Genomic DNA, 72,089 nt, shown 5'->3' on the forward strand with positions numbered 1-72,089 from the left:
CGGAGAAGGATCAAAAGACCCACAGTTCCTTCGTCAGGGCGCAATAATCCTTTGGAAGTTCGTGTCAATTTAATTCCCAACTTATTCCAAAGTCTTGTTCAGACGGGAAACTTATTAAACAATTTCTTAGAGGATATGAATTAGTACTTGTTTAAACATTCTGTGGAAACAAGGAAAACATGTTGTAAAATAACCTAATAAATACAATACAAACAGCTAAAAGTTATCTATGAAGGAGCCTGCAACACCAGAGGGAAACCAATACATCCCAAAGACAAGAAATAGTAAAATAGGTACCACCACGTGAAAGTGGAGAATAAGTGCATGAACCTTAAAAAGATTTACCAAAGGAAAAGAGATTTTATAGATGGAGAGGGAAGTATGTGAGTGAAAGAAGAAAAAATCATAAAACGGAACCTACTTCGTAACAAGTATGATAGGCACAGCGCTTCATATAAAGAATAAGGCCAACCAATTACTTTTTAGAGTATAGCCGCACCGCTACGGGCTGAAATAAGGAGAAATACAAAATATACTATACAGTCTTAATAGGAATCCAAGTAAGCGGGTCCGGTAAGTGTGCAGTTGCACAACTCCTGCCACCGGCGAGCATTGGGCACTGAAAGTGTGTAAGAACATTAAGACACGGGGGAGTGTATCTGCATGACTTACCCCTCTAGGTCTACGCTTGTGGGTGCAAGCAGTTTGTTTCAGTTTTGTGACTAACCCGAAGCACAGTGACTCACTTACCCGTACAGCCACTCAAACACCTCCTCACACACCAATATAGCCACTCACTCACTCATACAACCACTCACACACCCATAGATCCATTTACCTACCCAAGAGGAAATACTGGTTATTACGCAGAGAGCTCTGGACAGAAGCTCTATCTGTCAACAAGAATTTGATTATCTTAATAAACAGCATTTTAATATTCCAGTCCTTTATGGAGTACCAAAAATGCATAAAAATGCAGTGAATCCCCCATACAGACCGATTGTATCCACTATTGGTTCCATCACAGAACCCCTATCTAAATATGTAGATAAATTTTTAAATCCTCTGGTCAGCACCCTACCAGGATATATCAAGGACACGGGCCACCTCATAAGCAAGATTGAGGGTTTGTCGTTTAACTCCAACACAGATTTTTTGGTTTCTATGGACATAGAAGCCTTATACACAAACATCCCGCAGAAAGGAGCCCTAGAGGCAGTTAAAAGTGCATTGGAAAAGAACAGTAACACTGAAGACATACTTTTCATTCTAGAATGTCTTGCAATCGTCCTCAATGAAAACTACTTCGAATTTGACAATATCATTTATAAACAGATCCATGGTGTAAGCATGGGAGCAGCCTGTGCACCCAATGTTGCCAACACCTATATGGGGTCATTTGAAGAGCGCTGTATCTTCAATGAAATTGCTCCTTTTTTTGAAAATATTCAACACTGGAACAGATTTATTGACGATATCTTTTTTATTTGGAGGGGCCCTGAGGAACAACTTCAAGAATTTATTCTTTGGCTCAACCTCTGTGATAGCCATCTTAAATTCTGCGCCAATATTAGTAAGAAACAGATTGAGTTTCTAGATTTATGGATCCAAAACATAGAAGGCAAAATTGAGGTGTCACTGTATACCAAACCCACGGCAAGGAACACCATCCTACAATACCAGAGTTATCACCCGCGTAATCAAAAAGACAATATACCGTTTAGTCAATTCCTAAGATTACGTAGGAATTGCACTACCATGGCCAATTTTGATTTTCATGCCAATGACCTCAGAGGCAAATTACTCAAACGAGGATACCCTCATAGAGTCATAAGAGACGCGTACAAAAGAGCCAAATATTACAACAGGGAGGCTCTTTTACAACAAAGGACTAATACTGAAGAAGAAAAACTTGTATGTGTTACTCGTCACTCCAACTTTGATAACAAATTGCGTCAAATTATAGGCTCGCAATGGCATATTCTTAACACAGGGGACCCTAATTATAATATGCCCAAACCTATCTTTGCGTTTCGCCGGAACAAGAATTTACGCAATTCTCTAGTGAAATCCCACTTTAATAACACCAATAAGTGGATACAAAAATCTATCACTGGTAATAATCCGGTATTAGGCAACCATAGGTGCGGCAACTGCCACGCCTGTGAGTCTGCCATTATATCCAGTGTACTTGAATGGGGTAAGTCCATATTTCATCTCACAGAAATGACCAATTGTAGATCATCTAACATTATCTACCTTATTCTCTGCCCCTGCAATAAAGGTTATGTAGGAGTAACAGGCAGGGAATTCAGAACAAGATTGAGTGAACATAAATCCTCAATCAGGAATAAACGTAGAGGGGCTCCTCTAGTTGAACATTGGCTTGATAAAAATCACAAAATTGAGGATATAAAATGGATCATTGTAGAAAAGGTACTGATTCCAAGAGATAAGAACACTGAGCCATTAAGGAAAAAAAGAGAGGTATTTTGGATGTTTACTCTCCAAACAGCTGACTTTGGCCTAAACGAACATATCCCTTGGGAAAATGCGCTTCTGTAAACTAGCTACAAAATTCTTCCTGTTAGTTTTGAACTTACTGACCATTATTGTATTTGGTCACTTACTACTTCCAACCACTGTCTTCGATGTGTCCTATCTATACACCGTGCAGTTGTTTTCTTTCTATCGTGTTTAGCTTTGTTATTTATTGTTGATACATACATCGTACTGATCTTGTCTATATCTCATTTTTCATGCTTTCTTCAACATAGCGTTTTTCACTTATATCAGGTTCTTCGTTCATTTTTACATTTTTTCAGTCATTTTCCCATTTTTGTTTACTTGGATGTATGTTTCATCATTTTATCTCTTAGTAGCTTTTCGCTTCATATTCTGAGTTCAATATCTATTTTCGTACCCTACTGTTAGATCGTCAACGGTACGGGTCTATACCTTTCTTTATTTCTATTTTTCATTTTCTTGAACCTATCCAATATGGCGGCCACACTTTGACGCTTAGGACTCTATACATTGTGTAACCTCGCGTTTTTCTTTTTCTTTTGCTCCTCACTTTATTTTCGTTTAACCATCAGCTGCAAGTTGTTTGCGTCCCTTATTTCCGGCCTATTTTTCCCGGGTGTTTTCCCTTATATATACCACTAGTGTCGTCTATTCTTGTTGGTAGGTCCGTATATACGGACAACGCTCTCCTGGACACCGCTCTTCCGGAACCAGGTTGAAGTCTTATCTGCCGTCGTATAGGTAAGAACGAAATCATCGATTCTTAAATGTTCGGCTCCTTGCATATTTAAATTGTTTTTGGTTTCTCTATTGCTTAGAGCTTTTTTTCTTTTTAGGGTCAATCCATACATACCGTTACACCTACCCTCTAGCCTGGGATGTGACCGTCCTGAAATAATTGCAATTTACCTGGTATGCGTATTCCTAGTGTTCTTCAGTAAGTAGGGGTCCCGTAGTGGGCGTTAACTTGTTAGTCATTGTCATCTCTTATCCTTACTACTCTCGCTCTTTTTTAGTTTCTACTGGCGTCCGATCTAGACGTTCCGATTTGTACTGTGTTTATAGTACCACTCGTAGTTTCATCTTTCTATTCATAGGTTGGTAGTCTGATGCTTTTCATTACTGTCTTACACTTTTATTGTATATCTTTCTTTCTACCCATAGCCAATTGTGCACAGTTGTGCTACCATTCTTATTCATTCTACTTCATAATTGGACTTGTTTATGTATGAATACCCTTCCTATTAAGACTGTATAGTATATTTTGTATTTCTCCTTATTTCAGCCCGTAGCAGTGCGGCTATACTCTAAAAAGTAATTGGTTGGCCTTATTCTTTATATGAAGCGGTGTGCCTATCATACTTGTTACGAAGTAGGTTCCGTTTTATGATTTTTTCTTCTTTCACTCACATACTTCCCTCTCCATCTATAAAATCTCTTTTCCTTTGGTAAATCTTTTTAAGGTTCATGCACTTATTCTCCACTTTCACGTGGTGGTACCTATTTTACTATTTCTTGTCTTTGGGATGTATTGGTTTCCCTCTGGTGTTGCAGGCTCCTTCATAGATAACTTTTAGCTGTTTGTATTGTATTTATTAGGTTATTTTACAACATGTTTTCCTTGTTTCCACAGAATGTTTAAACAAGTACTAATTCATATCCTCTAAGAAATTGTTTAATAAGTTTCCCGTCTGAACAAGACTTTGGAATAAGTTGGGAATTAAATTGACACGAACTTCCAAAGGATTATTGCGCCCTGACGAAGGAACTGTGGGTCTTTTGATCCTTCTCCGAAACGCGCGTCGGCGCTCCTCTCTGCTCCATTTGTCATCCTTTTTGGCGACATTTCTATTTTAATGTGTATATATTTGGAATGTATCACTATATGTTTTTATAAGTGACTCTTTGTTGCATAGGATATTTTGTATTGTCTGTGGTTTTTTGTTATGTAATATGCAATATGTGTTCACTATAAATGTTCGGTTTGTGTCTCACATTTGAATTTTGATTCCCCCTTTTAACAAATCAACACATGACCAATTTTGTGTTTGCAAATGTATGTTACTAAAGAGAAAAATATAAATATAAAAATAATGACATATAAATAATGTATAAACTATTTGATTAATAAAACTGTGAATTATAAATCCATTTCTGTGGTACATGGTTGCTATTGTATATTGATTGTGGAGATATTCCCCATAGCTTAACTAGTTGTTGAGAAGAGGTCTTTGTTCATATTGTGTTTCCCTTCCCTGCCATCCTCTTCTCATATTCGTATATCAGGGACCCTCTTGTTGTTTACTGTAGTATCCCAGCACTTTGCTGTGAGGGTATTAGTTTAGGTCATATTGTTCTCTGCTTTGGAGCTTACTGAGCACCTTTTTCCTAATCTATTTGTTCTTTTTATTCACGTTCGCTATCCTTATTCATTTGTTTTTGCTACTTTTGTTTTGCTACCTACTATATATCTATCCCCTATATTTTATTATATTTTTAGGTAGTTAGACCTCTATCCCCGCCATACCATCGGTAGTGTTCTATCTTTATTAAGATCTCTGTCCTTTTGTGTATCTTCCTCCTCCACATGGACAGCATCAAAACTTTTGGATTTAGTGATGAAGATTTTTCTAAACTACTAGGGCAAGACACCACCTCTGATCGTCCATTCACCTTTAATAAAACCAATAATGATGAATGGCTTAAATTATTGAATCTCAAAAAGAAAGCAAAAAGAACGGAATCTCATGCAGATTTCATGCTTCAATATCTTAGAGCTGGAGTGATACCGAATGGCCTAAGAATAAGAAATATTCCAGGCTTATTTGTAGAAATTAGGAAATTTCTTGAAAAATGGTCACTAATTGCAAATAGATGCTCGAGGGATCTTATGATCCTTATTATAGAAACAGCTCGGGAAGTAGTAGATTCCCTATTTAAAGAAATAGCAGAAATAGAGGAATTACTTAAGAAAAACAACCCAGTGGAAGATGCTAAGAAAAAACTAGAGGAAGTCAACTTTGAACTGAACTCTTTCAGTGAATATTTGGTTAAAAAGAAAACAGAAAAACTCAAAAAGGATATACGCTACTTTTCAGAGGAAAGGGTATATCCTTATTTAGGAGCCCAATATTACAACACAGGAAGGGAACAACATCAACAAGTAGACAATCAATTTTGGTCTAATAAAAAGATACTTACGTTCTCCGACACTTCGGAATCGGATGGTGAAAGTGTCCCGGGCCCATCAGGAGACACAGGTAACAGGAGGACACCCTTTCAAAACACCAATAGAGGTAGTCGTTTTTTGGGGAACCGCAGGGGGACCCCAAGATCCAGATACAGAGGCCAAGGAAGGGGCCAGTACCAATATCCAGAACATCACTACCAATATTCGGAGAATCAACCACAATATCTCCAAACAAGAAAGAACCAATACTGGAGACAATAACAAACTCTAAGAATATGGAAACCATACCCATCTTCAATTTATCTCAATCCAACCTTGACCATCATGCACTTAACCTGTTAACTCGAGGTCTATCCTTTGTCCCGACTGCCACACTGAATAAATTTGAACTTAATCAAGATCTACAGGCTTTTTTCAGAAAAATTAGGCTTAAAAAATTCTTTTCTCAAATTACCCCTGCACAGACCAACAATAGAACGGGATTACGACCGGATTCTAGTTTTACTCCATCTTTAGATCAAGTTGGCCCAGAAGTCAGTATTTTTGAAAAGAGTGTCTACACCAAAATACAAAACTCCATAAAATTTGTACCTAAACCTATATTCAATTTGAACTATGAGGAATATAGGACCCTGAAAGATTTATCGTCGAATCAACAAATCACAATTAAACCGTGTGATAAAGGAGGCGGAATTGTACTCTTGGATAGTACTGACTATAAAACACAAATGCTTAAAATGTTACAAGTCCCTGAACATTACCACGAAGTCAATTCATACCCAAGTAAGAGAATCCAAGAGGAAATACTGGTTATTACGCAGAGAGCTCTGGACAGAAGCTCTATCTGTCAACAAGAATTTGATTATCTTAATAAACAGCATTTTAATATTCCAGTCCTTTATGGAGTACCAAAAATGCATAAAAATGCAGTGAATCCCCCATACAGACCGATTGTATCCACTATTGGTTCCATCACAGAACCCCTATCTAAATACGTAGATACATTTTTAAATCCTCTGGTCAGCACCCTACCAGGATATATCAAGGACACGGGCCACCTCATAAGCAAGATTGAGGGTTTGTCGTTTAACTCCAACACAGATTTTTTGGTTTCTATGGACATAGAAGCCTTATACACAAACATCCCGCAGAAAGGAGCCCTAGAGGCAGTTAAAAGTTCATTGGAAAAGAACAGTAACACTGAAGACATACTTTTCATTCTAGAATGTCTTGCAATCGTCCTCAATGAAAACTACTTCGAATTTGACAATATCATTTATAAACAGATCCATGGTGTAAGCATGGGAGCAGCCTGTGCACCCAATGTTGCCAACACCTATATGGGGTCATTTGAAGAGCGCTGTATCTTCAATGAAATTGCTCCTTTTTTTGAAAATATTCAACACTGGAACAGATTTATTGACGATATCTTTTTTATTTGGAGGGGCCCTGAGGAACAACTTCAAGAATTTATTCTTTGGCTCAACCTCTGTGATAGCCATCTTAAATTCTGCGCCAATATTAGTAAGAAACAGATTGAGTTTCTAGATTTATGGATCCAAAACATAGAAGGCAAAATTGAGGTGTCACTGTATACCAAACCCACGGCAAGGAACACCATCCTACAATACCAGAGTTATCACCCGCGTAATCAAAAAGACAATATACCGTTTAGTCAATTCCTAAGATTACGTAGGAATTGCACTACCATGGCCAATTTTGAATTTCATGCCAATGACATCAGAGGCAAATTACTCAAACGAGGATACCCTCATAGAGTCATAAGAGACGCGTACAAAAGAGCCAAATATTACAACAGGGAGGCTCTTTTACAACAAAGGACTAATACTGAAGAAGAAAAACTTGTATGTGTTACTCGTCACTCCAACTTTGATAACAAATTGCGTCAAATTATAGGCTCGCAATGGCATATTCTTAACACAGGGGACCCTAATTATAATATGCCCAAACCTATCTTTGCGTTTCGCCGGAACAAGAATTTACGCAATTCTCTAGTGAAATCCCACTTTAATAACACCAATAAGTGGATACAAAAATCTATCACTGGTAATAATCCGGTATTAGGCAACCATAGGTGCGGCAACTGCCACGCCTGTGAGTCTGCCATTATATCCAGTGTACTTGAATGGGGTAAGTCCATATTTCATCTCACAGAAATGACCAATTGTAGATCATCTAACATTATCTACCTTATTCTCTGCCCCTGCAATAAAGGTTATGTAGGAGAAACAGGCAGGGAATTCAGAACAAGATTGAGTGAACATAAATCCTCAATCAGGAATAAACGTAGAGGGGCTCCTCTAGTTGAACATTGGCTTGATAAAAATCACAAAATTGAGGATATAAAATGGATCATTGTAGAAAAGGTACTGATTCCAAGAGATAAGAACACTGAGCCATTAAGGAAAAAAAGAGAGGTATTTTGGATGTTTACTCTCCAAACAGCTGACTTTGGCCTAAACGAACATATCCCTTGGTAAAATGCGCTTCTGTAAACTAGCTACAAAATTCTTCCTGTTAGTTTTGAACTTACTGACCATTATTGTATTTGGTCACTTACTACTTCCAACCACGGTCTTCGATGTGTCCTATCTATACACCGTGCAGTTGTTTTCTTTCTATCGTGTTTAGCTTTGTTATTTATTGTTGATACATACATCGTACTGATCTTGTGTATATCTCATTTTTCATGCTTTCTTCAACATAGCGTTTTTCACTTATATCAGGTTCTTCGTTCATTTTTACATTTTTTCAGTCATTTTCCCATTTTTGTTTACTTGGATGTATGTTTCATCATTTTATCTCTTAGTAGCTTTTCGCTTCATATTCTGAGTTCAATATCTATTTTCGTACCCTACTGTTAGATCGTCAACGGTACGGGTCTATACCTTTCTTTATTTCTATTTTTCATTTTCTTGAACCTATCCAATATGGCGGCCACACTTTGACGCTTAGGACTCTATACATTGTGTAACCTCGCGTTTTTCTTTTTCTTTTGCTCCTCACTTTATTTTCGTTTAACCATCAGCTGCAAGTTGTTTGCGTCCCTTATTTCCGGCCTATTTTTCCCGGGTGTTTTCCCTTATATATACCACTAGTGTCGTCTATTCTTGTTGGTAGGTCCGTATATACGGACAACGCTCTCCTGGACACCGCTCTTCCGGAACCAGGTTGAAGTCTTATCTGCCATCGTATAGGTAAGAACGAAATCATCGATTCTTAAATGTTCGGCTCCTTGCATATTTAAATTGTTTTTGGTTTCTCTATTGCTTAGAGCTTTTTTTCTTTTTAGGGTCAATCCATACATACCGTTACACCTACCCTCTAGCCTGGGATGTGACCGTCCTGAAATAATTGCAATTTACCTGGCATGCGTATTCCTAGTGTTCTTCAGTAAGTAGGGGTCCCGTAGTGGGCGTTAACTTGTTAGTCATTGTCATCTCTTATCCTTACTACTCTCGTTCTTTTTTAGTTTCTACTGGCGTCCGATCTAGACGTTCCGATTTGTACTGTGTTTATAGTACCACTCGTAGTTTCATCTTTCTATTCATAGGTTGGTAGTCTGATGCTTTTCATTACTGTCTTACACTTTTATTGTATATCTTTCTTTCTACCCATAGCCAATTGTGCACAGTTGTGCTACCATTCTTATTCATTCTACTTCATAATTGGACTTGTTTATGTATGAATACCCTTCCTATTAAGACTGTATAGTATATTTTGTATTTCTCCTTATTTCAGCCCGTAGCGGTGCGGCTATACTCTAAAAAGTAATTGGTTGGCCTTATTCTTTATATGAAGCGGTGTGCCTATCATACTTGTTACGAAGTAGGTTCCGTTTTATGATTTTTTCTTCTTTCACTCACATACTTCCCTCTCCATCTATAAAATCTCTTTTCCTTTGGTAAATCTTTTTAAGGTTCATGCACTTATTCTCCACTTTCACGTGGTGGTACCTATTTTACTATTTCTTGTCTTTGGGATGTATTGGTTTCCCTCTGGTGTTGCAGGCTCCTTCATAGATAACTTTTAGCTGTTTGTATTGTATTTATTAGGTTATTTTACAACATGTTTTCCTTGTTTCCACAGAATGTTTAAACAAGTACTAATTCATATCCTCTAAGAAATTGTTTAATAAGTTTCCCGTCTGAACAAGACTTTGGAATAAGTTGGGAATTAAATTGACACGAACTTCCAAAGGATTATTGCGCCCTGACGAAGGAACTGTGGGTCTTTTGATCCTTCTCCGAAACGCGCGTCGGCGCTCCTCTCTGCTCCATTTGTCATCCTTTTTGGCGACATTTCTATTTTAATGTGTATATATTTGGAATGTATCACTATATGTTTTTATAAGTGACTCTTTGTTGCATAGGATGTTTTGTATTGTCTGTGGTTTTTTGTTATGTAATATGCAATATGTGTTCACTATAAATGTTCGGTTTGTGTCTCACATTTGAATTTTGATTCCCCCTTTTAACAAATCAACACATGACCAATTTTGTGTTTGCAAATGTATGTTACTAAAGAGAAAAATATAAATATAAAAATAATGACATATAAATAATGTATAAACTATTTGATTAATAAAACTGTGAATTATAAATCCATTTCTGTGGTACATGGTTGCTGTTGTATATTGATTGTGGAGATATTCCCCATAGCTTAACTAGTTGTTGAGGAGAGGTCTTTGTTCATATTGTGTCACTCAGGTTTGTCTTCATCAGAAATCTGAAACTTGAATTTTCAACACGCTGTAGGTGCTGACGTAACCTGCAAGCAGATCCAAGATGCAGGTCTGTACCATACCATAGTCATGTCGGGGGGAGATGCAGGTCTGTACCATAGTCATGTCAGGGGGAGATGCAGGTCTGTACCATAGTCATGTCGGGGGGAGATGCAGGTCTGTACCATAGTCATGTCAGGGGGAGATGCAGGTCTGTACCATAGTCATGTCGGGGGGAGATGCAGGTCTGTACCATAGTCATGTCGGTGATGCAGATATTTAAATTTACCTTCAATAATCCAGTTTGGTTCAAGAATAAGTTTGTGGTGAGACATGTTTGCAGCACAGCGCACTGGGCATCAGAAGTACAAGATAACGCAATTATTGTAAAGAGCCATGCCTTGCAGAAAACAGTTGTCACTTACCCCCCTGGGGAGGGCCAGCACTCATTTCTCGTTCCTAGAAACGAAAAGAAAAACACTCCATATGGAGGCAAATCACAAGAGATGCAAAATGCTACACTGGCAATTTAATTAATTTCTGGAACCACATGGACAACCTGTTGAAGCAAATTACTCTGTTGAAAAAATTCACACAGCATTTCCCCAGTGATAACAGGCCAGGGGGGAAGAATAGCTGTGGATTGAGTCAGATGGGGATGCTTTAAATGGCAGGCACCATATTCTGGAGTTTACAGGAAAAAATGTTTTTATGATTTAACAACAGCTATACACTCAAATATTTTATCAATGTGTAATGGGTAAATCAGAAAGCAACAGTACAGGGGAAAGTGTCCATTCAAGGAAGTAATATACGTGAATGGAGTTATCTCTCTCTCTCTCTCTCTCTCTCTCTCTCTCTCTCTCTCTCTCTCTCTCTCTCTCTCTCTATCTATCTCTCTCTCCATCTATTTCTCTTTCTCTCACAGTTCATTTTTCTCTCTCCCCCCTCTTTCTCCTTGTCTCGGTTTCTCACTCCTTCCTTTTTATCATAATAATGAAAGCCCCCAAATCTCCAGAGCGATACCATTGTCAGGGCTACTTGGATTAAGCAGCAATCGAGGATCAAATTATGCCACAAGTTTGTCAAAATTATGTGGGAAGAAAAGGAAAATTATACAGCTCATCCTCTGTAGTATTGTTATCATACATTTGAACTAGAAACAATTGTTACTGAAATATGACAATTATGTGGCAAAGGCGGTAAATCCATAACTATGCGACAAATACGGCAAGCAGAGAACTGCATAAATCCCCTGGTCCTCACGATTGTCCATTGTTTTATAAACAATTTATTCATTAACAGTAAATATGGCCTAAACATTGTAATTCCAATTAGTAGTCATTGTTAGCTGCAATTGGTACAGAATAGCTTTTTCTAGATAACTAGGAAAATTTGCGCTTGCTACATCATGAACAGCTTCCTTCCTACCAAAACACTTCACATAAAATCGGAAAGTCATTGAGAAAGCTATTTTTTCTATTTCATATCTTGTTGGTTAACTTCGTGAGCAAATTTGGGAATTTAGTCAATCGCATTTAATTTTTTCCTGACCGGTTATTAGCTGCAGAAAGTCTTGAAATATTTTAGTTTTCACCGTTGAATTCATGAACTTCGCCAAATCCACTAATTCTATGAAATGGAGAAAAATATGACTAGTTGCAAACAACAAGATGGAGAGATGAATACAAACACAAACATTTTTAGAAGAAATTATTGATCATTTAGCATAAGATAAATATTTTTTTTAAAGAAGAAACTACTCTTCAGGTTAGTGGTTAGATGTGGGTCTTTGAGAGAAACACTGGCTGGCTGAAAGGTCTGGCCACAGGCCCGCAAGGGTTCAAGCACTAGGATGCATAGGTCAGTGGGCAGAGGGCATGTCTGCAGTCCAGGCCTGTATCTTCTGGGACACATGGGTGATTGAGCAGAGGACCTGCCTCAGTCCTTCACCGTGCAAGGCCAGTGACCGTTCTCGGTGGGACCTGGACAAGAGCTGGGGTGACCCATGCTCATGCCCTGTGTCCAGACCCCGCTGCGCATTTACAAAGGTCCCGCTGGTGGGGGTGGATGCATGAGTGGTGGTCCTGCATGCAATCACGTATGTTCCTTTTAAAAACAGAGGGATTCACTAAAAATACGCAGTTAAAATAAAGTTGTGGTTCAGGAAGTGCAAACACTGTGATATTCATATGGGGGGAAAAAATAAGAAATCCACTGAAAAAAACCCAGCTAATGTGAAGTTATAGTACCACAGTGAAACCTAAAACCCCCTCAAACATTAAAGGTATTGTCTTCCACACACACCCTAACTTGTCCCTGAGCCATGAAATAAAAGCTGGCTTTCAAATGGACTGCTCATGACCTAACATACAAATGACATTGATAACATCCCTGGTGCAATTAAATAGCATTCTAGCATTATAATATTGATTGCTTCACTAAGGGTACAGTAGCGTGTCTTTGTTTAGTTGTGTCTTGTAATTTAGAGATATGTTGTTACATCTTCTTTAGTGGTATAATTATTGTGCATTCAGGAGTAGTCCATTTGTGGGCGAGTTATGGTTTTCAAGGACGCGTGAGTTATGCTTTGTGTGGCGGATCATTATTAGCAAATTTAAAGGGTTTTAATTGTAGTTTTTTTTCAAGACTGTCGTAGGGTTTTCCCATGTGAATGTTATAGTGTTGTGCACTAGCAGAACCAGAACTTTACTTTAACTGTGTTTTGTCTCAGTGACTAAAGTATAGACACAGGTCTAAAATGAGATGTCTTACCATTGTTTAGTGTGGGATTGGCAATGACTCATGAGATGTAAAGACTCAAGTGTGTCATGATACCAATCTCCTCCCTCAACAAGGTTTATAAGTAGCATATTAGACTATGTGCCTCAGTATATTTGGATTACTCCTGGGCATTTTATATGTGTATTCCTTCAAAAAAACGTATTTGCCAAAAAATAGAATGCAAGGGGTTAAATGTGTGTTGCGTGGAAAACTAAGATTGAAGAACCTGTGTAATTATTAGCAGAACTGTTTGCCTGGGTAAAGTTACTGTAACATGCAGTCTGTCAGGCAGCAAACACTTTAGTAACAAATATGTGAATTTTATTTTGTAAGGTTGTTGTAAATAACGTGCTATTGGGCCCCTTTCGTTTCCACTAACATTGGTAGAAATATATGTACTTGTCCCAAGATATCGGTTTCAGTCTGTCTCTCTTTGTAACTCACATTCTCTTTATTTTTCTCTTTGTCTCTTTCTAACCCTTCCTCCCTCTTTTTCTCTCTGTCTCTCTATCTCTCTCTGTATCTCTATCTCTCTCTGTATCTCTCGCTCTCACTCCTCTAACCTGACCCTCTGATGACAGAAGAGGAATCGAAGAAATATGGTGTTGAGGGCTTTAGACCTAGGAACCACTCATGCTTATTTGTGTTAAGGAAGGAAGAAGGCCACATACTGATGTGTGTAAAGCATGTGTTGGGCAATGTTTGGCCCACCAGAATTCATGGGCTCGAGAGAAGACCATTAATTTTCTTAACGCTGCCTATCACCAAAAACTATCGCCCTGTTAGTGATGTATTTACAATACGTCGCTACATGGCGATAGTTTCAGGTAGCCGCAGTGAAAACTGCTGCTAACACTAGCGTGAAGGCGATACAAATTCTGATGTTAGCGAGTTAAAACTAGTAATTACCCCAGCGAGTTAAAACTGACAAAAGGCTCATTAGCGGCAAAAAACACTCACGTTAGTTAGCCCAATGTGATTTTTTTGCCTCTAGAGGCAAAAGAGCCTATAAGTCCACCGCCAATGAAAAATAGGAAACAAAACCAATGGAATGCAGAATGGAGCAGCCAGTGCCAAGTGCAATACAGATAAACAACTCCTCCACGCCCCCCAACAGCCAGGATGATCAGCCCAGGGCTTATTATTGCACACTCCTTGCAACATCATGGCATCCAAAACCTAGAAAGCGCGGACAGTCCCCGGGGCTCAGAGGCCTCGCTGGGCCTGCGTCTGGGACCCAGAGTGGGATGCTGAGGTGCTGCGAAGTTGCTGGGCCGTGGCGGTTGACACTGAGGCATCAGTGATTGCCTTACCTGGTGGTGTAGTCTGCCAGGTCGAATGGAGACACGTTGCTGACCTGTGTGAGAAGACCGCCTAGTGCCCCTTGGAGCAGTGAACTGTAGATGCGCTCCTGCACACCAACGTAGAGAGGTCTGCATCGCATACCATGCACCACCACTACACAGGGGTGCATGGAGGCGAGTACCAATGGTGGGCTGCGCCGCTCTGCATCACAGGCCGGAAGATGCAATGGTGGCCGTACACTGCGGAGGGTGAGGCCCCTGAGCTGTGCCGAACTTGTGTGGTGGGAGCACTGCAACTTTATGCCTAAGGGGGCCCTGTTGCATCACAGGCATCGGGAGGTTCCCCAGCAGACTTGGCAGTGACTGCTGTACCCTGGCTTTTGAAATCCCACCTGGCTGAGGATCCTGCTGTCTGAGTCCAAGATTTGGAGAGAGTGCAGCGGATTGCACCAAGGTGTCAATGTCCATGTGAGGAGAAGGTGGGACACGTAGCGGAGGAGTCCGGGGGTCGGGTCGTGCCCAGGCATATCACCTGTGGGTGACACGGCCCCAGTGGCGGATCATCTGCTATGGAGGAAGAGCATCTCCCCACTGCTTTCAAGCAGTGGAAGAAGAGGAAACATAACATGATGATAACTTTCTGATGTACTCATGCTATGTTTCCTTTGTGGGCAAGAGGGTGTGTGGGGTTGCTCTACTCATGAAGCAGGGCAGGGATGGGGTGGTATGCCCACTCAAGTGTGCAATGACTGTTTGCTTAGTCGGCACTCTCAGGCCGCCCAAAGCAGTCATGTACACATCCCTGTTCGCAATGCAGGCTGCATTACAGCCTGCATGGAGAACATGCCCACCCCTCCAGCCCCTGGCTGAACGCCTTTTCACGACACTCAAGAACAATCACAACGCCGCATTGCAGCGTTGTGATTGTTTTAGGGGAGCGAGCCTGGCTTCCTGCTTCCTGTTCCTGGAAGCAGATTCAGGAGAGCAGGAGCACAGAAGACGCGGGACCAGGCCTCGAGGTAAGAATTTTAAAAATATATATTTACAACCACCGTGTCCCCACCCCTCCAGTGTCCTTTCCCACGTTTCCCACCTCCAGATGCCCAGTTCCCCTGTAGCACTACATAATGGCAGACACTGTGTGGCCATGCGCAGCAGGGGTACCACTGGTGCAGCAAAGGCAGGCCCCTCTGGCCTGTCTGCCCCTAGACCACACCCAGCACCAAGGACCCTTCCTCTCAAACACTCCATTGCTGCAACGCCAGCACCCTCCTCACCATCAACCGGGATGCCACACCACCTGCCATCTAGCAACACTGTAGAATTCTCTAGCACCTAGCGCCTGTGGAAACTGCAAATGCACCTCCTGCCACATCAGCATACCAGCGCCTCTTGCCGCCCAGCCGACCAACAGCACACCCGACCGGCTCAAAGGCATCCTCCTCAACAAGCGGTCCCTCCACAAATACGCCACAGATATCTGGGACCTCCTCAACGCCACCTCTTCAGACATCGCCTTCTTCACGGATACCTGGACCAACCTCTGCTCTGGACCGGACATCGCCATCACCATCCCTGACGGCTACAAAATGACCTGCAAGGACCACCCCGACCAATCAGGAGCAGACATTGCCATCGTCTACAAAATCACACTTCGACTGACCACGCACTCTAATGACCTAAGGGTGACCATGGAACACCTCCAGTTCCAGATCCGGACCAACCCCAACACCACCCTCCATGGCACCCTCGTCTACAGGCCCCTCAGGCCATGAACCCCCATTCACCAATGCCATTGTAGACCTCATCTCACCCCAGGCTCTACCATCCACCAACTACTTCCTACTCAGAGACCTCAAGTTCCACCTGGAGAACCTTAGTGACCAGAACACCACCCCCCTCCTGGGGAACCTCGCCAACATTGGACTCAAGCAGCTAGTTACCGCCCCAACCCACATAGCCGGACACATAGTCGGACACACGCTCGAGCCCGTCTTCTCTGCCAGTGGGAACTTCAGCTACAGCCACAACACCGAACTGTCCTGGACCGACCATCATTGTATACATCATCGCCCCCGATGCAGCTGGATCAAAGCCACCGAAGAAGTTCTCGTCAACTCCCTCAGCACCACCACTCTGCCAACGCTTACAGCCGCCAACACCGCAGCGCGCAAATTCCACCGATGGAGCTCCAACTGCACCAATACCCTGGCAGCTCCTCCGTGTCGGTAGACCGAGCATCTGGGGGTCGCTGGCCGCCGGGGAAGGTGACAGCAGACACCTTGGAGGCCAAACTAGACTCTAAACAAAGGGACGCATCTAGGCATATGCGTGACCTTGTGAACCCCTAAGCCACATTATACCTGCATCAGGTAGGATGTTTGCAGAGAGGGCATTCCCATGCAACAAAGCCTCGTAGGAGTGGCTCAGTGAAGTCTGTGAGATTTCACTGCGACAATTCCAAGATGCCACTGCGTCAAAACCTTATGCAGCAATGTGTGACTTTAGCGCCGAGAGATATGTCAGGAATATTGACATATCTGTAAATTCTTGCGACATGGAGTGCCATACAGTAAATACGGCGCATCCATGGTGTTGCAAGGAGGGCGCAGTGAAAAGTGTGCCAATGCTGTTTTGTTACAGTGATGGAACACTTTTCACGAATGAGGCCCAGGACTGCACCCTATCTTATTGTGGGGCGCATTCCTGAGCTTTTGTTTTGGCGCAGGGCAGCGCAGCAATAATCTTTGCTGCGCAGTCCAGCACCAAAACCTTCTGAAATGAGGCCACAAGTTTTTGCACCAATTTTAAAACCATCTATTTTCTGGTCTTAAAAAAGTTTGGGGGTTTGGCACCATACAAGGGATTTCCATGTAAATATTGCGAAGTGAGGTTAGCAGCAGTTTTTTAAACAGGAACACCCACCTTGCATCTCATTTTCGTTAAGTCCCGCTAACAGAAGTGGCGTTCTTAAAAATTAATGTTTACGCCATAAAAGTGCCGTTAACTGCAGTTAGCGGCAACTTGTAAATACGGTGAGCCTACGTTGGCGCTAGGCAGCCAAAACGGCACCAGCGCAGGCAGAAAGGATTTCACTGTATTGCTTAAATACGGTGCATTCCTGCCCTTTTACGGTGGCGCAGGGCAGGGCAGCACAGCAAGGAGCCTCGCTGCGCTTCCCTTCACCATAATGCCATAAATGAGGCCCTAGGTTTTCACAAACTAGAAAATGGTGCTTGAGAATGGAATTTCCCTTTGTGAAGCCTCTTGGTTTAGAATGCTTAATATGGTTACTGGCCAGAATACTTTAGAATCTTGTAGGTAGAGGTTTTGATAATTTGTTTCTGTAACTGGAGGGTGAACAATCATGCAGTAATGTGTGACTTGTACAAGTTTTTCAGTAGGTTCACTCATTTGTAAGAAAGCAGAGTCCTCAAACCTATTTTAATGGGGTTAAATTAAATTGTGATTTTTCTGAGGCACGTTAGGAGCCATCTCAAGGGTCATCTCAAGGGTTTACATTAAATTAATTGATTCGACTCATTTTTTGGATCACAAAGGAAATGAATGATCCATGTGAGGGGTGGATCTCAAACAACCTTTTCTTCAGCTTATTGATCGAGATGTCATGATGGATGGTTTGAAAGGCTGGAGAGGCCTCTAAGTATTAAGAGGTATACCTCCAGTCTCTCTGTCAGGAGACACCTCAAACACAGCTTTGGAGAGGCTCTTGAGCGTTAATGAATGATTATCGATTGATGGCTGGACAGACACATTGATAAGTCTAGAGACTGATAGATAGCAATATAAACATTCGGGAGATTGATAAATACATCAGACTAGTAGAAAGAAAGACATACACATACATTGATGCATACATAGACTGGTAGTATGACAGACAGATGAAGGCAGTCGCTTAAACATGGCGACTGGTAAATAGAACACTTCCACTGGAGGGCCAGACGAGAGCTGGGTGCAGCATTCCACCAAACACATGAAATCTGCAAATCCGCCTGCAGAGGAATTTCTTGTGTGAAACAAATTTTAAACATGCTTTGCAGAACTGTTCCACTTTGTGAAATACTAAAGCATTCTACAATTTTGCCATTTCAGCAATATTTGGATGATTTGTGGGGGTACTGGGAAGATTTACGGTGGTTCGTGAGCTACCTGTAGTGGACTGCCCGCCCACTACTGTAACACCCCCTACGCAGGACTCAATTCTTTCGCCGGGTGCAACTGCGGGGATAAATAAAGGGGCGATGGAATGCTAGATGCCATTTCCATGAGAGTTTACTAGTGTGTGTTGCCTTTATTTTGCTTCAGTGCAACTGTTAAACTGCACACTACATTGATGACGAGGCCCAAACAGCTCACGTGTGCCCAGAGTCTGGCTCCTGTGTCGGCCGCCTCCTGTGCCTAGCAGCCACCCACCATGAAGAGCTTGAGACATGCATACACAGCTCACCTGCACTTGCGGCCCAGCAGGGTAACTCTAACTTGGAGGAGGGCCCACTGAAGCAGAGAGGTAAGTCACCTTACAGCTGCCTGTTGCCGACTTGAACATCTGCTGTCCAGTGTTGCCTGAATTTGAGACCCATCCTAAGCCCAAATCTGTCCAAGTACAAGCCCAAATCCAGCCCAACGCAGAGCAGCATCAGCCCAAACACCAGCCCAAGGATGAAACTCTCAAACTTTACAAAAATAGCCTACAGAAAACATTTTAAAGTGACTTCTATAGTTTATTCAACATACATTTCGTAGGAGGAACACTGGGCAACAATGGGCTTCTGAAATCATATGAAAAACACTAATTCTGATAACCAGAACCCACTGTGACCTTCTGATCGCCACTTCTTTCACCACAAATACAAACTTGGGCCTGGTACTCCTGAATAAATTCTATATGAGCAGATTATATCAGCCTTAATGAAATCTAAGAACTGGAATATCAAAGCTATTTAAACAGAGTGGTTCCAAAAACAGAACATTGAATGGATCTAGCAGAGGTGGCACCACACAATGTTTGCATACAGCTCCTAGAAGCCTGTTCTTTGTTCACTGAGATATGTTAGAAGGAATTTAACTTATTAACTGCATTAACTAAAGGATCTCTGTGACAAAAAGCAGTAAACCACTGAGCGATCTGTATACAATACAAATCTGGGATCTGCATGTTACAAGCAGGGTTCCCACTTGGCTGGATTTGTACCAATATTAAGGTCCTAGTCAGTAGAAAAATTAGCAAAATCACCAAAAGCTAGTATTTCCCCCCTCATCAGTACATACTTTAAACAGTAGCAGAAGTAACGTGAAAATATGTCAATATTAGTCCCTGGGAAAGGCGGCAAGTGGTGCTTTACAACAGCCACATTGACCTTCTGTGCTATTTTATAATGAGGCAAAACTGTGACTACAAAACAACAAAGCTCTCTTCGGCCAAATTCTAAACCTCCAGAATTAATTTACGGTTTCTTTTATTCAGCATACCAGCAGGAATCACACCTCGCCACCCGACAGAGACTAAACACCTAATCCAGTTACCGAAGGAAACACCCATCTCCAGTAACGTACCCTTCACCTGTTTCAGCCAGGCCCTTCTCCTCCAGTGACAGAGACCCAACTTCAATAACCAAGCCACACTTAATTCAATGAGAACCGCACTCTCCTTCACTGACAGAAACATCAACCCGTAGCATTGTCAACATAGCCTGCCTCCTTCACAGACAAACACCACCCCTTTAGTAACACAGTCCCACTCCTTCGATTTCAGGACCACCAGCCTCTTTGTTAATAGAGTCTCTCCTTCCTTCACCTTCAGTGTCAGACATTCATTGCTTTAGTAATGAGGAACCCCTTTCACAAGGGAGAGTCCAGATTTTCAGTCAGAGGGACCTCCATCGACGTCCAGTTAACAGACTTCAGATCCTGTAGTGGCAGTTCCCATACCAGTGTTAGAAACAAGAACCATCTCCATCCTCCAGTGAAACACCTGAGCCTCTTCTTTACGTATCCAATGAGAGCATCGTACCTCAAACAGTCCCCATGTTACTGAGAGTATTTACTGAAGAGAGGCCTGACCTCTGCTCCGTGATATGCTAGTGCAGCCTCATACAAACATGAGGGGGCACTCCTCATAATGGGCGGTGCCAACCACAAAACAAATATCACCTTACTGGTGCAGATCCTGGGCATCACATCCCTCGTCCTGACGGTCCGTTGCTCCTCGGACTATGAAACAGAGCCAGATTGACGTCCTCTGTTTATGAGTGACCCATGGCCCTTATCCTCCGTGGTTCAAAACTTTCCCCTACGTGATTGGTTGCGAGTACTCTAACGTTTGGACAGGCCTTGTTGGTTGTTATCCCTGGCCACCATATTGATCCAGGCTCTCTTGTGGGCAGGCAAGCTGCCTTCAGCAGGGCTGTCATAGGTAGCTCTTTCATGCTGTGAATGACTGACGGCCCTGCTCTGCTGAGTTCGGGAGCTGTGCAGTAATTTGATTGGCCATGCTGCCGCATTCTGAATTTTGCGCATACAGGGCATGATAAAGCCTAAATGTATGCACTGTGCCAGGAGAGTAATTTCCCCCACAAATAGGAAAAGTGTCGCCCATTTGTGTGGGAAATAGCCCAATCTGGCAACACTGCTGCTGCCACTCTGGGGTGATGCCACCTGCTGGAGTGCAGCAGGCTCTTGGAAGGCCGCTCATCCTCCCTGCAACCCGAAAGGTATGGCGAGCAAGGCAGCCTTGCTGCCCTTACCAAGCAGGTACCCCTGTCCAGTCTGCCATGGTGCAACCATCAGAACAGACCTGCACAAGAAAAAAACACCAGGAAAACAGACAAGTCACAAAAAAGACAGCTATACCTAGAGAACAAGCAGAAACAATCCAATACAAGGGCTAAGGCATCTCACCCTCCCTTATTGCCAAGCACGCCCATCATACAGGAGGAGGCGGAGAATCTGTAAAGCGGGTGCAGAGAGAGAGGAAGAGAGATAGAGAGGCACCATACACCCGGGGAAAACTATGACTGATGACCAGCAACAGCAATGACAACAACCACAGCTACAATATGCTGGAGACAGTGTGCACACTTTCATGATGACAATATAGCTTGTTGATCCAGCAACAGCTACGCTCAGATGGAAAGTCTAGATCGGGCAGCTAAACAACTACTTCCGCTCCTCCAGGAGTCTGATGGCACCATGAAACAATCCCTTGAATTACACTATGGAGAGGAACAGATCTATAGACTATTCACATAGTTCACCAGCACCGGCAAAGAAGACAAATACGACGAGCTATGGCTGAGCACAATGTTCAATTCGATTTACAGCTTACCCGCAACTTTGACAGTTCAAGTTTCACTAGACATGCCAATTGGACGGCAAAACCATTGATGGCTTCCAGGCATGTGCGTCAATGAAGACCAGTCAAAGTAGGTGTCAGCCCAGCTGATTCAGGGGTGTCACTCCTCAGTCCTGAGATGCCTCATCTTGAGGCAACCGGAAATAAAACTCAAGGACATTCTCTTACTAGCCTGGTTACACAAGTTGTCACATAGCAGGGTGGAGGAATTTGACATAGGGTTGGCCCGAGGCCCGGCCCCCACGCCCACGAAGCCAGCCAAACCTAAAGAAGAGTCAGATGGTATGGTGTGCAAGGAACCAGCCTGACCACAAGCCCCGATATAAACAGCTGTCAAGCCACAACAAGCATGGGAACTGTGGGCTGGATTTCCAGGCACTCAATGCATGCTTAGCTTGAGGCGAGGCATGCTCTTGATGTGGAAATGACAGCCACTTTGCCTGGGTTTGCCTGAGCAGTGACAGAGGAATGAGTTTGCTGGCAAGGTCCCACCCAGAGTCAGGTGATGCTAAAAGGTTGCCCACCAGGACTCCAAGATGAGTGACAGTGAGGACGTGTTCATTATCTCCTACCACCTCCAAAGTGTGAAATATCAGTAGCAAGATGGAGGCACCTATAAACATAATGGACATCCATCAGTTCAAGGCTCTCTACCCATGGCCAACACTCAAACCCAATCCAGCAGAGGACTTCAGGTTGGTCTCTTTTGCAAAGCACATCCACATGGTCCAAGCAGAGGAGTTTGTGAATGAATCCCCCAACTGTTCACAGGTCTGGGTTGTCTAAAGAACACCAAGCTAAAACTAAACATTAACAAGACAGTGTGCCCCACCGCACTCTTCCACTAGTGGGCGCCATTCCACATTCCACATTCGCCAAGGAGGAGTTCCTCAAACTGGATCAGATGGGAGTAATCAAGAAAGTGTCCAAGCCTATGCTGTGGGTGTCCCCTATGGTTGTGGCCCCCAAACCAATGCAACCTGACTCCATCCAGGTGGGTGTCAACATGAGGCTCCCCAACAAGGGCCACCTGTAGGGGGCAGCACCTAATGCTAACCATAGATGACATAACCGCAGAACTAGATGGGGCTAAGAGGTTCTCAAAGCCTGATCTCAGTGCCAGACACCAGTTGGAACTCAACCCCTCCAGACCATATAAAACCACTTTCTCCACCCCTTTAGGACTGTATTACTACACACTCCTTAACTTTGGCCTCTCCTCAGTTGCTGAAGTATTTCAAAATACCATCTTGTAGGCTCCCTGCTGCCTGGAGGGCACACTGAATATCACTAAATATCGGTGATGACATTTTAATACTCTCAATGACCCTGGGAGGACGTAACTCCAGGATGATTGAGAGCCACACTGGAAAGGCTAAGCAGCGGTTTTATTCTGCACAGACAGAAATGCTCATTCTTTGAGCCATCCAACGAGTTTTTCAGCTTTGTGCTCTTGAAGGGAGGTCTACAAGTTGACCCAAAAAAAGCAAGTGTCATCCAGAAAGCTCCGAACCACAATGGAAGTGAAGAGCTTCCTGGGGATGGCCACATATTGCAAGCAGTTCATGCTTGGTCTCTCCACCCTATCCAAACTCCTCAGGGCACTCATGAGACCAGATATGCCATTGGGCTGGAGTGGCAGAGCAGAAACAACCTTATAGGGAGTGAAAGGCACAATACTGAGGGATGCCATGATGGTGTGCTTCGACCCACAGCGAAGGACAGAATTAACTATAATCGCCAGCCCTGTGAGGTTCGGGGCAGTGTTGACACACGAGAAATCCATAGGAGAATGGGAGTCCATCACCTACGCAAGCTGTTCTCTGACAAACCCCGAAAAGCGCTACACAGAAATTGAAAGAGAAGCCCTTATGAGTCATTTGGGGTACTGCCATTTCCACCTGTACCGCTTTGGGCCAGAGTCCCGGTCCCCCTATTCGCTGGAACATCCCAGCATCCGCCACCATGGATTGAAAGATGGAGGCCCAGCTTCAATTCTACAACTTCAAAGTGACCAATAGACCAGAGATCCACAAACCTGTTGATTACCTATCTAGACACTCTCAACCTGAAGCAGAAGGGGCTGACAAGGAAGTCAATAAGTCCATCAAGAGCACAGTGCAGGGAGGTTCCCCAATGCAACAGCACGAGAGGAGATCATGACGGTGACAGCTGAGGACACCTGCCTACAGAAGGCAATCACCGCTTTGGAACACCACCATTGTAAGTGGTTCGTAGAGGATTCCCAGATGTGGAATACAACTGATAAACTTGTGGTGAACAATCTCTGGAGCGTATGGGACAAGCTGAGCACCATCCCAGAAGGGCTTGTGTTGAGAGATTGTCGCATAGTGATCCTATGTTGTGGATCCACATCATTGAGCTAGCACACACAGGAGACTAAGGAGCCACGAAAACAAAGGCAAGACTGAGTTTGAAAGTCTGGTTCCCAGGCATGGACAACCTGGTGGAAGAGACAGTGTGAGTGCCAGTCATGTCAATGCGCCCATTTCCGGTCATTGTAGAGGAACCATGCCTCAAGCCGTGGGTCAAGTTGACCATGCACTTTGGGAGCTTCCCTGATGGCCGAACAACCATAGTACTTGTAGAAAGCCACTCCAAGTACCTAATTGTGAAGCTGACAATTTCCACAGCATTCCACAATATCAAGCCAATCCTCAAAAAAGTGTTTGGCATGTTCAGCCTCCCAATGGAAATCAAAATAGATAATGGGCCCGATTCCACAGAGCAGAATTTACTGAATACCTCTGCTCCCTGGGGATCAGGCACAAAAAGATCACACTGGGACAGTGGACCCAAGTGAATGAGGAAGTGGAATGCTTAATGTGGACACAGAAAAAAATTTCATGGGTTGGCATGGATCAAGGGGATGATCCAGGGTGGTGCCCTCCAACATTTCCTAGGAGTCTCCAGGCACAAGCCACATAGCACCACATCATCTTTGTCAATGAGCCTGGCATGCCATAGACCGTATTCCAACGGGACCAGAACGGAGGACCACTGTTAGAAATGGGGTTTCTGGTTGGCTAGGATGTACGCCTAAACCAGGCAGAACACACAACTATAGTCAGGGCAAGGGAGTTAAACGCTGAAGATAACCCCTGCTCACTCCCTTGCTGGCTTGGCAGAGCAGTCAGGCTTATCCCAGAGGCAATGTGTAAAGCGTTTGCGGAACACACTCACACAGCAATGACACACTAGGCACACCACAAAATAAACTCCACACATGGTTATAAAAAAATAGTCTTTGTATTATCCATAAAAACACAATCTCATATATTATACTGTGCCACCAGGCACTTGTCATCACTTCACAGGGATTACATATATCACTTGGCCAATCGGGCCATTTTTATAATCATCACTTTTAGAACAAACAGTAACTCCTGGTAACATTACACTGAGCATAACACATTATGCAGAACATAATTATCCACAGTGCACCTTAGTAATGACCAGCACCATCATACGTATTGCAATACAAAAATCACTTATAAGGTGCACACATCAACTAATCGCATCATGCCAACCTTGAAAATTAGCTCAATACATAGGCGACCAAGCTTTAGGCAGAACCAATGTCATGGAGCCTGTGTCACTATGAAATGAAAATATCCAGGAGTCCCCGAATTCCAAGGACCCTCCTGGCCATGCTGAGTCTCCCCCGCAGGGGTGGTGGAGCTCTCCCCGATCCCCTCCAACCTGAGGCCTCCAAAATACCCCCCAAGTGCAGCCCGGAGTGCCATAAATCTCGGGTCAGCCGCCCGAATCACACTGAGGCAGAGACCTGGCACCCGTCTGCTTGGAGAACTCAGGAAGTGAGAACTATGGTGTGGGCAGGTCCTCAACGGGACCTTGGCCCACCGACACGGGCTCACTCACTTGAGTGGATGCAGGGAACAGGGGGCAGGCGGCTGTGCCCACCCCGTAGGCCCTATTCACCGGGACCTCTCCGATTTTTGTTGGTCTCTTCAGTGAGACTGACTGCCACTTGTGGTCCGCCTCTCCCTCTAACAGGTGGGGGGAGGCAGAAAGATGCAGAATGGAGCAGGCAAAGCTCTGGTTCTATCTTGCTGCTTGTTAGACCTGTCAGCCCTTTGGCAGTTCCCTCCTCATTTGATTATTTTTGTCCCTTTTCCCCTTCTCATTTTTTCTGTCTACCCAGCTTTTTGGGGTACTGACGTAGAGGTTCTGGGCGCCTCTTCCTCATCACATGAGGGAAAGGCGCAAGGTGCTCCTCTGAGGAGAAGGTGAGGGAGGTTAGAATTACAAAATGGTGGTTCCAACTGTCACCTCTGCGCTTGGGCCATGACTGCCAAGGGAGGTTCCGGAACCTTCTGGGCCCCTCTGGCTAGTCAGGCCCCAGGTGATAAATAGAGGTGACAGCTGGGCGGCCATTTTAGGATAGAGGAGGACTGCGGAAGGTTCAGGAGTAAGGCGCCTGTGTGAGGAGGTGGTTGTACTTAGAGGGGAACGGACAGGTCCAAGGATCTGCACAGAGTCCTAAACCTAGTAACATCACCCCTGACCTTGTGACCGGTCACTGACTGCGGTCAGTGTGAGGGAAGAACAGCGTAATACCGGGTTTTTCGCTAGTGGCCGAAGTCCATGAAGGGGGACTAGGCTTGTTGCCCAAGACCAGCTCATCCCGTGTATCTTCCTGGCAGGAGTGGAAAGATAAGACTGGCCTTGGGGGTAACCCCCCCCCCCTCTGTCCTTGGTTGTCGAGGAGTGGAACGCAGCCTGTAGCAAGAGGACTGAGCCATAGTGCCCCACTGTCCCGGAGCCTTCCTGGTAGCGTAAAGTGCAGCGCCAGACCCCCCCTGCTCCCCCGTAAAATACCAGCGTCGAGTCCCTACCTGAAACGGACCCCATCGCCACCCCGTGAAGGTCGAGTGGCCGGAGGTCCTCTGAGTGGACTTGCGGTGCCCCGTAGACTGCAGAGGTAAGGGGCCGGGAGTCAGCGACGCCGCTGAAAACTCTGACGAGAGTCGCTTCAGGAAGTAAGCAGGAAGGGGAAGGGGGCGGGTTCGGCCTGGAGGCTCCCGTCCTCCGATCACGTGAGGAGGGGCCGTAGCGCCGCCCTTCACCGATGCGAGTGAGGAGGACTGCGCACTGCAGTGGTGTTCGAGGGGGAGTACAGGAAACATCCAGGGCCACAACCTAACTGTCAGGAATCCGAAGCGGAGGGAGGCACTGTTCCAACCGTGTGAGGGGTAATCTGTGGAAGTTCCCGGTTACTCGCCGCCCTTAGGAGGAAGGATTCCACGCTAAAGAACAGACCCGTCTCTCACGGCCTGAGGGGACAGCAGCTCCAGTTCCGGAGGGACACTTGGAGCAGAGGACTACGAGACTGTACCGTAAGCTGGGCCTGGAGGAGAGGGGAGGGGGAGAGAGCGTTCTGTGAGGCCCACAGCTGAGTTCAGGATATGTCCTAATTATGCCTATTATTCTTAATCCCTGGGAAGCCGAGATCCCTAGAAGACCAGCACAGATTTCGATGGGATTAAAGCCTAAGTAATGCTTTGTTGAAATGAAATATAAGAGCTACTTATGAACCTCTAGTTGCCAGGGTTGTAACTAAAGCTACAATAGAATGCATTAACAAATGATGTTTAATTAAGTGGCAGTTAGACATACTAGAGAGTCCAGGTGCTGTGCATAGGCCATGAAAAAGTGGTAGTGAGATGCCAAGTTATTAATGATAGTTCATGTTAAAAGTTGTTAAGTCATTCCTGGAAATGCCGTTCGTAAATGTATCCGGGTGTTAAGAGCCTAAAAAGAAAAGGAAGAAATATTGGAAGAAAGGTTTATCTTGTACAGTAAGGTCTGGGTTTTGCCTTAGAATATAGAGAAACGTTCAAATGCAAATGAAATGGAATGGTTTAGAATATAATGTCAAATTGAAAACTGGGTTGTAATAAGAGAGAAATGATATAAAGCATTTCAGTAAACCTTACACGTAATCAGTGTAGTGTCCTTTTTGAGTGGTGCTGCGCAAGATTGCGAGCTGAGTAGGATGCAGGCATGAAAAGCCAAGCGGAGATGTGAGCCTGTTGACCTGAGCCAAGCTACCCCTAGGACGTAGGTCTAACAGATTGGTGCTCAGCGGTGGGATCGTTATTCAGTGCTTGCATCCGCTTGGTAGCAGTTTTGCGCGCATCACCACCTACACTGTATTGTTTTGACTGGAGTTTTCTCCAGACTGTTTTCTAATTGGAGGATTTTTGAAATTATCCTGTGTATATTCCCTTTCTGGAGTAAAGTTCTTTTTACTTGTGTTGGGGTCCCATCTGATAGAATGGAATTCGAATTGGGTAGACTGGAGGAGTATACAGCGGCCCAATTGAAGGAGTTCTGCCAGGAAAGGGAGGTATTCTTTAAACAAGGGGCAAAGAAAAAAGAGCTCCAAGCAAGTTTAAGAGCCTGGGTTATGGCCCACCCTAGCGGGAAACGGGAGGAGGAACCAGGACTAGACCTCCCAGAAGAACCGGAAGTCCTTCTTCTCCCTGGGAGCGGTAATATGGACGTTGGGTCCAGGACCCCATCAAGAGTGGGAAGTAGCGCCTCGGGGGGGAGCCTGTCCTCTGCTGACCTAGTTGATCGGAGGGAAGAGAGACAGCTTAGAATGGATCTGGCCCGGTTGGAAAAGGAGAGGGAGGAGAGGAAGTTCCTCCACGAGCTTCAATTAAAAGAGTTAGAGCTCAAAGTCCTTCAACTTGGAACCCCCAGCAGTCCTAATGGTGGCAGCATACCGAGAGAAATCCCGAGAGAGTCCAGGCCCTACCTGCCCAAAGATGTCGTTGCTAGTTATGGTATAGGGGATGACATTGTGAAATGGCTGGCTGCCTATGAGGTTTCTCTAAGAGCCCATGGGGTCCCCGAAGCTCAGTGGGGGGGTGGCCTGTATAGGTATATGCCTCCGGTGGGGAGGGATGCCTTGTTAGCGCTAGAACAGCCAGACCAGACCCGGTACCCCGTTATGAAGATAGCCCTAGTGAGGAAATTTGGGTTGACCCCTGAAAAATTCAGGCAGAGGTTCCGGGGTAGTCAGAAGTTGTCCACTCAGAATTGGGTGGACTTCTTGGACTATGCCCGGAAAGCCTTAGAGGGCTGGGTGCAGGGTAGTGAAGTCAAGGACTATGAGGGACTGTACAATTTAATCTTAAAGGAGCATCTCCTCGAGAAAAGTTTTCCAGAGCTGCGTCAGCACCTAGTAGACAGCAAGCTCACTAATCCCAGGAAGCTTGAAGAGGAGGCAGATATCTGGGTCAGTACCCGGGTATCCTCAAAAGGGACTGGAGGGAATTTCCAAGGGGCTGGACAGGGCGCCCCCCAGAAGAAAGGGGGGGAAGACAAAAAGAGGGAGTTCTCTAAAGGCCCCCAAAAGAGTTCACCAGGGAAGGGAGTAGGATTCCCTCCTAAGGTTGGTCCCCACAAACCCCCTTATCCTGACCGTGGTCAGCAGCCTAGGGTTGTCCGATGTTACGAGTGTGGTGAGGTTGGGCACTATAAGGGGGATGCCAAGTGTCCCAAGAGACCACACCCTCCCATTGGAGGAAAGACCCCTGGGGTGGCGAGTGTAGTGCTCGGGGAGGAGTTGCCCCTAGATAAGGGAGGTGAGTGGGCAGGGCTAACCTTAGTGTCCTTAGGGGATTGTGAGATGGTTCCTAAGACCCAGATGCCCTCGAATACTACTAAGTACAGGCAATGGGTCACCATCAATGCCCAGAGGGTGGAGGCTCTGAGGGACACAGGAGCCAGCATGACTATGGTAAGGAGTCAGCTGGTGTCCCCAGAGCAGGTGGTCCCCAATGTAGTCCACCCGGTTGTGATGGCTGACAACCGAGAGGGTCACTATCCGGTGGCCCAGGTTCCCTTTGAGTGGGGAGGGATTGCGGGTCCTCTACGAGTTGCGATCAGCCCTGCCATGCCGGTCGACTGCCTGTTGGGAAATGACCTTGAACACTCGGCGTGGAAGGAGGTTGAGTTCAGGGCCCACATGGAAATGTTGGGGACCCCTGAGTAGACGTGTGCCCACACTCGGTCCGTGACCACCCGAAGAGGGGATTCACAGAGGTTGGAGCCTGGGACAAAGGCCCAACCAGCTGCCGGAAAGGGTAGACGGGGACGGGGAAAGCCGGCCCCGGCATCTGACCCTCCAAAGGTGGATGGGGCAACTAAGGTGGTCCCGGAGTCTACGGAGGGGGATGTAACGTCCCTGGAGGGCTTGCCTACCCCTGCAGACTGGCAGGTGGAGGGAGGACCTACTAGGGAAGAGTTTTGTCGGGCCCAGAAGGAGTGCCCTACCCTTGAGGGTTTACGGCGGCAGGCCGAAGCCCAGGCAGCGGGTAACGATTCAGGGAACTTCCACATATACTGGGAAGATGGACTCCTGTATAGCGAACCCAAGGCTCCGGTGCATGGTTCATCCCGGGCCTTGGTAGTTCCCCAGCGTTACCGAGCCTTCCTATTAGGACTGGCTCACGAAATACCCTTGGCAGGACACTTGGGGCAAGACAAGACCTTTGCTCGACTTGTCCCTCATTTTTACTGGCCTCAGATGAGGATTACGTCCGATACTTTTTGTAGGACGTGTGTAACCTGCCAAGCTAGTGGGAAGACAGGGGTGAAGCTGAAAGCTCCCCTGGAACCACTGCCTGTCGTTGGTACCCCCTTTGAAAGGGTGGGCATCGACATTGTCGGGCCATTGGACCCACCAACATCGGCCGGTCACAGGTTTATCCTGGTTCTGGTGGATCATGCCACACGGTACCCAGAGGCTATCCCTCTGAGGACCATTACTGCACCTGCGGTGGCACGGGCCCTTATGGGAATTTTTACCCGGATGGGATTCCCCAAGGAAGTGGTGTCGGACAGAGGTACCAACTTCATGTCAGCATACATGCGGGCTATGTGGAAAGAGTGTGGAGTTACCTACCGGTTCTCCACTCCTTATCACCCCCAGACTAATGGTCTGGTGGAAAGGTTTAACAAAACCTTAAAGGGCATGATCCGGAGTCTGCCCGAGAGCCTGCGGAGGAAATGGGACGTCCTCCTACCTTGTTTGCTGTTTTCATACAGGGAGGTACCACAGAAGGGAGTGGGCTTCAGCCCCTTCGAGTTGTTGTACGGGCACCCTGTGCGTGGACCCCTCAGCCTGGTGAAGGAAGGATGGGAAAAGACTCCCAGAAAACTTCCCCCGGATGTGGTGAGCTACATGCTGGCCTTTCGTAGCCAAATGGCTAGGTTGTGGAAGCAAGCTTCTGAAAACCTAGAAGCCAGCCAAACGGTCATGAAGGAATGGTATGACCGAAACGCTCACCCGGTGGAGCTGGAGCCTGGCCAGAAGGTGTGGGTGATGGAACCTGGAGAGCTTAGCGCCCTCCAGGATCGCTGGTCAGGTCCCTTTGAGGTGGTTGAGAAAAAGGGCAAGGTTACCTACGTGGTAGATCTTAAGACCCCCAGGCAGCCCCATCGGGTGCTCCATGTCAACCGCCTCAAGCCTCACCAAGAGAGACCCGAGGTCACGTTAATGATGGTGACTGATGGGTCAGAGGAAGAGGAAAGTGAACCTCTTCCCGATCTGTTTGCGTCCCGAGAGAAGGATGGATCGGTGGAGGGAGTGATCCTTTCACCGTCACTAACTCCTGAACAACGGAAGGACTGTCGCCAGGTACTGGAGCAGTTTGCTTCCTTGTTCTCCCTTATTCCGGGAAGGACTCATCTGTGTACCCATGATGTGGACACAGGGGACAGCCCACCTGTGAAGTCCAAGTCCTACCGACTGTCGGATAAGGTGAAGGCTAGCATCCATGAGGAAGTTACCAAGATGCTAGAGCTAGGAGTAATTGAGCCTTCAGGAAGTCCCTGGTCCAGTCCGGTGGTACTGGTACCCAAAGCTGCCCCACCGGGCACTACCCCAGAACTCCGGTTCTGTGTGGATTACAGGGGACTGAATTCAGTGACGAAGACAGATGCTCATCCCATCCCGAGGGCGGATGAGATCATTGACCGGTTGGGAGCTGCTCAATATCTCAGTACCTTTGACCTCACATCGGGGTACTGGCAGATTTCCCTGACGGATGGAGCCAAGGAAAGGTCAGCCTTCTCCACACCCGAGGGTCACTACCAGTTCTGTGTGATGCCCTTCGGGCTCAAGAACGCCCCTGCTACGTTCCAGCGATTGGTGAACCAGGTCCTCTCTGGAATGGAAGCCTTTTCAGTTGCGTACCTGGATGACATCGCTGTCTTCAGCCGCAGCTGGGAGGACCATCTGAGTCACCTTCAGGCCGTTCTTCAGGCTTTGCAGCAGGCAGGTCTGACGATCAAGGCCAGTAAGTGCCAGATCGGGCAGGGGTCGGTAGTGTACCTCGGTCACTTGGTGGGTCGGGGCAAGGTGCAACCCCTCCAGGCCAAGATCGAAACCATCATGGCCTGGGAACCCCCCAAGACACAGACAGAGGTTCGGGCCTTCTTGGGCCTCACTGGTTACTACCGTCGCTTTGTCAAGGGATACGGTACCATCGTAGCCCCCTTGACTGAGCTCACCTCCAAAAAGCACCCTCGACGGGTGATCTGGACCGAGGGATGTCAACAAGCTTTTGACACCTTGAAAAAGGCCATGTGTGCGGCACCTGTTCTCAGGGCCCCTGACTTCGCTAAGGAATTCATCGTCCAGACAGATGCGTCGGAGCACGGTATTGGGGCAGTGCTGTCGCAACTCAATGATGAGGGTCTAGACCAACCGGTGGTTTTCCTATCTAGGAGACTACTCCCCCGGGAACAGAGGTGGAGTGCAATTGAGAGGGAGGCTTTTGCGGTGGTGTGGGCTCTGAAGAAGCTGCGGCCATACCTGTTTGGCTCGCACTTCCTGGTTCAGACCGACCACCGGCCCCTCAGGTGGCTGATGCAAATGAGGGGCGAGAATCCCAAACTGTTGAGGTGGTCCATTTCCCTACAGGGGATGGACTTCAGGGTGGAACATCGCCCAGGAGTGGACCACGCCAATGCTGACGGTCTCGCCAGGTATTTCCGCCTTAGTGAAGAGGACTCCCAAGGGGTTGGGTAGCTCTCCCCACTTTCAGCTGGGGGGGACGCGTGTTAGACCTGTCAGCCCTTTGGCAGTTCCCTCCTCATTTGATTATTTTTGTCCCTTTTCCCCTTCTCATTTTTTCTGTCTACCCAGCTTTTTGGGGTACTGACGTAGAGGTTCTGGGCGCCTCTTCCTCATCACATGAGGGAAAGGCGCAAGGTGCTCCTCTGAGGAGAAGGTGAGGGAGGTTAGAATTACAAAATGGTGGTTCCAACTGTCACCTCTGCGCTTGGGCCATGACTGCCAAGGGAGGTTCCGGAACCTTCTGGGCCCCTCTGGCTAGTCAGGCCCCAGGTGATAAATAGAGGTGACAGCTGGGCGGCCATTTTAGGATAGAGGAGGACTGCGGAAGGTTCAGGAGTAAGGCGCCTGTGTGAGGAGGTGGTTGTACTTAGAGGGGAACGGACAGGTCCAAGGATCTGCACAGAGTCCTAAACCTAGTAACATCACCCCTGACCTTGTGACCGGTCCCTGACTGCGGTCAGTGTGAGGGAAGAACAGCGTAATACCGGGTTTTTCGCTAGTGGCCGAAGTCCATGAAGGGGGACTAGGCTTGTTGCCCAAGACCAACTCATCCCGTGTATCTTCCTGGCAGGAGTGGAAAGATAAGACTGGCCTTGGGGGTAACCCCCCCCCCTCTGTCCTTGGTTGTCGAGGAGTGGAACGCAGCCTGTAGCAAGAGGACTGAGCCATAGTGCCCCACTGTCCCGGAGCCTTCCTGGTAGCGTAAAGTGCAGCGCCAGACCCCCCCTGCTCCCCCGTAAAATACCAGCGTCGAGTCCCTACCTGAAACGGACCCCATCGCCACCCCGTGAAGGTCGAGTGGCCGGAGGTCCTCTGAGTGGACTTGCGGTGCCCCGTAGACTGCAGAGGTAAGGGGCCGGGAGTCAGCGACGCCGCTGAAAACTCTGACGAGAGTCGCTTCAGGAAGTAAGCAGGAAGGGGAAGGGGGCGGGTTCGGCCTGGAGGCTCCCGTCCTCCGATCACGTGAGGAGGGGCCGTAGCGCCGCCCTTCACCGATGCGAGTGAGGAGGACTGCGCACTGCAGTGGTGTTCGAGGGGGAGTACAGGAAACATCCAGGGCCACAACCTAACTGTCAGGAATCCGAAGCGGAGGGAGGCACTGTTCCAACCGTGTGAGGGGTAATCTGTGGAAGTTCCCGGTTACTCGCCGCCCTTAGGAGGAAGGATTCCACGCTAAAGAACAGACCCGTCTCTCACGGCCTGAGGGGACAGCAGCTCCAGTTCCGGAGGGACACTTGGAGCAGAGGACTACGAGACTGTACCGTAAGCTGGGCCTGGAGGAGAGGGGAGGGGGAGAGAGCGTTCTGTGAGGCCCACAGCTGAGTTCAGGATATGTCCTAATTATGCCTATTATTCTTAATCCCTGGGAAGCCGAGATCCCTAGAAGACCAGCACAGATTTCGATGGGATTAAAGCCTAAGTAATGCTTTGTTGAAATGAAATATAAGAGCTACTTATGAACCTCTAGTTGCCAGGGTTGTAACTAAAGCTACAATAGAATGCATTAACAAATGATGTTTAATTAAGTGGCAGTTAGACATACTAGAGAGTCCAGGTGCTGTGCATAGGCCATGAAAAAGTGGTAGTGAGATGCCAAGTTATTAATGATAGTTCATGTTAAAAGTTGTTAAGTCATTCCTGGAAATGCCGTTCGTAAATGTATCCGGGTGTTAAGAGCCTAAAAAGAAAAGGAAGAAATATTGCAAGAAAGGTTTATCTTGTACAGTAAGGTCTGGGTTTTGCCTTAGAATATAGAGAAACGTTCAAATGCAAATGAAATGGAAAGGTTTAGAATATAATGTCAAATTGAAAACTGGGTTGTAATAAGAGAGAAATGATATAAAGCATTTCAGTAAACCTTACACGTAATCAGTGTAGTGTCCTTTTTGAGTGGTGCTGCGCAAGATTGCGAGCTGAGTAGGATGCAGGCATGAAAAGCCAAGCGGAGATGTGATCCTGTTGACCTGAGCCAAGCTACCCCTAGGACGTAGGTCTAACACTGCTCAAGGAGCCCGCGAGCTCTGGCTCGATCTTTCTTGCCGGCCCCTCCCACAACCAGGCTCAGGAAACACACGGGGCTCTCCTCTTCCTCACAGGAACCCCACCCACAGCCAGGCTTCCTCCGCCTGACTTCTGGCCGCCAAGGAGCAAAGTCTCTGTTGGTTTTGGCTCCACTCTGCAGGCACCCAGGGATGAGAAAGGTGCGCCGACATGGGTGCAGGCTGCTTCCCTTCTCCTCTTCACCAGTAAATATGGCATCGACACGGCACCTCAGGGGGCCGCAGGGACGAAAAGTATGCAGCGTTCAACGCGCTTTCTCTCCGCTTGCAGGAGAAGGGGGCTGCACGTCACCAGCACTTCCACCTACCCTCACAGAAAGCGCTTCACCTGCGCTATGCCTCTTCAAGGCCAGGGACACACCAGCAAGGTGCCAGTTGGTAGGCCAGCACAAGGGTTCCTCAGGATAGGGCTGCAGTCCTCTCCCAAGCCCAATGGGCAGCAGGTCAGCAGTCCAGAGGGGCAAGGTCCCTAGGCGGTTCCTCCAGGCTTACAGCAGCCTGCCGGCCACAAGTTCCACGCAGTATTTTCAGTCACAAGCAAGCTCTAGTTCAACTGACCTGGGGTCACAGCCCCAGTACTTATAGTCTATGCAAAACTCACTCCCAAATATTCATGTACGCATGCACCAAACATTAAAAATAAAATCGTACTCACCTGCGCAGCTCTGCTTCGGAAATCCCAGGAGGGTTGGGATTGCTGCCTTCCCTCATTGGCTGACTTCAGGTAGCGAGGGAAGGCAGCAGTCCCTCACTCGTCAAAGAGTGGGATGGGGTCACTGAGACTACCGACCCCATCCCACTCTGTGACGAGGTGTCAGTGAATAACACTCAGCCCTGGCACTTCAGGGCTTAGAATTGAAGCACCTATGTCCGAGGCAATCAGTGACACACCCCCTCGTCATGAGGGGAGGGCCTTGAGGTGCCTAGCCAGGCCGAAGATGTCACACCCACAGGAGCTATGACTTCTTCCGCCCAGCAAAGTTCAATTCAGACAGCCAGGAGTCATTCAGCGCATGTCTAGCTCCTGTCTGCCTGACCTGATAATAAAGAGTGTCTGTCAGGCTGACCTTTGCTCAGACTGATAGACACTCTTTGTAGTGATCAAAAGGTGAGGGGGTGTGGCCACTCGTTAGTAGATAAGGGACGCGGCTGGAAGTTAGTAGATGAGTACGTGCATAAGTGATATGATGTATGTTTATCACACAAATGAGAAAGGAGGAAAACATGCATGTGGGGCCCTCCAACCCTGCTAAGACTCCAGATGAAGCAACACTACATCAAACTGTGATGGGACACAGAAAAACAGCTAAGTGCCAGTTCTCTCAATATTAATGGGAAAAAAGTGGACAGGCTTGAAAATATATTTTAAAAATCTGTAACCTGAAAAAAATCATCCAGACCCCATTTCTATTATAAGCTCAACGCCTCTGTCCACTTTTCAGTAGAAAACACATCTTCCTTCATTACAGTTCAGCTGTTGTGGGGCACGGTTTTTGTCAGTTTGTCAGGAGCGCCCCCCTCCCTCGGCTTTGATCTTTCAAAGATATTGCATTCGGAGATTCACATCTGAAAGAGGCCCTCCCGGTAACGATTGGTGTGTTATTGTTTGCTGTGATGAGGCTGGCATTATCCCCGCTCCAGTAAGGGAGGCGCCGAACCTTTAAAGGATTGGATATTCCTACAGCCTCTACAAGCTGTTATTGAATCCCCTCAGAAGGTTGATTCACGTCACGAGTGAGAGATGCAATCTGAATGCCTGAGTCCCAGGTGACGGGCTTTGATTTATTACAGTGATATGTGTCTTTGCTCCTGGAATCCATAGCCTGCATTATGAGTGAATCATCCAGGTGGGTGGGGATAATTTAATTGACTTTCACAATAAAGAGACAATGAGGAACATCATAGCGAGCGCGTGCCGAGCCTGGAGCCATGCTAGTCTGGCCCAGGAGGCTTAGGGGACAGGAACAGAAGGACACGTCTGCACCAGCAGAACATATACAACATCCACGTTCAACTTTGTCCTATTCAAGATTAATAGAAACAAAATGCTGCCAATCTTTTTAAGCAGCTTTGGTCTCCCCATGGTGTGCAGAGTTTTGCTACAAGTTGGGGTGCAAGCCTCTGAGGCAATGATGAGCACCGTGCTGGTTCAATGCACATTTTATTGACACTAAAAATGGGTAACAGTGCAGCTCAAAAAGAGCAATGCTGCCTCACAGCCAGCAGCTACGACTTCTGAAATGGCACCCCCAACTCCCATGGCATCAGATTCAGAACGAGACGCTCAAAGTAAGCCTTACTGGCCAGTTAATGCCCTCTGGTGAGGGAGTGAATCACTGCCGGGTGAAGCGATGCTGTGGGAATCAAATGTGTGGAAGCTGACCACAGGTTCTAAGTACAGATTCAGTGTGGAGCCAACGTTTGCAAGCACGCTTCAGTGGGCTGTAGCTATCATACATAGGGTCTTGTTGGCCAAGGTTTGAGATTTTGCTGGAGCAATCTGTGGTTTTGCGGGCGACGCTTAGGAAGCAGATTCTAGATAGGAGGTTACACATTATTGGGCTCAGCAGCTGTCCAGCTTTGAAAATAGCAGGGGAATGGGGCAGACTCTCTCCTTCAGAAATCAGAATAAAGGGTAGGTCGAATGCTAATCGTATTTAGAAGATTAGGTATGAGAAGTATGAGCTGGTGGTTGACCCTTCCGCCATTTGGGTGTCTTTTGTTTTTTTAATCAAGCTCTCTACCGGGAAGACTATGTTGCAACTGCTGATGTAATAATTCAATTCATTGGGCAGCACTCTCGAAATAAATGAGGTCTTGGGGAAAGGTTGCGGCTGAAGGACTCCATAACATTATTGGAAGTTGAAACTGCTATTGGTGCCCTAACTACAGGGAAGACCTTGGGCTCCAATCCTTAGGGATCTTTCAATATGTATGAAGATTCTGGTCTGGTTCCGGAATCCTGGGGTGAGACCAATATAGCCATTTCCCCTAAAAAAGGGAGGATCCCACATTTTGTGGGTCATACCATCCTATTTCTTTCATAAATGCGGATTCAAAGATTTATATATGAATCTTAGCTAATCGGCAGTCTGCTGTCATTATGAGTTTAGTAGATGTCAACCAACATGGATTTATTCTAGGTCTTGACACAACATTCCACGTTAACATGGCTAAAACAACTCTAGAGAAGGCCTCCGTTTTTGTGGAACCGGTCAGTATGATCTTTCTTGATGCCAAGAAGGCCTTTGACCAGATATCCTGGCCCTTCCGTGTGGGGGTCATGGTGACGGCTGGTCTTGACTTTGGCTTATCTCCAGAGTTTGACATCTCTATAGCAGGTTGAAAGCAAGGGTTTGTTGCTTGGATTCTCTTTCCGATACCATTACCATTTCTAGAGACACTCAACAGGGGTGCCCTCTTTCTCCCCAGCTATTTGCTTTATACATCCTGCCCTTTATTCAATATTGGAGGTTGGCTGAGGAGAGCCGGCCTTTGAGGGTGCATCGTCTTGAGGTGAAAGTTTTGGCATATGCCGATGATTTGGTAGTTCCAACTCCCACCCCGATCAAAGACTTGGAGGTAGTGGTTCCTAAGGCCCAAGTATTCGGGCTAGTATCCGACTATAAGATCAGCCCGGATTAGATGCAAGTTTTTATTAATATCACTCCTCCTAGCTGTGACAAGAAATGGGTATAGTCGGTTGTTTATTTCGATTTCGGTGTTACCCTATCACTTCAGTCGGGGGACATTCTGAAGGATAGTTATGAGAAGCTGTACCAACATTTGGCTTACATATTTCTCAAATGAAATCGTCTTCATTTAAGGTTGATGGGTCAGTGTAATCTTATAAAAATTATCATTTTCCCGAGGTATCTTTATTTTTTTCTTGCTGTATCCCGATCTTTCTGCCTGGCGTCTTCTTTAGCAGGGTGGAGGCTCTTTGTCAGAGGTTCATCTGGAGTTAACTAAAACTGTGTTACAAAATTCAGGGACCCATGCATCAACCGAAAAAACGGTCGCAAACGTGCAGATTCGAAGAACCTGCCCCTTTGTGACCGGTATTTTTGCCTTTGGGATGTATCCTCCCAAATGCAAAAATCGCAATTTAAGTAATGGCTAAAATAGCGATTACTTAAATTGCTATTGCATTTAAGGAATCGCAAATTGCGATTCCCTAAATGCAATGCTTGATGCAATTGCAAATAACGATTTCACTATTAGGGGTCGCAAATTACCATAAATTTGAACTTGATGGTAATTTGCAAAAACTTAGAAAAATGCACTAAAGTGCATTTTTCAAAGTTCCATTTCACACACACACATGCCCTTGGGGCATGTGTGTACACAACATCTGCACACATGCATAGTTCAGAGGTGCAACAGGATGTCCTTTTGGTACCCTTGCACCCTTGAAATTGCATGTGCAATTTGCGAGTACCTATATGGTACTTTCAAATTGCGCATGCAATTTCCACAGGCCCATAGGAATGAATGGGAAGCTGTTCTTTAATTGCGACTCACAATTTGAGACTCGTAATTAAGGAATGTGTAGGAATCGCTATTTTTTTTAGTGATTCCTACATGCATAGGCTTTTGCGATTCCATAATTGCGATTCCTTAATAATCGCAATTAAGGAATCGCAAAAGCCTACGTTGATGCATGTGCCCCATAGTTTCTTCAACAGCCTGAGGAGGATGGCGTGCTCTCTCTTCCAGTGCTGCATTTTAACTTTTTTCCTTCTTTCTTTGCATGACTATGCCTGGCTCTGGGATGGGGAGGCATGGCAAAAAGGGGGCATGTTTGCTGACTTTAAGCCTTCTGGGGACTCAGTAGCTCGCGGTGTGGGGATTATCAACAGACACTATGTATTTCAAACTGCCTCGATTTAAGACCTTGAAGGTTTTTCACTCTATTTGGTTCTCTTTAAAGCAAATGTTTGGTGAGCTTGTCCCCTTTAACCAGCTAATTTAACTGGACTGTAACCCTAACTTGCCTGTGTGTCCATTATTGTTATAATCAGAATTGGAAGAAGGCGAAGACGTGATACGAACACGAAAGCAAGATGGCGGCCGCTCCCCCGGAGCTCCCAAATCTTACCTTGCTCCTTCTGTTTGAGTTGACCTGGCTTGTGGCTCCTTTGGTCGATTGATCCGCTCCACTGCGATGCTTACGGGATCTTCGGCGTGGGGTCTGGTGCCCTTAGTGCATGCCATACATCTACCAGACTGAGCTCTTTATGCAAATCAGTCTGGTAGATGTATGGCATGCACTAAGGGCACCAGACCCAGGATACACCTACTACTAGGCTCCGCATGGCAGCTTTGCCAGGTTGGACTACTTCCTAGTTACACCTGTATTGGTTAGAGGGGCACGGGTGGATCTACATCCTAGAGTAGAGTCCGACCATAACCCGACCATAACCCAATTGTGTTTGAATTAATAATTGCTGGTCTGAATCGAGTACCTAGAAAGTGGTCGTTTGAAAGGGGGCTGCTTTTGGTTCCTGATTATGTTGAACAGATGCGGTCCTTGATCACATTTTTTTTTCTCCATAAATAAGGGAAGTGCTGAGGAAGGGTTCGTTTGGGACTCCTTCAAAGCAGGCATAAGGGGTGAAACCCTGAGCTTTAGCATTGCTAAACAGAAGAAGGCCCGTGACCACTGGGGAGAACTATATCGAACTTTAAGCACCTTGGAAACTGGATTAATTGGCGCTGTCCAAAATGGAAGCGACTTGGCTCCTGTTTTAAATGAGATAGCTATCACTAAGGCCCGCTTAAATGAACATCATGAGAAAATAGCTGGGAAACTCCTTGCTAGCGAACAGGATCGCTATGAATATAATGAGCGCATTGGGAGGTATTTGGCAGTTAGGGCAAAACAGCAGAGCATGGATTTTAATAGCAGCAAAGTTAAGAATATGAGCGGAAATATAGTTACGGAACCTGGGGAAATTAGGGAGGCCTTCAGGGAGTTTTACGCTAACCTGTATAAAGAACCACCTATATCCGGCCCTGCATTACCAGACAACCACTCAGTTGGCCCACTGGGCTCCGCTACACTACTACAAACTCCTTGCAAGTGATAGAGAACGCCTTTTTGAGATACCTCCTATCCCTCCGTAGGAGTGTATCGACTTTCTCATGTCACTTGGAATTGGGGATTGCTCACATATCAGATCTAGCCAGAATACAACCTCTCTTGCTCTGGCACCGTATATGGTCCTCGGATAAGAATATATTCACACAGCAAATTATCCGAGACTGTATGGAGCTGGATTTTGTAACCAAGATTGGCTGGTTAACCCACATAAAAACTTTCCTAACTGATCTAGGTATGGAAAAGCACTATCTGGTTCCAACCTCGATCCGATCGGCACCTAGAAAAACATTGAAAATGGTGTCCCTTAGCCATCTTGAAGAATTACGGACTGCTAATGAAGTGTCAAAATTAACCGTACAACAAAGTATGGCCCTGCAAACTACTTTTAGCATTCATCCATATCTAACCTATGATTTCACCACCTTTGAGAGACTCCTTTTGGTTAGATTTAGGTTGAATATATTCCATCGTCTGGTAGCTTTTCCAACAAGCAACAACTGGGACAAGGTTTTACCTTGTTGTCCCTGCGATAATAGCTCTAGACAGGCAACAATCCATACAGTCTTTTTTTGTCATTTCTATAGGGATCACAGAAAAATATGGCTAATACCGTTTTTAAAACTTAGGGGCATCAGAAGATGTCGTTCGGCACTATTGTCCCTACAGCAACTGGGTGAGGAATGGATAGCAAGGCTCATTGTTAAGTTTTTGAAATGTATTTTTCGACACCGATTGAACTTATACAAATTTTACGGCTATAGACTCTGGGACCTGATTCTTTTAAAATCTGAACCTGAATAAATAAACTTGTCTCTCTAAACTAATGATCTGTACTATTACAGAGACACCTCAGAGCATGATAACAGCATTTTATAATGGATTTTTATGTTTTTAACACTCTTTTTAAAATTGTTAAACTAGTAGCGGATACTAATGTACAATATGAGATGCACCTGTTTTCATTTATGTAACTGCTTTTATGGTTTTTAAATTTACAAAAGCTGAATAAAGTAATTTTTCAATTCAATTCAATTCACTCAGTTGGCCCGCTGGGCTCCGCTACACTCACAGATGAGGACAGGTTGATGATAGGGGGGGAAATTTCATTAGAAGAGCTGCAATTGGCCCTGTTTGCCCTACCATCAGGGAAGGCCTCAGGGTTAGACTCTATACCATTAGAGTTTTATAAAATATTCTTTGCAGAAGTTCAGCAGGAGCTCTTGAATCTCGTAAATGGAGTCAGGAAGGGGATTTCACCCCCCAGATCATGGGATGCTGCCAATATAATTATATTCTTAAAGAAAGATAAAGATCCTATTGCTCTTGGCTCCTACAGACCCATTACACTGCTAAACAGTGACGGAAAGCTATACTCAAAGATCTTCGCTACCCGTCTGGCTGGGGTCATACATCAGCTTGTATCTGATAAACAGCACTGGTTTATCCCGGGCGGGGAACTACTGACCATATCCAAAGGGTTCTAACCATATCTGATGCAACTGAAGTCTTGGCTAAACCAATGGGGGTCTGTTTTTTGGATGCTGAAAAGGCCTTCGACCATGTGTCGTGGGCCTTTCTCTGGAAAGTGATGGAGGATGTTGGATTGGGGATAAACTTTATCAACGCTATCCAGGCAATAAATAAAAGACCTACGGCCTATCTAAGTATAATGGGACAACAAACGGAACCCTTTGCAATAGAGAGGGGTACAAGACAGGGCTGCCCTATGTCTCCCCTACTCTTCGCGCTATTTATTGACCCTCTTATTAGAACGTTAGAAGCCTCACAAGAGGTCGTGCCCGTTACACTACAGGGGTGGGATACTAAGACCTTTGCTTATGCCGACGACATCACCATAATTACAAGTGCCCCAGACAAGGCTATACGGGCAGTGGAGGAACTGGCTGAAGTATTTGGAAATGGGTCAGGATTCTTGTTGAACAAAACTAAAACCCAAATTTTAATCAACAGACACACGCTAGCAACTGATAGTAGGATTACAAATGAGGCTACGTATCTTGGTATTCGTATCACTTCAAAGATAGACATGATAGTTGATAAAAATTTGTCCCCTATTCTGGAGAAAGCCAAGCTTGATTTTAAAAGATGGGATAACTTGAGACTGTCGATAATTGGAAGATGTAATTTAATCAAAATGATCTTTCTTCCAAAAACATTATACGTGTTTAGATCTCTTCCACTAGAAATTAATGATGTATGGTTTAGGAAAATTGATCGGATAACAGCTAGTTTTATTTGGGCATACGGGAAGACCAGAAGAGCGAACGTTTTTATGTGTTTACCTAGAGGTAGGGGCGGCTGGGCACTACCAAACTTCAGGCTGTATCATCTCTCTGCAGTCTTGCAGTGTTATCGGATATTGTTTAGCTGTCGCACAACGGCGCAGGATTCCAGTAGCAGGTCACCTTCCATTTATGAGCTATTGCTTGGTAAATCTGCTCAGGGTTGTTTAATGATGTTCTTTGAGCAAAGCTATTTCAAACGAACCCACTTTAAAACTTTGTATGCAGCTTCTAGAAATTGGGTATTGGTTAGGCAAAAATCAGGGGTGGGTAGGTGTAGCCGATATACCCCTCTGATTCAAACAGGCTAAACGAAAAGGAAGGAAGATCTGGGGAGTATTATCTGCATGGATAAATGAGTTCTAAGGTGTTTTTTTTTAGTTGCAAACTACCCTTAAATATGATTCAAATTGGGTTAATGTTAAGTTGAGCTTTACTTTAGCCCAGATACCGGGACTTGAAGTATTGTTTTGTTTAAATTTGCTCTTTTCCTTTTTTTAAAAATGTTTTTCTTTCCCTAATGCTGCCCGTGGATCTTTGTACGTACACATGCTGATATTGTATATGTATTATGTGATTCGAAAAAATAAAAGATAAAATATTAAAATAAAAAAAGAATTGGAAGAAGGCAAGACTCTTCACCTAGGGTTAAACTTTTTGAGGGCGGGGTCCTTTTACCTTTGGAGAATCTGCAGTAACAGTACTCTCTCCCACAGACCAGCTTTTATAGGTATCTTCAGGTTCAACATTCTATATCTAGTCTGGATGACAATGAGTTACGGTGTTCGCATAATCTACTGTTAGACATGATAGTGAAGATGCCAGTAAAAAGACCTATTGGTTACAATTATAAACTAATTTATCAGTATGAATGGAATCTGGGCCATTAGATGGAGCTGAGCCCTCAACACAGAAGTTACTGTGGCTGAGATCAGACGTATCGACTTGCTGGCACGAACGGTTCTTAATGTATTTCTTGTGAAGTGAACCCTTTCAGATCTGTTAACTAGTTTTACTATACCCCTCATCGTCTTTATGCTATGAAGCTCCGGGCGAATGACTGCTAATTCCTCTGTGGACGGAAGGGTGCTGACTCCATCCATATTTTTACTTCTTGCCCCGTTTTGCTCTTGTATTGTTTTTTTGTTTTTTTGGGGTAAAATGAATAGTATTTTAACCCTCTGTATGGCGGTCAAGCCGAAAGTGATTATTCTCGGGCACTCACTGGATATCCCTTCTCATCTTTTGGGTCTGTACTTATTCCCAATTTCCCTTGCCAGGTTGGTGGTGGCATGGTTCTGGTTATCTAGCGTGACTCCTGATCCTTGATGGTGGGAATTTTTGAACATCAGCATGCTGGAGATGACTTTGGCCGAGAACGCACAGCATTGATCAAGGCTGGGGAGGGTTTGGGATCTAATGCGGCTCTGAATGATTGACGTACTTGCTGGCCAGGACACTTTGGATCTGACTGTGAATTTGGTTCATACCCGAGCTGCTCCTTTTCACAGTGTATAATGTAATAATTTTTATATGAAAAATAATTTCAATTGTGGTTATCTTGGGGTTTTGTTTGCCTGCTTTGAAATTTTCTCAGTCCCATGCTGGGTCTGTATGTGCCACCTTTTGATTCATAAGTAAAAAATAAACAAAAAAATGCAGAGGGTCTTGAATTTGATCCTAGCCTCAACTGGAATTCAGGAGCAGGCTATCAGAGCGGAGGTCAGGCTTTCTAAGTCTACCCACATCTTCTCTGCCTGACTTCAGAGGCTTTGAAGCCCGCCAGTCACCTCCATCATTTTTACTGCCCTATATTTTAAGCCATCTAAAGCTTCTACATTAATTTGTCCAATACGTTCTGTATCTGATGGTTTTCCTAGAGACTGCAAGAAGAATGGAATTGACATTACGCTTTACACAATGACTAGACACCTGTCGGAAGCCTATACAATGAATGTGATATAAAATGGTGCAGCCACTACTCTAAGCCATCTTTTCCACCTCAGAGTGGCAGCAGTCCTGGAGTTGTAAATGTGCATGCTCTGGCCCCAGCAGTGCTTGCCACTGGCACAGTGTGTCAGCACTCATAGATCAGCGTCCCTTCACAAGACCCTCTTCTTTTCATTGAGCTTCTTGTCTTCTGCTTCCTTCATCAGAAAATTCATGTTGGTCACTCCTTGTGCCCACATTGAGGCTGGCATTGTGTCATATGCTCAGGGCTATGTGTCCTTTCATAAATCTGATTTCACAGCAGTTACTTGGCCGTGCAACGGCCTGAGTCAAACTTCTGCTGGTGTTGTAGCATTGCACACTAGCCCCAAAATTATTTATTACTGTTTAAAAAATATATATCTTCTCTAATCTCTGTCTACCATCATACTTACTTGGTCCTCCGATGGATCTTGTTGCTGAAAGGGACTGGATATTTGAAGGATGAGCAATTATCAAATGAGGACCAGGAATAAGATAATTGCTATGGTCAACGTTATCTTTAACTTTTTAGGCAACTGCAATGTATAAACTTCAATGTACATCAATCTAATGATTTACCCACAAGCAAGAAATGAGGCAGAATCAGCAGAGTTTACTTAAAAATGTAAAGTTTAGTTATTCATTTAAGGGTAAGAACATTCAGTAATGTCATATAATCCAAAATTAAACTCAAATTAGATTTAATAAAGCAATATCAAACTCCGCGAGATCCAAGGGCAATTTGAAGAATCTTCCTCAGCCGAGGAAGATAAGATGATAACTCTAGAAATTTATTCAATAGGAAATCAGTTGAGCCTCATACAAACCCCTAGGGAAGTTCAGAATATTCCAAGGGGCCAGTTCCGGATTGTTAAAGACAGAAGACTGTCTCAGTCCATCACTGTAATAATAAAGTCAAAGTAGTATGATGCAAACCCTTTCAGCCCAAAGGATTCCACTATGGTAGCATACTAGCCAGCAGCAGATCGCAGTATTGCGTCACAGTTCGTGTTGTCTTTAGATGTCGAAGCTGTCAGTCTCAATGCTACAAAGTGGGTGAGCCCAGTTCAGTTCCAAAATCTATGCAATTATACTCCATAAGTTCCGGAGTAACACCCCTTGACTTCATCAGGATTGTCAGACCACTCTGTGCCATTGGTCGGCTTCAATAGGAGGAGGATGATGTAGTAGGTAAAAGTATACAATCCGGAATAATTAAGTAATTCATGTTACGTAGCTTCCTTAAAACGATGGTAACTTTAGTCATATGAACAATAAGATACTCAGAGTGTCGGCGAGATCTTGCTCTCAAATTTCCGACAGTTCGTTCCCAAGCATCTGTTCTAGGATGTAACATTTTTTGTTGCAAGTATAGTCAAGCTGTGCTGTGGATATCAAAGGAAGCAATTAAGGATTAGAACACAATTGGCAACTTTGCTAAAAGTTTTTAAAGAATTCAAACTATTCAGTTCATAAATTCACATATTTGAAAAAAGAAGCAAAATTTGAGGCATACATGAAATACAATTCATTCACGATGTATTATGCTACAGTATGAATCTCGCACATGGAACTTTAATTTTGCATGAAAAATTTCTTAGTTATTTTCATTATCACATTATCAAATCACAGCATCAATGTCATTAAGGTGTTAAAAATACACATCTATTTAGTGAATATGAAATATAACATAAACTCGTTCTAGCATTCAGCATGCTTTTAGGATTGCGATCCGAATCGGAATGACATTTTGTCATTTCCAAAAACTTGAAAGCTAGCACACGTTTGCCATCATCTATATAAAGTATTGTCACAAATATTTTCTTTCTTTTAATTTGTCGCAAATCTTGTTTAGGGAACTCTCTGCTATGTCACTGGTTTGCCGCAACCGCCCTTCCTCTTGGATGCGGTGAATCTTAAGAACATGCTCTCAACTCCATCTTCGCCAGAGGAGATCCCACTTGGATGCCTCAACCACTTTCTTTATCCTCAGGTGGTGTTGAATGTGCCTTTCACTTCTCCCAAGAATGCCCTCTTTCTCTCTCTCTGTCTGTCTCTCTCTCTCTCTCTCTCTCTCTCTCTCTCCTCCCCTCCACACCCCAAGCAAGGAGGTTGTAGATGGTGATGGTGATTCCTTCTTCCTAGGATACAGCACCTGCTGGACTTCCGTTGAGCCCCAAAGTTTTAGGAAATGCATCCTTCATCCATACACATTGCAAAAAACAAATACATCACTTATTAACAATATGTGCAAGTTTGGAGATTAAAATACAAAAGTAAAAAGAGAACTATATTTTTTTTTAAATGGTGGCAGAGACGAGCCCTGAAAGACTCTGCAAAGCACTATAGGTGGAATAGGCACAGACAGCAGCTTGTGTGCGGCCCAATGGAGCAGTAATAACCATTGGAGATAATGGGGGAGGGCGGGGCGGATTGAGTGGCAGGGAGTCCTTCGCTAAATCTTTCATGTTTGATTGACTGAAGAGGGATCCAGTGAGTGGCTAGAGAGTCTGTCCGGAAGTATGATGTGGGTTCGCTGTGAAGGAATGAGCAGAATGACTGAACAATGATTTCAGGGCTTTGAGAAAAGCAGGGAGAGCCAACTAGGAGACAGAGGTTGTCAAGAAAGCACATGTGAAACAGCACTTATGGCCGATAGGGCTTCTATATTTATTTATTACGCAGTAAATGTGACGAGGACACCTCAATAACGAATAAGATAAGATTGTGTAAACATATGTGAGGTATCAAGTTACTCCCTATGATGCTGTGGTAACATGATAACCAGACACTATTACTGCCCTCTAGGGCTACCAGCTTGGGGGGCTTGAGGTGAGCAATAGCCTAAAAATCCATGAGTCGTAGTTTCAATGAGATTGCTATAATGCATACCATTCATGCTTGCAAGATTACTACCAGCTCTCCAGAATGGAAATCTACCTTACACCGATTAGTCATTTTTACAGAAGTGTGGAATCGTATACGTTTCACTTTATGAAGTGTAATTTTCTCCACAAATATGAGCATCACATGAAGTACCTGTAGTGCTGTGTGGGGGGCTCGTGAAAAATTGGGTTATTGGTTGAGGGGGGCTGAAACTCTATTCAACATAACATAGTATAACATGTTTATTTGTAAAGCGCACTTATCACCCAAGGGTATCAAGGCGCTTAATAACTGATGTTTATTGTTACCCATCTCAATAGTACTCATTTTATCGACCTCAGAAGGATGAAAGGCTGCGTGGGCCCACAAGGATTTTCTCCTGTGACCATAAGGCCGAACACAGGCCCCTACAGTAAACCCATTAGTCAATTATGTCACCATACCTGGCTTAAGCCGCAACCCCAATCCTTGAAAGGATGAGGCACAAGCAAACACCAAATTAACCTGTGCTTAACCCTTTGGTAGTCAGGCTTAACTTAGAGGCAATGTGTAAAGAATGTATGCATAATTAACAGTATTAAAGTGAAAACACAACACAAGAAAAATGCAATGCAGAAGTTCCACCAATGTTCATACTCCTGAATCATGTTTATGAAAGAACAGATCTGCTATTCATGGTACAGTGATGCAGGATTCGAATTTTACCTTTGCAAATGTATTTCTTTGCATTCATTTTAGGTTCTCGAATATATTTATGAATAGACCCAGGGTGCCTAAGTAGCTCTGTCTTGCGGGCAAACTTCAGATGAAAGAAGGAGCAGGTCGACATGCATGCTGCCTTTCCAGCCAGCCGAGCGCCGTGGCTGTGCCTGACAGTCAGCTCTGTCTGCAGTGACAGCCACGGGGAGCCTCTCGCAGATGAAACAGCATCTGCAGCACAAAACTACCCAGAGAGCGCGTCTTGCGCTCCTCTGCCGCTGTTTCGGAAGCTGAATCTGCCACTTTGCATTACAGTAATGAGCACGAGCACGTCACGAGGCTGCCTTCTGCTTGAGGTCAGAGCGGCCCCCTGCTGAGGGGATGTGTATAGCCTCCCTCTGTATGTACATCAGCCTGCTGGAGGCATCTCTGGGAAAACACAGGAGACCGGCTCAGAGCTGGTAATATCATTGTGAAAAATCCTCAGTGAAAACTCTCCTACAAAACCCAGAATTGCAATTAAATCTGAGTTTCTATTCGCCAGAAGTAATTATCCAAGTCTTCTGCAAAGTGAGAGCGAGACAGGGTTTGGTGAGTGTTTCAAGGCAGGCCTCAACAATGCCTTTTTAATTTAGGACATTCTACCTCCAGTGGGTGGAATTTTCTTATAGTATTATAGAATGCAGCTCCAGCCTATAACCCGGGTTCAGGGCCTTTAACAACCGTTATTTCCCTCGGCTATAATGCAACAGTTGCCCCAATGCTCATACATCCTGATTTAGAGCTATGTTGGTGGATTTAAGGACTCCATCTTGCAGCTATTGGCAGACTTATAAACTCCGGCAAGAGAGGCTGATAATTTGCATTACTGAGGGTTGGCACTGCAGGCAAGGCAGACGGGTTTTCTCTACAAAGTAGCTGTGTGCATAGCGGACGAAGGCATGCTGATGGTGAAATGTTTCAGTGGAAATCCTACCAGTGTCCATCAATCACAGCAACAATTCCACCATTATATTGGGCCATTGGAAATGTCCTCCAAAATGGAGTTACGCTCTAGTGACCACAGTGAAGCCTCCCTAGCATGCTTTGGTTGTATCTCAGCCTGTTGGGGACACCTCATTTACATACCCCTGAAAGCCTGTCACCATTTCCAGGGCAATCTTACATGGACTTAACTCCATTATGAATGGTAGCGGAACCGGCTGTCTCAACATCTCATGCCGCAGCCAGATGTGACATTAACCACCTCGTGCCCTCTTTCTATAGTACACTAAAAGGATGGTTACACCCACTTAGTTCAGACACAAACCCACAAATCTTTGATGAATTCTGTTTTTCAGGGTACTTCTGAGATGCCTACACATAAGCATAGATAAGAACCTTTGCTTATAGTGTCCAAGCCAAACATTCTGAAATGGATCAAATAGCAGCAGACCTTCTTACCAAGAGTGGTAGCGTGACAGCTCCTAAAAGGTTCCAGAACAATGAGCACTGGTTGCATCTAGTTATGTCTGCATATATGGGACTTACATTGAGAAAACCAATATGCAAAGCAATAAAGTGCTCTACATCATGTGGTAAAACAGTACATCAAGAGGGATTACGGACACAATATCGTGGAAAATAACATTGTTAACGAAAATACCGTTTACCACAATATCGGGCTCCTATACTTATAATGGTAAGTACAAAAATATTGGACAAAAATATTGTTGACACTAATATCGTCTAAAAATAGACATAAATATTGATTTTGTAATATAATATAAAAGAGTTTAAAGTAGTAAATGTTAGATATCTTAAAATATAAATGTAATATAATGTAATTTAATATATTTCACTAACATGTAATACTATATAAAAATATACACTTATATAAACACACAACCATATATGTGTTTGCATTTATATAAATATACACATCTATGTACCATAATTAATACAAATATTTATTTTACATTATATAATTTTTATTTTATTTTAAATGTAATAATATAAATATATATATATAATTAAAATATATTTTGTACATTATATTATGTGTTCATAGTTTAAATGTATTAATATGCAACTATATATATGCATATGCATTTATATTCGTAGTAATAAATTTAAAGCAAGTAATAAAATGAATATAATGCAAAATAAATATTTTTATTAATTATGGTACACTATATATCAAACTATAAAAACATAAAATATATACACACCGAAAAATCTAAAAGACTTTTCAAAAAATAATGTAAACATTAAACTAAATTTAAAAATAAAAACAAATACTATCATATATAAAAAATAAAACAGCAACTGCTATGCTATGCTGCGTGAGAATGAGACAGAAGGAAAGTACCATATTTACAGAAATATGGTTCTCCCCTAGTCTCTCACTAGTGCCGGAGCAGAAAGGTGCTGCGGTGAGCCACATGGCGCACCTTTGCACCATAGTGCATGAGTGTTTCCGTGAGTTTAGCATAGGTTTTGTACTGGAAGGATATACTTCCAGTACAATACTAAGCTTAGATTACCTTTAAATCTTTCTCACTTTGTATGTGTGCTTTACAATGCATTGCACATGCAAAGTGGGAAAAGAACGGAGAAATGAAAGTATGTGTCTTTCATAGTGCCTATTTGAAATGGGCACAGTTGTTTGCCGCAAAACCCTGTTTACTTTTTTAAGTAAGCAGGGTTTTATGTCAAAACCCTTGGGTGGTTGCATTGTATTGTCCATGCACCACCCATAGAATGCCCCCTTGATGCTCAGTAATGAAAAGCAGCACTATAAGCTGTTTTGCGCTACTTTCAAGAGATTTTCCAGCTCTAACAGGTTTAGCGCTGGAAAGTAAATAGGTAAAAAAAGATTTTGCATAATTTTGCTTCACTTTTGTGATGCATACACCGTGGAAAAACATAGTAAATATACCCCTTAGAGAAGTAAAACTACTATTTACACTCTAGTGAATGCAACAGTAGGGAAAGTGTTTGACTTTGAAGGGGTTAGATCTACTATTTCTACTCCAGTCACCACAATAACACGGAAGGCGTTGGACTTCAAAGGAGTTAGATTTACTATTCCCACTCTACATTATGCATCGGTAGGGAAAGTGTTGGACTTCGAAGGTATTAGATATAGGGCCTAATTACGAGTTTAGCGGCCCAACTGCCCAAGACCACGTCTGCACCTGCCAGTGGGCCACAGTGCTGGCGGTCTTAAGACCACCATATTACGAGTTGACGATGGTGCTAGTGGTGTGGCTGTGGAGATCTTGCAGCAGTGGGGATTATTTTCTCATATGTATCGATGAACATTTCAATTGCAAATGTGTCAAATGTACACATATGCATGATACATATAGAAAAATACCACCTACTCATTGCCAAAGCTGTGCAAAGACCCCCCCGCCTGATTTGAGTTGAACCCGTGCATGGGGATGGTACGTTTGTCGTTCCCACTGTGGTGCCCTGAAAAAGAGCACCGCAATGGTAATGGTAAAAATGTTCCAGCATGGCATGGACTGTGAAGTCCATGCCGTGCTGGAACTGGGCATGCAAGCAGACAGGGGGGCACATGTTGGGCCCCCCTAAATGCATCCCTAAGGCAGGTGGGCATCGAGGCCCTGTAGGGCCCCCTTTGTTTCCACACCACCAGCCTTTTCGTGGCAGGCTTACCACCAAGAAAAGCCTGGTGGTGGAGGAACTCAAAATATGGTCGGTGGGACTGCGCCAGTCCCGCTCTGCATATTGTATTGACCCTCCGCCACGCCACCGCCAGGTAACGGTAGTTCCCTGGTGAAGCCGGTGGTCCATAATTGGAATGACGCAGACAGCTGTACTCTGGCAGTCAGACCTCCGCCACCGCAAGTCTGGCGGTCCATGGACTGCCAAACTCGAAATCAGCCTCTAAGACTTTCTATATGTAAGATGCCTTTACTTGTGAAGAGAATCCCGAGGAGAAGAACAAAGTTGAGGATTGGGTGAGGACTGAGAGACTTGTGAAAGAAATTGAAGAAGAATAGTATGAAGGTGGTCGTATTGGACAGCATACTAAGAAGAAATACCATATTTTTGTTGTGTGTCATTGACATCTAAAAGGAAATTATTAGAGGTTACATGACCAATGTTTATAATCCCTTTCTGTATCCATTATTTCCAAAAAAGCACACTATTATTTAATTTAATGAGCCTATTATACAATATGGGAGTGTGTGCAATATTTTATAAAGGAGAGTTGAAATAAAGAGTTAGAGGTGTGGTAATGGAAATGGAGTAAGTATTGGTGAGAAGAAAGCCTTAGGAGCTTGTGAAATATAGATTGCCTCCCGAAGTGTGAATGGTGCAATTTGTGCATGTTCTAATTAGCCACAAACTGTTGATACATCAAGGGGAGCAGTTGAGAAAGAGGGCCATATTTGCTTAACCCCTTGAGTGCCCGCCCCTTTCCCCGCCCTGTGCCGGCCGTTGCATTAGCGGGCGGGGTTTATGACGAGCTGGTCTCGTCATGGGAACAGCGCAACCGCGGCCCATGACGAGATCAGCTCGTCATGGGCACTCAAGAGGTTAAAAGGGAAAGCAGACTAGTACTGTTTTAGATGCAGGAAATCCCTCCATTTTTGAAGTTTTAATAATGAGATACAATGCTGACGATTATCCCATAAAAAAGTTATCAGTAAATGATTGATAGTTTAAAAAAATGTGAGCAGATTTTGATTGGAAGCATAGACAGATAGAAATTAATTATTGGTAGCATCCTCATTTTGATTGTCGCTACTCGTCCCCACCAACATAAATAAAGACGGGACCAACTATCTGACATACTTGACATTTTTGATTTAACCTCATTAAGATTGATTTTCATAGTTTATTTATTATATTAGAGTACCGGACACCTAAACATTTGATTATGCTTTGAGTTCCAAGTGAATCCTGTGTCTTAAACATTTCAGGGAAACAATACTTATTTAATGGCATGACCTCTGATTTTTCTATGTTAAGTTTGTATCTTGACGTAGTGGAGTATTCCGTTAATAAAGAGAAAAATTTAGAAAGCGTGGTTTGTGGGTCAGATATATGTAACATAATGTTGTTTGCTTATGCCATGAATTTTACTTCCATGTGTTTATATTTGTAACCTGAAAAAGCTGTTGATCTAGTATTTTTCTCTAAAAAAGGATATAGGGATAAAATGAAAAGAAGGGGGGATAAAGGACAGCCTTGTCTAGTCCCTCTTAAAAGATACAAATATTAAGATTGTTTACCCTTGACAAAAATAGGAGCGGAAGGTTGACAGTATAGGAGATGAATATCCTTAAGAATATGCGGGCTAAAACTATGCCATTTCAAGGTACTGAACATAAAATCCCAATTAACACAATCAAAACCTTTTTCGGCATCTTAGGTTATGGCGGCATAAGGTATATTTGATTTTGATGCCATATGGATAATGTTAAGAAAAGTACCGGAATTATCAAAGATATAACTCCCCCTCAAAAACCTGATTTCTGGTTACCAATTAAGCCAGGATTGACTTTAAATGATACGTAAAGCAAGGAGTTTAGCAAATATTTTACAGTTCTTATTAATAAGGGAAATAGGCCTATAGCTTCCACAATTGGATACATCCTTACATTTTTTTAGGAAGTAAACACAACATTGCCTTGCGTGTGATCTTGAAAGGGCAAATAAAAGTAGTCAATTTGGGATTAAGAGATGAACAAATTGGGAATAGAATTGATATGAAAAACCTTCAGGACCACGGGCTGTATCATTAGGGAGTTTAGTGATGGCATTTTTAGAATCCTGCTGTGTTTTTTCAATATCCAATGAGGGAAAATCTGGTATATGATAAGACGGTTTAGGAATAGATTGAAAAAAATTGTCTGATAGTTCGCAGGTGGGAGAGGACTCTGGGTTGTATAATTTAGTATAATACTGTGTGAAACCTTCCACTATTTTAGTATCACTGGTGAGGCTAACCCCATGAGTGTCTATAATAACGTGTATCTTGGAATTTATTTCATTATTTTTAGATAATTAACCAACACTTTTCCAGCTCGGTTTCAGCTACCAAACATTTTAGCATTAACTTTGAACAAGGAAAAGCTGGCATTGTCCCAAGATTGCTTATTATATTGTACATTAGATTGTATTAATTTAGGGTATCTGGTTTATTAGATGACAAATATTCATGTTCCAAGGACTTAATCTGTTTTAATAATTGTGCGGATTCTTCAAGAGATTTTATTTTCTAGATTGCAACATAAATGAAACCCCTTGCAGTCGCCTTAAAAGCATCGCAAATAAAATTAATCTGGGTATCTGAAGAAACATGGACTGAAAATAACTCATTAAAAAGACAGTGACTTGCTAATAAATTGTCTTGTAATAGGGCATTATTGAATCTCCACCTGCTGGGGTGAGAAGTGTCAGTGGGGGTATCCAAATCTACTATAACAGGGTCAGAGTCAGAAACAGGAATAGAACCTATATCAGCATTTGACACAAACTGGAGAACATTCTGTGTGATAAATAAATAATCTATTCTAGAATGTGAAAGATGAACAGGGGAAAAAAGGTGAATTATAGCACATCCAGATGGGAGGTTTTCCATGCATCAATTAACCCTTTAAAATATATGCCTTCTGAAAGGTTTTATTTATTTTATTAGGAATAAATCTGGCTTGAGAGTGGCAGTCTAAGACAGAGTCCATTAAATGGTTGCAATCTCCCCGTACTATAAGGTTATCCAATGGACATGCAAATAGTAGGGATGCAAATCTATCCCAAACTTGTGGGCCCGCCCCCGTAGGGCCGTAAACATTGCAAAGTGAAAATCGAATATCATTAATCTTGATATTCAATAATATCCATCTTCCTGCATCATCTTTAACTTCATTCAACAACTGAACCTGCAGAGATTTATGGACCAGAAAGCAATTTGGCAGTTCAATTTTGAAAGGTAAGTTAGCACCCTTTGTTTTTTTACAGGGTTATGGAGGCCTTTAACGTTCCAAGAAACAATATAATACATACTACATAAATTAGCCATTAAAGATACAAACAATAATCATTAAACAACAAGACATGTCGGAACTTACAGCATAGGTGACACAGAGCAGAAAAAGTTAAGTGGAATAATGAGTGGTAGAATAATAAGACAACATAGTTGCATGCAGAGAAAAAATTCGCATTAAAAAAGGAGTAGAAAAGTGAAGAAGAATGAGAGAAATAAGTGACGTAAAGAGCAGAAAGAAAGAGAAGAAGGGAGTTAAAAATCTCCCTAGTGTATGAAGAAATAGAAAGATGACGAAAACCCAAAAGACTTTATTCATGATCGACACTAAAGGAAAAATGGATTTTGATGATGAGAGAGAGGGAACGAAATAAACAGAGGCCAAGACTGAAAAAGGATAGCTGAGTAATAAGAGAAAGTAACACCAGTATGAAAGATGAGTAAAAATAAAAAGAGTAAAATATAGAAACCAAATCAACAAATAAAACAATCAAACTTACCAGACATGAAAAAGAACAATATCTCTTTTTCATAACATGAAGAGTAAACAGGTGAACACTGATGGACACTACAACGAGATGCATTGGGCTGGGGGTAATTGAGGACCTGCAAAGAACCAATGAAGTGAAGGTGTAGAGATTATGTAAAAGGCATGTCACATTTTACTGACTTCCTTTCCTTCTCTCCCTTTCCTAAAACGGCAATCTGTTAGATTCCTTGCAATGAAAGATCTATCCACAGGCTTTCACATAGTTTCATTATAATCGACTCTTGAGGTTCTACTTTGTTCACTACTTGTTCCATTGTTACAATGACAAGATGGAAATTCTTTTGTCTGCCTGGGATCTCACTTGTGTCCTGTTCAAGGGCGTCCCTTTTGCTACTGAGGCCAGGCTAATTGCTATAATGAGTATAGACATTTAGGAACAACCTTTGTAGAAATTATGGTCATTCATTTCAGTGGGGAAATGTGTGACAAATGTTGCATTTCATAATGCACATTTCCCCGGCAGGATTTAATAACACAATTGGTATTTTAGTGGATTTGAAAATCTATGCTCAAGGAGTTTAGAACAGAATTGAAAGCATGTTTTTAAAACATATGCTTCTGAGAATCATGATTTCTGTTACTGTTAATGTGACCTCTTTTCAGGATATTGCCCATCGGCCACACATTCTACGTGTTCTGCACATTGATGCTAAACAGTAATCGTTACAATGTTGTTTCAAGCCAACCTCCTCTTCTGCCAGTTCTTTGGACTTGGTGGGTTTCTATATGGAAGTACTTCACTCATCTTATATGTGAACTGCTTATTGTGTGGTGCCATTTTAGTATTTTATTTTGACTTAGGATAGTGCAGAATTCTGCAAGAGTAATTAATAGGTGGTAATATTGCATCTGATTGGCACCTGCTTATTAAATCACTGGAGGAATGTGGCAGATTCATTAAGAATCCAGACTGTCTTCCCAAAATCAGATGTGTTAACCCTGGAAGCTCAATATTCTGAGACTTGTACATGTGTGCGGCCTCAAGCAAGCAGACATTGGAACGTCCAGAAGAGCAGACTCAAAACATACATTTGTTCAACAGCCAGGCAGCCTCACTCCTTTCTGAAGATTGGCTTAAAGATATGTCATGCACTTATTGCCATTTCAAAGAATTCATTTTTGAGCATTGGTGAAAAGTGTAATCTTCAAACAGCTGTGCAAAAACTGGGTCAAAAGTGCTATGAATTGAAATCTGTAGAAGTTGCTTTTTAGTTGTAATTGCATCACTCATTCACCTTTTTAAGGATCTCTCGCGGTAGCCTATTAAACATTGTCAAATCCGCTAAAACATGTCAGCAGCCTATAAACATAGTCAAGTCCACTGCAGTGTGTTTGTGGTAATCATCAACATGTTTAAAATGCACAATTCATTGCTATTTTCTTGAAATGGCTCTAAGGACAGCCCTGCTCCATTGGGTGAAGTTTTAGCCCCGCCTTAATTGGTTGACCTGTAAAGCATAAACTACAGCTAAAAGCCTGCAAAACAAAAGCAAAAGCAGAGGGGTGGCAGCTCGGTGACTGCAGGAAGCAATCAATTGTAAAACACAGTGGTTCCTAATTCCATTTATGCACGGTCACATCAACCAAATCAAAAACTGCACTTCATCTAATAACACTCACTGTGTTTTTTAATTAAAGCCATCTCTGGTCACCAAATTGGCATTTAATTACTTCAGCCTAACTTCCTTTAGTCGCATTAGCTATTTCTATTTTACTTTGCAAGCCTGGGGCTGAAGTTCGTCTCATGTGATTAAGAAACGGAAAAGCAGGCGCTTTTGCCGCACACCTTGTGAAGTTTACTTTTAGATTGGCTGCCAGGGAGCATCATGGGAAATCTTCTGTTACCACTTTTTTTTTCTTTTGCAGTTTTATAAAGAGCACATTCGACCCAAGGGACTGGAGCACTTTACATGAGCACCAGATAGAATACACAAGTTCAGATTCATTTTTTTCCGTAAGACACGGGGAGATTTAGGGACAGATGCAGGGCCACCCTTGGGCCCAGTCAAGCTGGGCCCAGGCCCGGCCCGCAAATATTCTGAAGGGAGCAGCCGGGAGCTACCTGACTTAATGCCATGCATTCAGCAGCTGGTCCATCCCAATTGGTCTCAATCGGGTCCTGTTAAAGACTTTGTAATCGGCCCTTAATGTACATCAAAGTAATTGTTAGCACCCCATTGGCCCCTGGTATCCTCCCATCTTCCTCACACCTCCTGCTCTTCTCTCACCCCACTGTCAAGTGATAAAAGCAAAGGATGCAGCCAGTCATCAGGTGTGCGTATAATTCTTCTGTAGGACAATTTGCCATGTGAGCCTCAGGTCATTCCCGTGGGTTTAGAATCAAGGGCCAGATGTATGAGGAGGCAGATTGCAAAGAGTGGTTACAAATTGTGCATTGACCTTTGCAAGCTCGGTTCAATTTTGTGATGTGACCTATGTACTAATAGATCATGTTTGCTGCTGAATCTCCAGTAATTTTCTGTTTGGGAAGACATGGGGCTGATATAGGCAGCGGTCCCTAGGTGACTTACGCAGTACTCAACGGGGAAGAGGGTCCGCTGGGAATCAGTTGCCACCTCCTTTAAAGGGTTAGAAATTGGTTGACGGTTTTCAACTGCGATGGTGGTTGGAAGTTTTCAACACCATACCGCTTAGGAGGGAACATCCCTTTTAGTCCTGATTACCATGTGGTATGGTTCATTAAACCCATTTGTGAATAATAAATACATTTCCAACTCACACAATTGGTTTAAGATATTGTAAAAAAAACATCATTTTGTGGTGTACATCCTATATGATAATTGCTCTAATTGAAAACTTGCTTTTGAACAGGCTTTTTTAAAATTTTCATTACATTCTTGGAAATATGACTTTGATGCCCCTCCCCCAGTGTCACACTGGCCTATAGGGCAATCAGGCAGTGCCCAATGGTCTGGTCTGACAGATCACTGTATGGGCCGTTTAGTTGGCTGGCTTCATGCTCTGGTGGCCGGGATTTTACTGTTGATTTCTCTGATATTACCACAGACATGGTCTGCAGCAAGAAAAAAGGCATGTGGTCTCACAAAACATCTATACAACTTGTCTTTAAATATTCAAAACTGCCATGATTTGCAAATGTGGATCAATTTTTAGCTATCTGATTTGCAAATTGGGGGCTGCACTTGCCCTGTCTCTTTGAGACATGCTGTATTCCAGATATGGGCATAAAGCTCTGCCCACTTTCCGCCCATCTTTTTAATTGGCTTCTGTCCCTGTCCTTTGTAAATGGTGGCTTTTCATTGGTCAATAGGCTTAGTAGTCCCTCCTTAGTATTCAGCAAGTACACCAGAGCACACCTTATTGTAACTATTATCCAAAACATAAACAACCAGCAACAGTTTTTTGTGATTTATCCTTCAATGTATCCCCTCTTTCTTTCAGTATAAGGACTCTTGAATCAGATTCTGCTTGATAACTTTATTCCATTTCACAATCAATAGTGAACAGCAGCAGCCGACGTACGTTTCGCCCCCTCTGGGCTTTCTCAAGCCTGCAGAAAGGCATATATACATTCTTTTTTACACACTGTGACCTAATATCGTCATACTAAAATCCATAATAAACATAAATGCCATTTTGATACATTATTTGTACCTTTCCAAGAAATGTTTTGTTACACAACATATGGAAGCATTTATAATTAAAATCACTGTTGCCCTTATAGATGTCTGCCTACTATGGTATCTCATTTACAATTTATGATTTTCAATCTTTTTATGCTTTTAAGTGAGTTAGTATTTAAGACATAAGTGCGCCACTCGTGCCCAAAAATACGTGACCCGTACGAGAAAAAAACAACGTGCCGGGGGTGAGCAAGTTAGAAGAAAAGAGCACACCGACATGAGGTGACAGGTCGCTATCACGATCTCCTAGTATCGTTCCAAGAATTTATGTGAAAAGTGGTTTAGTTGGTGTGAACAGAAGGAGTCCTTAGATGCTAAACAGCAACCTGACTCACTCGTATGTCACAAACTTCACCTTTAAAAGAATAGATGTCGAATATTCTTTAGGTTTCAGATTATAGTTGCTTCACTTTCATGATCAGATTTTCTATAATGAGTAATTAATGCGCCCAATGAATAGATCAGTCTTAAAGTCTCTTTTTGCAATGAAAGTAAAGCTGCAAAACTTCATTCGGATTGTGTCAAAACCACGAATACACAAAATAAAAAGCGGAATGTCTTACCTGTACATATGTACAGGTTGTTCTGTCACTTCAATTGTTCCCAGTTTTGAACCGCTTTAGAGGCGCGCGTAATTAATATCCAATGCGCGTTTTACAGAATCAGCTTTTCGATTTAGACCTTGATAAGTCGTATCTGTAAGCGAAATTACGAACAAGAAGTCAGTGTGACTCACCAAACTATATTCTCTACCCTATGTGTCTAAACAGATCCATCTCGCAAATATATATTATGAATAAATGTCCCAATGCCCCCTTTACCTCCGTTCTGTCGTGGTAACTGCTTCTTGTGAACGCCACCAGCAGACTGGCCGTTCGCGAGCACCATTTTTGTTGTCTTCCTTGATTTAGAAATACATGAAGATAGAAAGCAGACTTTGGTTCGCTTCATCACATGTATATGTGCGTAAGCAACAAAGGCCAAATATCCTATAAAATTTCGATAATGCATGGATTATTCTATGTGCGTTAAATTGGAGGCGTCTATGTCTAATTTTCACCTACTACTGAAAATACAGTAGATTATTTTATTTTATGCCGATTAGTAATGTTTGTTGTATGCATCCTTAAACGCCATCTTAGCATGATGACTATATTATTATAAAGGTATAGAAGCTCCTTGTTTACGTTTACAAAGGGACTACCTTATAAAGTCCCAATCATATATTAAAAGTATTTACGTGAATTATTAAAACAGTTTGTCACTCATGTATTTCGCAATTAATCATAAAGGATATATAGCAGTTACTCCGCATTGATATCGATTAACAGTATTTAGTGTCTAGGTTCGTGAAAACTATCAAAAATTAGCACTATTGAAGAAAAATATAAACAAAGTGAATCAACATCATGTAAAAACAAGAGTAGAATTAGGTTAAAGGTCTTTTCAATGGAGCTAAGCACATCGATGTATTTCAAATTAGTGCGTTCCAAGAAGTTGCGGGTATACGTGAATATATTTAGACCCAACCCTGTTTGAATACATCACTCTTATGCGTGTTTAAATTTATTAAATTTAGTTGTAATTTCATTACATTGCTCATCCCTTTTATCACAAAAATATATCTTTAGTGAAATCCAGAATTGTTCCACATAAATGATGGAAATAACATTACATCCCGATTTTTAAGGAGGAAGCTATGTTTTCCTTTTCTATTTCCCCTACAGTTAAGATGATATTATAAGGAGAGGAGGAGACTCCTTGATGTGTGTTAGTTGTGCACATAAAGGCAGTTTGTTACAAGTGACTCATTGGCATGCAGTTGATTAGTGATGACATTTAGTCTTAATATGAATATAGGTTCATTAGTGATATGTGAGCAGATACAGGTTGAAGTTGGTTCCATATTGATTATGTAACTTATCCATGATTCTTACAGAAATTCACACATCTCCTTATCAATATTTAGTCCACACTCCTCCGCCCTCATTTTAATGATCCAAGTACTCTCCATCTTTCAAAGATGAGACATTCTATTACCACCCCTCAGGCTAGAATTCATGACATCCATGCCATGAAAACCCAATTTTAGAAGTTCGCTAGATTTATGCATTGTATTAAAATGTACTGCTAGTGGATATTGTGTGTTGTTATTCTTGATGGCCGAATGTGTTCTTGGATTCTCTCTTTTAGTGTTCGTATTGTGCTCCCAATGTAGATTTTCCCACAAATGCATTTGATACAATACACAACAAATTTGGTGTTACAGTTGATGAAACTTCTGATGGTGTAACATCTGTCCGTGTTGTATTGGAATTTCTTGGTTTTATGTATGCCAAAGCAGCAAATGCTGCAAGACCCACATCTAAAAAAAACATTTGGTGCATTTGGTGACCAATTCGAGCTCCGGGGTGGTGGAATGAAACTGGGACATTAATGTTGTCTTAGTGTGCGCCCTCTTGCATGTACCATCATGGGTTTGGATCCAATTGTCCCTTGTAGTGTAATGTCATGGGTCAATAAGTGCCAATGTTTCCTGAGAATCTTGTACACCTCCGTGCTGATAGTTGTATATGGAGTAATGAATGCAAGTTTGTTTCTTTTGATGTTACGTTACTTTTTCTTGTTGCTACTAATTAGTAGATCAGTTCTTCTGACCTTATTTGCCTTTCTTCTAGCTTGGATCCAAACCCATGATGGTACATGCAAGAGGGCGCACACTAAGACAACATTTATGTCCCAGTTTCATTCCACCACCCCGGAATGTTTTTTTTAGATGTGGGTCTTGCAGCATTTGCTGCTTTGGCATACATAAAACCAAGAAATTCCAATACAACACCATTAGAAGTTTCATCAACTGTAACACCAAATTTGTTGTGTATTGTATCAAATGCATTTGTGGGAAAATCTACATTGAGAGCACAATAAGAACATTAAAAGAGAGAATCCAAGAACACATTCGGCCATCAGGAATAACAACACACAATATCCGCTAGCAGTAGATTTTAATACAATGCACAAATCTAGCGAACTTCTAAAATTGGGTTTTCATGGCATGGATGTCATGAATTCTAGCCTGAGGGGTGGTAATAGAATGTCTCATCTTTGAAAGATGGAGAGTACTTGGATCATTAAAATGAGGGCGGAGGAGTGTGGACTAAATATTGATAAGGAGATGTGTGAATTTCTGTAAGAATCATGGATAAGTTACATAATCAATATGGAACCAACTTCAACCTGTATCTGCTCACATATCACTAATGAACCTATATTCATATTAAGACTAAATGTCATCACTAATCAACTGCATGCCAATGAGTCACTTGTAACAAACTGCCTTTATGTGCACAACTAACACACATCAAGGAGTCTCCTCCTCTCCTTATAATATCATCTTAACTGTAGGGGAAATAGAAAAGGAAAACATAGCTTCCTCCTTAAAAATCGGGATGTAATGTTATTTCCATCATTTATGTGGAACAATTCTGGATTTCACTAAAGATATATTTTTGTGATAAAAGGGATGAGCAATGTAATGAAATTACAACTAAATTTAATAAATTTAAACACGCATAAGAGTGATGTATTCAAACAGGGTTGGGTCTAAATATATTCACGTATACCCGCAACTTCTTGGAACGCACTAATTCGAAATACATCGATGTGCTTAGCTCCATTGAAAAGACCTTAAACCTAATTCTACTCTTGTTTTTACATGATGTTGATTCACTTTGTTTATATTTTTCTTCAATAGTGCTAATTTTTGATAGTTTTCACGGATCTAGACACTAAATACTGTTAATCGATATCAATGCGGAGTAACTGCTAAATATCCTCTATGATTAATTGCGAAATACATGAGTGACACACTGTTTTAATAATTCACATAAATACTTTTAATATATGATTGGGACTTTATAAGGTAGTCCCTTTGTAAACGTAAACAAGGATTTTCTATACCTTTATAATAATATAGTCATCATGCTAAAATGACGTTTAAGGATGCATACAACAAACATTACTAATCGGCATAAAATAAAATAATCTACTGTATTTTCAGTAGTAGGTGAAAATTAGATATAGACGCCTCCAATTTAACGCACATAGAATAATCCATGCATTATCAAAATTTTATAGGATATTTGGCCTTTGTTGCTTACGCACATATACATATGATGAAGCGAACCAAAGTCCGCTTTCTATCTTCATGTATTTCTAAATCAAGGAAGGAAGACAACAAAAATGGCGCTTGAGAACGGCCAGTCTGCTGGTGGTGTTCACAGGAAGCAGTTACCACGACAGAACGGAGGTAAAGGGGGCATTGGGACATTTATTCATAATATATATTTGCGAGATGGATCTGTTTAGACACATAGTGTAGAGAATATAGTTTGGTGAGTCACACTGACTTCTTGTTCGTAATTTCGCTTACAGATACGACTTATCAAGGTCTAAATCGAAAAGCTGATTCTGCAAACGCGCATTGGATATTAATTACGCGCGCCTCTAAAGCGGTTCAAAACTGGGAACAATTGAAGTGACAGAACAACATGTACATATGTACAGGTAAGACATTCCACTTTTTATTTTGTGTATTCGTGGTTTTGACACAATCCGAATGAAGTTTTGCAGCTTTACTTTCATTGCAAAAAGAGTCTTTAAGACTGATCTATTCATTGGGCGCATTAATTACTCTTTATAGAAAATCTGATCATGAAAGTGAAGCAACTATAATCTGAAACCTAAAGAATATTCGACATCTATTCTTTTAAAGGTGAGGTTTGTGACATACGAGTGAGTCAGGTTGCTGTTTAGCCTCTAAGGACTCCTCCTGTTCACACCAACTAAACCACTTTTCACATAAATTCTTGGAACGATACTAGGAGATCGTGATAGCGACCTGTCACCTCATGTCGGTGTGCTCTTTTCTTCTAACTTGCTCACCCCCTGCACGTTGTTTTTTTCTTGTACGTGTCACGTATTTTTGGGCACGAGTGGCGCACTTATGTCTTAAATACTAACTCACTTAAAAGCATAAAAAGATTGAAAATCATAAATTGTAAATGAGATACCATAGTAGGCAGCCATCTATAAGGGCAACAGTGATTTTAATTATAAATGCTTCCATATGTTGTGTAACAAAACCTTTCTTGGAAAGGTACAAATAATGTATCAAAAGGGCATTTATGTTTATTATGGATTTTAGTATGACCGTATTAGGTCACAGTCTGTAAAAAAGAATGTATATATGTCTTTCTGCAGCCTTGAGAAAGCCCAGAGGGGGCGAAACGTACGTCGGCTGCTGCTGTTCACTATTGATTGTGAAATGGAATAAAGTTATCAAGAAGAATCTGATTCAAGAGTCTGTATACTGAAAGAAAGAGGGGATACATTGAAGGATAAATCACAAAAAACTTTTGCTGGTTGTTTATGTTTTGGATAATAGTTACAATAAGGTGTGCTCTGGTGTATTAGCTGAATACATTGTTCTAGGCTGGTTTCCAGCTCTAGTGTAAACACACCCTGGTGGGTGGGTAGTGTAACACCATGAGAGCACCCACAAAATAATATACCTTTATCAATTTCAAGAATACGACTATGAATGGATGTGCTGATCGTGAGCAGACCCACAAGTTTTTTGTATATTTAGTCCCTCCTTAGTACCGCCCTGTCTCTTCTTGTAACCTCCTATGAGGATACCCCCTGTATCCTATTCCCTCCTCGCTCTAGAGATATAGTTATTCTCCATTCACTGTGGGCAACATGAAGGGTAAGCCTCACTAGTAGTTCAAATCTCAAGAGTCCACTCTGACTCTGTATTAAAATCAAAAGGGTTCCAGCGCTGCACCACTATCTAGGAGGTAAGTTCCCACAGGCACAAAATCAGTCTTATCCATACCTGCTAGTTCGGAGCGACTGGAGTGCCTGAGCATGCCTCTTCCGTGGGTGCTGGAGCAGAAGCAACTAATTCAGGTGAGTCTGCGGCATGAGGCCCAAGCGGGCACTCCTAAACAGTCATTGATTTCCTCACATGCGGTCGCACTGCCACAGCAACCAAAGGTTTTTTGGGCTCCTCCATGCAGGGTTAAGTCTCTGGTCAGTGGGAAGATCCTGGTGCGCATCCTTCGTTCCCAATGCAAGTATGCAGGGGTCCCCACGATGACCTCACTTTTCCGACGATGACTTGAACCAGTTCTCATGTCTTGCTGGTCCCGCTGGCACCCTTCGGCTTACGGGGTCATCATAGCATCATTGTACATGGGCTCCAGCATGATTGGCACAGTCAAGTCCTCAGTGGAGGCCCCTCCTGGGATAGGGAGTCGTGGCTCACCTCCGCACAAGAGCTACAACCTTCACTGTATGCCAGTCTTCAGTGAGCTATCCTGGCATACGGGGTCCCCAGCGTCTCACTATGCATGGATTCCGACCTGATTGGCACATCGACGAACACAGCTCACTACATGTTGGTCCTCCTCCGTGGTTCAAGGGTGCCTGCATCAGAGGCCGAATTGTTTTTGTGCAGGAAGGGGAACCTTCCTGCATAAGAATAATCCTCAGAAGCATTTATCTTTTTCTAAATGTGCTACAATGACTGGAAATAAAGATATTTCTCCTCAGTGCACCGCTGATGGGGAAGTATACAATTCTGATGCATTCTCAGGTCTACTAGTGTTGGTAAATCTGGGAATATGTCAGAATGAATGGGTGGATCCGGGAATGCCACCTGTCTCAGAGTAACGCAAGGCAACAATTGGCACTTCCTTGCATAACTCTAGATTTATCAAGCCTCACAGGGCCACACAAGGGGGACTTGCATGGCTTGGCAAATTTCATTTAGGTTTTGAATCCCCTTGCGTGGCACAAGGATGACCCATAACTTTGATAAATATGGGCCTGAGTCTTTGAAGTTTATGTTCCGGGGTGTGTTTCCTTTTGCAGTGCCCACCCTCTGCCCTCTCTTCCTCTTGAAAGTAGTAGGTCACAGCAGGAGTGACTCCAAGTTTGACAGCCACACAACACAGGCCATGGGAGTGACTAGAGTTCACACCTTGATGTCAGCCACAGAGATATGTGTATCAAAAGGTTAGTCCAACGCCTCAGCCCTACTCTGTATGATTCCTTTATCAGTATTCCACCCCATCTTGTTAGGACTTGGGAAAGGTGCACCCTCACCAATTGGCATACAGCCCCAGGGAGAAGTGGGCTGCAGCCCCTATAGCACCTAGGCTGCATTCAGTGACTGAGGACGCCGTATGTGACAGCAGGGGTTGGCCCGCTAGGCTTGCAGACTGCAGAGGCCCAGGTTGAAAGCAGATAAGCCTGGCTAAACCTGCGATGGCAAGGACATGTGAAATAGTGCATGTGTCTTTCTAAATGGCGTATCTGACTGACCTTGCACATTGTGAGGTTCAGAGTGAACAGGCTGCACTGGGATCAGAATAATTTAATTTAAATGAAAGGACAGGCAATATAGAGAGTGCAACGCCTCAATGCCCATTTTAACGAGCCACCACTGAGTGCTAGATAAGGATGTCCTATATCTCCTCTGCCTTTCTTATTAGACAATGAACTTGTACTTTCCTCCATTTGTAATTCCAATGGAAATAATGGCACAGTGATTCACAATATTAGATGAGATTTTATTGTTTGTGATAATTTATCTGTTACAATACTAGCTATATCTCAACATATTAAATGCTGTTCCAAAGTTTCAGGCTATCCTTGAAATATTAATATGACTGAATTATTTAATTGCAGTTCTGATATGATCCAAGACACTGTTATTACTTTGTGCTCTAATACCCTTAAAAACCTATTAGTATAATGTTCTTACATCATCAAAATCACACTGTATTTAAATTTGATAATATCCTCTTGAACATCATGGAGAAATCTGACCAATGGTCCTCATTATTAGAATCTATTAAGATGGTTATTGCACCTCAATTATATTTGTTGCCTATTGTTACTCATGCTTTCCTGACACTTTACTTTCTGAGTTTTCTTTAAGAAACTGGATAAAATGGGATCAGTGTTTATTTAGAACAATGCGCTACAAATAATAAACTATTTTTAATTCAAAGTAAGTAAAACACATGGTGGCAGGGATTTACTGGATTTCCATAACTAGCCTATTGCTTTCTAGTCAAGGAGGAATCCTTCTGGTTAAACTCACGTATTTTATTTTATCTCTTTGGTTCAAAAGCAGCATAATTAAACTCCTTCCAAGCTGCCTTGACAATTACTAATAGCAAAGAAGGTAATATGTCCCCAGTTATCCAAGCAACAAAATTAACACTTTCAGAATTTGATAAATTCTTCTTCTGTAGTATTCAATCTTCATAAAACCACTTTCCACATCTCTTTCTTTGAACTGTATAATACAATTAAATCCTGAATATCCTGGATAGATGCTGATGTTTTCCACCTTCATAATGTATGTTAACCCTTTCGATGCGCATGACGGAGCGGTTCCGTCATGCGCATCGGTCGTGCTGTGCGTATGATGGAACCGCTCCGTCACGGCCCAGCCCGCGCAACGAACCTTCAGCACAGCGCGGTAATCCGCGCCGCGCTGAAGGGGTTAAGAGAATGTCTTTCTATCTTTTTAGAATTACAAAATAAATATAATCAGTTTAATCACTAATCCTGGGACATTCTCAAATACATACTTTTTGTGACTATATTCTTGAAGCTTTGATGAATGTCTTGCCTATTACTAAGATTCCTGATTTAGCATTATGCCTAAACTTATATAATTTAGCAAGTCGCATTGCTTAAAGAATAGGAAAAATCACCAATGTCAATAAAACCAACTTAAATATTATTTCTAAGTTTTGGAACTCTGAACCCTCCTGGTAATAATCTGTAGAGAGATGGAACAAATATGGTCCTTTAATATTTCAGATTGGGTGACAGTCTCTCTTTACTAAACTAATCTCCTTGCATTGTATGACTGGCTATGTTACCCTAGAAATTGTTCAAAGCTGTATTACTTGATTACTCATTATGCAGGCATTGTACATCTGACCCTGGATTTTGAGTCATCTTTTATATAAATGCCCACTTGTTATGGAATTTTATATAAATGCGTTGGAACTAATTTTCAAGTGTTTTGATATTTCAGGTACTCTTTCATATACAGTACTAATTTGTGAATTGTTTGTAATGTCCCACCCTTTAATGATTACACAAATGAAATTACTTCATTTTCTTATTTCTTCTGCTATTAAATCAATCACTTCCAACTAGCAGGATATTAGTTGGCTCTTTGTTCCTATTTGGTGGACCAAGATTATCTTTTCTAGGAAAGGTTCCTTTCTCTTTGTAAAAATATTTTTTAAGCCTCGTGATGCCTATGTCACTAACTTATCATTGAGCACAAGGGCATTAGTAGACTACATTATGACATTCCAAAATATTTTTTCCCTCCTTTTTTCACTATATTCCATCAAACCTGTTTTATCCCTGTATATCATCAAAACTACCTTTTGGTACTTTCCTGACATGTTCTGTATTGATTTTGGCTTGTCTTAAACCTTAATGAAATGTTTAAAAAAATATTTTCAACACAAAGAAAACAAAAGCTATTTTTGTGTGTATCGCAGATATTATTTCTCTCTGACTTGCCTTCTCCAATCAACTTTAATGGAAACTTATTGATACAGGCGATCTTCGCATAGGTAATTTTCACTCAGAAAACAGACCCAGATGGCTTGCCTTTATTAAAGAGAAAGCATTGTTTCGACTCAAGCATACCGCTTACATTTGTATGATGGAGGAATAACAGTGCTTGACTCTTCAAATCTTTAAAAGTATTTTACTTTCTCAACACCCTGAAATACTGTTTGTACAGCTTTGAATGCCACTGATTACGGGGAAATAATTTCTGTCACCCTGACGGACTACCATCTACCAAATTTAGAGATTACCACCAGCCCAGTGGCCTGCTCTGTACATTGAAAGGAACTGCCATCACAACGGCTTCTTTCAAGGAACACAAATTTGGTGGAGGGCCACTGTTAGTTTTGAGGGTTGCTCACCAAGCTTTTCCAAAGTTTCTGTTTTTCAGGACACGAACACCCAAAACCTGAGATTGTTTCTGAAAAATAAAAAGCTAATAACTTTCACGCCACTGGAGTTTTCCACATCAGTGTTTTCTTCTGTCCCTCACTGCCACGTTTTCCTGCTGGTAACTGACAGGACATTACACCATCCACCCTAAATAGGGTGGGCAGTGTAATGTTCTTCATCTGATGGCCCATACTCCATCTGGTCTTTGGAGGAAGTTTTCCTTCAATGGAGCCAACAGGTACTCTGTTAACCAAAAATGTAAGGCCTGTGTGTCTCTAAATGAGGCAGATGGAGCAAGGTTTTGGCAGACAGTATGCTCCCTTGTGTTTGCAATGGGGTATCCAGTCCACCAAAGTCTTAATAAGGCCCACATTTTTTACATCCTTCACAAAGTTGCAAAGATTTCCTTTGACTATTGCAAAGATTGTAAAATCAAAACTTCTCAACTTTAGTCACCAAAAGTCAAAAGTAGAGAAGTTTAAGTGGAAGTAGAAGAGTAGTTAATAGGGAGGGGTCGTGGACATTGAAGAAGACCAGGATGAAAATGCCTGTTTATTGAGAAACGTAGTATCATGGGCAGACCGTTCTGTTGGGTGAACCTGTAGGTACACTGCGGGAGGCATTCCATTCATCTTCGAGAGAAGCATAGGAACGGTCCTAGGAATGAGAGAGGTGAGTCAATAGAAGGGTCCTTGGGGGCTTTTAGTTATCTCACAGGAAGCTTTACCATCAGGTCTAAAAGAGCTCTGAAAGACTCTCTAATACATTTATGGATGCACTTTTATGCTTTCACTCGAGTTAAAAGAAAATGGCAACAGAAAACAAACAGCAAAGAGAATAGTTCAATCTTTTATAGCAACGAATTATATCCTTTAAATAGCATTTTTCCATAGCACTCTACATTGACTATTTTATATTAAACTATATGACCACATGTAACCTGGTACTCGTTATTTCATTAACCTTGGCAGAATTAAAGTCTACATCGACTATGCAGGGATCTAAACTATGGCCTGTCTCACACAAACATCTTAACAAAGAGTGTTCAATATTTACTAAAACACGAATGGAAGGTTTCAGTTTAAAATCTAACACACAAGGGGTGTATGAAATAAGGTATAAACAATCTCCTTTGTGAGTGCACCTAAGTAAATACTTATAATACTAAACTTTCTTAGACTTCCCATTAGAACCACTCCCACTAAAGTGAGGAGTGTGGTAGGGTTGTGATGTCACTTCCTTTGACATCATTGTGTAAAGTAATTAAGCATTCACACTCCTATTACTAATATTTGTTAGGACTTGTGGCCTGAGGTGAAGTATGGAGCTTTCTAATGAAAAGAGTGTGTCACTGGCTCACTTGTATTGCAAACTGGAGAGCTCAAGAGCTGTTACTGAAGGCTGCCCTCTGGTCCCCTGGCTCACAGAAGCATCAGCTTGTAAACCTGTCTCCGGTACTGCACTTCAATGCACACTGTTCAACACTGGAGAGCTCTCAAACAGCTGAAGCTGAGCTCTCTAAGATTTAGACACAGCTTTTCATTAACATTTTACTCCATGCATAACATTTACATAATGTACAAACTCAGCAGGGGTCAGGGGTGTGAGATCGATTTCCAACAACCGTTCTAATCATTTCATACATGGGAAAGGGCACCATTTTCTTTTTAAGAAAAGTAAACCACAACAAAACATAAGCTATCAGATGA

This window comes from Triturus cristatus, chromosome 1_2, assembly GCF_964204655.1.
Source record: "Triturus cristatus chromosome 1_2, aTriCri1.1, whole genome shotgun sequence".
Taxonomy (NCBI): Eukaryota; Metazoa; Chordata; class Amphibia; order Caudata; family Salamandridae; genus Triturus; species Triturus cristatus.